This window comes from Daphnia carinata, chromosome 6 (assembly GCF_022539665.2).
Source record: "Daphnia carinata strain CSIRO-1 chromosome 6, CSIRO_AGI_Dcar_HiC_V3, whole genome shotgun sequence".
Taxonomy (NCBI): Eukaryota; Metazoa; Arthropoda; class Branchiopoda; order Diplostraca; family Daphniidae; genus Daphnia; species Daphnia carinata.
This window is the reverse complement of record NC_081336.1, coordinates 10,692,472-10,763,190: the sequence shown is the minus strand read 5'-3', so window position 1 is coordinate 10,763,190 and position 70,719 is coordinate 10,692,472. Positions and strand designations below refer to the sequence as shown.

General features: G+C 39.6%; 1 protein-coding gene, 8 long non-coding RNA genes and 4 pseudogenes across 25 annotated transcripts; 7 read left to right on the top strand and 6 right to left on the bottom strand.

Moving 5' to 3' along the window:
* Positions 1-4,245: 4,245 nt before the first annotated feature.
* LOC130697786 (uncharacterized) lies at positions 4,246-5,764 on the bottom strand. Of its 2 annotated transcripts, none has more exons than XR_009003027.2 (5): positions 5,603-5,764; positions 5,352-5,542; positions 5,123-5,230; positions 4,971-5,055; positions 4,246-4,890 (listed from the first exon to the last, which is right to left on the bottom strand). It is a non-coding gene; the product is annotated as an uncharacterized LOC130697786 (long non-coding RNA). The 2 variants fall into 2 exon arrangements; XR_009003026.2 differs by having other exon boundaries at positions 5,127-5,230.
* An 8,262-nt stretch (positions 5,765-14,026) lies between these two features.
* LOC130697788 (uncharacterized) lies at positions 14,027-14,561 on the bottom strand. Its single transcript, XR_009003029.1, has 2 exons — positions 14,429-14,561; positions 14,027-14,365 (listed from the first exon to the last, which is right to left on the bottom strand). It is a non-coding gene; the product is annotated as an uncharacterized LOC130697788 (long non-coding RNA).
* A 71-nt stretch (positions 14,562-14,632) lies between these two features.
* LOC130697779 (uncharacterized) lies at positions 14,633-16,977 on the bottom strand. 5 transcript variants are annotated; one of them, XR_009421234.1, is made up of 7 exons: positions 16,858-16,977; positions 16,190-16,432; positions 15,969-16,117; positions 15,443-15,904; positions 15,236-15,361; positions 14,917-15,180; positions 14,633-14,853 (listed from the first exon to the last, which is right to left on the bottom strand). It is a non-coding gene; the product is annotated as an uncharacterized LOC130697779 (long non-coding RNA). The 5 variants fall into 5 exon arrangements; XR_009421237.1 differs by having other exon boundaries at positions 15,236-15,557; positions 15,614-15,904; XR_009421235.1 differs by having other exon boundaries at positions 15,236-15,541; positions 15,614-15,904.
* Positions 16,978-19,800: 2,823 nt separating this feature from the next.
* Positions 19,801-25,850, bottom strand: LOC132088073 (uncharacterized). The gene is made up of 8 exons (XR_009421230.1): positions 25,790-25,850; positions 20,993-21,089; positions 20,858-20,931; positions 20,648-20,795; positions 20,425-20,584; positions 20,213-20,363; positions 19,959-20,149; positions 19,801-19,892 (listed from the first exon to the last, which is right to left on the bottom strand). It is a non-coding gene; the product is annotated as an uncharacterized LOC132088073 (long non-coding RNA).
* Positions 25,851-26,361: 511 nt separating this feature from the next.
* On the top strand, positions 26,362-28,001 carry LOC130697771 (glycoprotein-N-acetylgalactosamine 3-beta-galactosyltransferase 1-like; annotated as a pseudogene).
* Positions 28,002-31,953: 3,952 nt separating this feature from the next.
* Positions 31,954-34,055, top strand: LOC132087748 (uncharacterized). The gene is made up of 8 exons (XR_009421232.1): positions 31,954-32,687; positions 32,751-32,847; positions 32,909-32,982; positions 33,045-33,208; positions 33,272-33,431; positions 33,493-33,643; positions 33,707-33,897; positions 33,964-34,055. It is a non-coding gene; the product is annotated as an uncharacterized LOC132087748 (long non-coding RNA).
* A 1,260-nt stretch (positions 34,056-35,315) lies between these two features.
* On the top strand, positions 35,316-35,923 carry LOC132087729 (DNA polymerase delta catalytic subunit-like; annotated as a pseudogene).
* A 952-nt stretch (positions 35,924-36,875) lies between these two features.
* Positions 36,876-39,821, top strand: LOC130697772 (uncharacterized). 8 transcript variants are annotated; one of them, XR_009421240.1, is made up of 8 exons: positions 36,876-36,995; positions 37,418-37,660; positions 37,733-37,880; positions 37,945-38,235; positions 38,308-38,613; positions 38,669-38,932; positions 38,996-39,420; positions 39,484-39,821. It is a non-coding gene; the product is annotated as an uncharacterized LOC130697772 (long non-coding RNA). The 8 variants fall into 8 exon arrangements; XR_009421243.1 differs by having other exon boundaries at positions 38,292-38,613; XR_009421239.1 differs by having other exon boundaries at positions 37,945-38,406; positions 38,488-38,613.
* A 5,779-nt stretch (positions 39,822-45,600) lies between these two features.
* LOC130697783 (uncharacterized) lies at positions 45,601-46,970 on the top strand. The gene is made up of 7 exons (XM_059495779.1): positions 45,601-45,676; positions 45,737-45,829; positions 45,973-46,023; positions 46,175-46,225; positions 46,287-46,322; positions 46,414-46,608; positions 46,666-46,970. Exons 2-7 carry the CDS (start codon positions 45,766-45,768, stop codon positions 46,968-46,970), a joined length of 702 nt encoding a protein of 233 aa, XP_059351762.1. The 5' UTR covers positions 45,601-45,676; positions 45,737-45,765.
* Positions 46,971-49,094: 2,124 nt separating this feature from the next.
* On the bottom strand, positions 49,095-50,446 carry LOC132087753 (uncharacterized). Its single transcript, XR_009421285.1, has 3 exons — positions 49,538-50,446; positions 49,288-49,455; positions 49,095-49,227 (listed from the first exon to the last, which is right to left on the bottom strand). It is a non-coding gene; the product is annotated as an uncharacterized LOC132087753 (long non-coding RNA).
* Positions 50,447-51,919: 1,473 nt separating this feature from the next.
* LOC130697774 (MFS-type transporter SLC18B1-like) lies at positions 51,920-53,130 on the bottom strand (annotated as a pseudogene).
* Positions 53,131-62,613: 9,483 nt separating this feature from the next.
* On the top strand, positions 62,614-63,703 carry LOC132088069 (DNA polymerase delta catalytic subunit-like; annotated as a pseudogene).
* A 1,032-nt stretch (positions 63,704-64,735) lies between these two features.
* Positions 64,736-66,587, top strand: LOC130697775 (uncharacterized). 5 transcript variants are annotated; one of them, XR_009421100.1, is made up of 7 exons: positions 64,736-64,965; positions 65,038-65,185; positions 65,250-65,540; positions 65,597-65,711; positions 65,793-65,918; positions 65,974-66,237; positions 66,301-66,587. It is a non-coding gene; the product is annotated as an uncharacterized LOC130697775 (long non-coding RNA). The 5 variants fall into 5 exon arrangements; XR_009421098.1 differs by having other exon boundaries at positions 65,593-65,711; XR_009421099.1 differs by having other exon boundaries at positions 64,736-64,933; positions 64,997-65,185; positions 65,250-65,711.
* The last annotated feature ends 4,132 nt before the right edge of the window (positions 66,588-70,719 follow it).

Sequence of the window (70,719 nt, the reverse complement as noted above, 5' to 3'; positions counted from 1 at the left end):
TGCCTTTTTATTTAAATTGAACATTCAACCATAGAACTGCCAACTCTTAGCTGTCTGCTGCCTATTTGCTGGCCCTACAGTCTTTTCAGTCTTCGGACAGCAGAAGTAAGTCGAATTGCTTTCAACGTTTGGTTACAACAACAATCTTATATTTCCCACTAACTGGTTCTTTTTCTTTACTTTTACGATTAAGAACAAAGCCTTCTTCGTGTTCGCCACGCCCGTCATTACCTTGCCCGTCATCCCGTCTTCGCTTCGGCCGTCGTCCCGTCTTGGCTTCGGCCGTCGCCCCGTCGTCGCCTCGCCCGTCGCCCCGTCTTCGCCTCGCCCGTCGCCCCGTCTTCGCCTTTCCCGTCGCCACGTCACCTTCTCGCCCGGTCGCCACGTCTTCTCTTCGCCCGTCGCGCCATCATCGCCTCGCCCGTCGCCTCGTGGTCGCCACGTCATCGCCTGGTCTTTGTGGTATCGTTGTATTTTTTTATTGTGTAATTGTGTAGTACTAATTTACACGTTGGCTGCCACGCCCGTTTGCTCCCCTTTTTTTTTTTTTTTAGCTATATAGGGACGGGCCGCGCTGTTCTGCCTCATGGCCTATCTGTCATGAGGTGGAGTAGTTGCCACTGCCCAAGATTCGCCGAAAGGCAATTAGGCAACGCACCAGAGGGACTCCCTTTGTCCGATGTGTGGTGGAGACCTGGGGTGTGCGTTCCCACAACGGTCTCCATCATCATATCAGCCCGGACTTGTCAGCGGGCAAATCCCCCTTGGTCGCTATCCTTCCGATAGCGACGTAATTAATGTAAATTTAGTGGCGTGGCAGCCAACCTGTTAGTTAGTTATTTATGTATGTCTTGTATTGTGTTGTGTTGTAAGATGTGAATGTAAGTGGAGGATTTGTGGGAGGATGGAGGGACAATAAAAAATGTGTTAGATTTTTAAATAAAGTTTGTTTTTATTTATGAGAGTATTTTCATGAACTGGATTGGGGATCGAACCCTAGACCTCCAGCGTATCAGTTTAATACTTTACCATTGAGCCATCTACAACGTATACAAATATGTAATTTCTTCCTTAATACCTTTGTTTGTAGTGGATAAGTCGATACGCTTTCAAATGGGAATTATTGTCTGTATGGTTAACAGTGGCTCAATGGTAGAGCGTTCGACTGAGATATGAAATGTCTGAGGTTCGAATCCCAGAATGATGCATATCAGCAAAAGATAAATGAAGAAATACCTCATGCGGATTACATGTAGACGTATAAAATAAGGTGCAAGAAAGACAAAATAAGTAAAAAGATTTTTGAATTAAAAAAAAACAATTTTTATTGATGTAAAATTTTTTTGTGTCAACTAAGGTAGGAGAAAACTCTACCACATGAGTAGAGTCTCCCCCTACCTTAGTTGACTCACCGGGGAGATTACCCGGTGCGTGGCTAAGAGAAGCCGGAAAAGGATGAAGAGTGATGATAAGGACAAGTTTTCACGTGAGCGATTAACCGTTATTCGGATATGTGGGTAGCCCCAAGACCCTCAAAAAGATATCATCGAGCCAGGGGGACCCCCACGTCCCCTTTCCGGACAGCGCACTCACAACCTTTAACTGCTGATCACAGTAGGGGCATGACCCCCCTACGGGCTTATTAGAAATTTAGGGGAAACGGGGCCACAGAAAGAAGGGAGCCCAGATATGCACTTGAATTTAAGAGAATAAAACTCTTTACTGTTCGGGATGAATCAGCAATTAGCCGTGTCGTCTGAGTAGCGTTCTTTGAAAATTTAGCATCTCTTTTCGTCTTCTATTCTTAAACAGGGAAATATAATGGCTGGACATCTTTTACGGTTAGCTGCAAAATGTCATCAAGGAGACTGGAATGAAAGAGAAATTAAGATCAAGGTAAAATGTGACCACAGAATAGATGTGAACCAATTTTTGTGCTTCGCTTTAAATGAAACAAATACCGTTACATGGGAGGCTTGGATCACATTTTCCATGAGAATTCACCTACGCACTTAACTTGGAACACACCATGTGTGAGGGTTGGAACAAAATATCCATATCGTTTTCACGATACTGATGGGCTTATCATTTGGAACCTTCCTTTCTGTAATTAAAGATGTTTTATTTAATAAACCCATGATCTCTAAACCATCAATCAAATACCGAATCGCTTACGAAGACATCTTTGGCAGAATGGCAGTCTGGTAGAAAATTAATATTCTTCTTGGGCCTCTTCGATTGCCAAAAATGGCAATAAGAACTGAACAGGGAACAGTTCACTAAAGAAAATGAGAACATTCCCTTTGTTATGCAGGGAATATTGCTGTAGTTATGCAAACAATCAGAGCTGTCTTACAGATTGGATGGGAAAATGGAAAGGTTTATCCCTAGATAACACCACCAACCAGTACTGTCACGTCACTGCACATACAGAGAAGAAAATTCAAAAGTTATTAAAAATTGAATACACCTTTTACCATCAGCATGATACTGCAACACATAGCTCTCGGAGATACTTATTCTACGAAAAATTTATCCCATTGTAGAGTAGATCTTGACTTAAACGTAACGCGAATGCCATCACCTAAAATTACAAAATTTAGATTACATGCCAGCATAACAAAAATGCTGCAAGCTTACATGTGGTAAACAATGAATTTATACTGTCAGACGATCCATCAAACAGTATAGCCATCTACTGGTAAGGTATCCAGTTTTATTTCACTCAACGGCTCCCGATGTTAAAGAAGTTAGGGCTTGAAAATAAGCCCGACAAAATAAATAAGCCCGACACCATGGGTAATGTATTGCTTCTTCTTATGTAAAACACTGCAACAAGTGTGACTAGTGAATCAAAATCAAATCAGCTATGTTGGCATTGAATCTATATCACTTTTGGCCCCAAGGTATATCTTGTATTAAATTTTGTCTTGGCAGTAGCGTAAGAAGAGGAAATTGTTGTGAAACTACCTTGAGTGGAGCCAAATATTCCAATGCTGATACATGGGAGCTCAGCAATTTTAAATTTAGCAACTTTGTATCAGGAATTTCTACTGCAGACGGTCCCCCGAACACTATTGCCACCTATTGGTACGATATTCAGTTTTCTACTTTGGGCTTCAGCGATCATCCGGGGCTAGAGTAAGGGCTGTAGCAAATTTCACTTCTAATCATTCAAAAGCCATAAGGTTCACGTGTAAAAGATATTAATTTTCGTAATCCTTGCTTAATTTAGTTTTAAATATATTATTCGGATTCGAAATTGAACGCTGATCACGAATATCGGCTTTGTTTTGACATTTAAATTAACAAAAGGGAGAAAAACGAAGAAAATGACCGTGGGAAAATTGCCTCCAAAACCGCCAAAAATTGACCATCGTTGGAATTGCTTGAAAATGACAGAATTTACTCACAATCGAATGCTGATTCCGAGAAAATTGCTATTTTTTTCATAACATCAACCGTTTTGGAAATACACCGACTTTAAAAACTACTGGCGCGCCAGTACGTTACAGCGCTAGCGTGACACATCAAAGTTATTTAATCCTATGTATTTCCAAAACGGTTGATTTTATGAAAAAACTAGCAATTTTCTAGCATTAAATTTTGAGTATATTCTGATTTTCAAGCAATTCCAAAATTTTTGACGGTTTTGGAGGCAATTTTCCCACGGTCATTTTCTTCGTTTTTCTCCATTTTGTTAAGCCCAATGTCAAAGCAGAGCCGATAATCGTGATCAACGTTCAATTTCGCATCGGAATAATGTATTTTTTATTAAATTAAGCAAGGATTACGAAAATTGATATCTTTTACAAGTGAACCTTATGGCATTAGAAGTATTAAAAGGGTAAGTTGCTACAGACCTTACCCTAGCCCCGGACGATCGCTGAAACCCAATGTAGAAAACTGAATATCGTACCAATAGGTGGCAATAAGGTTCGGGGGACCGTCTGCAGTAGAAATTCCTGATACAAAGTTGAAACTTATTTTTATTCGATGCTTGAAACTGTTAAATGCTAGTATTTGGTGCTAACATATAATTTGACGCAAAGATGTTGGGGAAATGTTTTAGGGCATTTTCCGCTATTAAAGTCACCACTTGAAACACTTAAATAATTTGATAAAATTTTATATGTTAAACAGGAATAAACCCGTTAATAACTTAGTATTAAAAAAAAAAAAATCAGGAAAATAGTTGTTAAATTATTAGTTAAGATTGACTATACGTTTACTATTGACGATGACGACAGATGGGTGAATTCAACACAGATGCTGAAAAACAAAGAAAACCAACACATTTCTACAGATTCATTATAACTTCTTGCAGTTGATGGCGAAATTTTCAAGAAACGAAACTAAGCTTCACTACTATCTAACACTACTTTTCTCCTACATTCAAGCTTACTTTCAAAATGTAAAAAAAGTTACTAATGAATTATCCACTAATCAAGCTTACCATCAAACTGAAGTATTGTTTTTTTAATTAACGCCAACTTACGATGTCTGTGCTTCTTCTAGTTTGAATAAATCTGTTCAATCAAAAACGTCAAGAATCCAAGTCCAGTACCAATGCCTCGAATTAAACCAAAATTTCTTAAGTGCAAAAAAAATTTGATTATCACCTTGATTCGTCATGATGTTCATCACATAGAACATATGAAATCCAAATCAAGTAAAAAGACTTCTTTGCTGCGAAATATTGCTTACTTCTTTGGGTTGGCTGTTTAATTCTGAATCAATGGTAGACGGACTCAAAGTGTTCTTCTTATTCCTTGATACATGGCACAACAAGGCTAAATCCATCCCCCCATGTCAGGAGAGGAAGGTATAGTCCATCCTTGCTACACGAACCAGCGTTAAGTAGAAAGAGTTCGCCACGCCGTCGATACCCTTACAGAATTTAAAAATAAAAAAACATGATGCCCATAAGTTATCTACTGAAAATCAATGCATAAACCATTTTCCGCTACCTCATCATTTATGAGTTGATAGAACAAACCCTCATGCGTCCCGTACATATGCGCAATAGTTTGATTAATTAGCACGAACGAATACCTGTGGAATAAAGAGGGTAGTTTTTTAGAATAACAAACAACAAATAAGCAGACAAATTAAGTTCAACCTACGTAAAGTTGAATATTGCCGCTAGCCATTCGACCAAATAACCGTCCGATCCAGTCCAAGTGTAGGTGCCATTCGGTCCTCGCTTTTAAGTATCGAAAAGTGGTTGCTAAATCGGAATAAATAAAAAATAATTGATAAGCTTCGTACAATACCATTTTCACTAAAGAAGAGCACATTTAGGACATTACGATTACTTCTAACGAGAATACATCTACACTGGTACTTACATCAAACATTAAAAAATTGAAGTGTCAACCAGTAAAAAAAAAAATTGACCAAATCATTGTCAGATTAAACGTTTCAGCGTAGAAACAACTGTGTACATTGGCATTTGTGAGTGTTGAAGACTGGATTATAAATACATTGATTGCAATGCTATGGCTAAAAGTTTGCAACCAGGCTGTTAAAATCAATGAATCTGAATAAGAAAATACAATCAAATTTAAACATTAACAATTTAGTTGTAAATGTCAACTACTTGAATCGTTGATGAAGCCCAATTTCTCCATTTGGCGCCCTTTGGTATAACAAGGCCTTTTAAAGTTCACGTAGTAAAGATGACAGACAAAATTCTTCCGGTTTTGGGACTACCATTTGCAGTTATCTCGAATAACTTTACAGAACTGCAAGTTCACTCAGCAAAACCCTGGCAAAAAAATTACAAAATGCAAAGTGAATTTTCCCTACTTACTGGTGCTAAACAAATGATGAAACAAAAAGGTTTATACCGTGATTTAAAAATCCTTATTTTGTTTACTGTCAAAATGTCATGTGACTCAATTCATTACATTCTGTGGTATTGACCACTAGATGGCGTTCCTCTTACCTCACTTCCCTCCGCTAGATGTCACTGTTTAACGATTAAAATGGTTACGATTTGTACAGAACTTGATTTCGGCATGGCAAGTTCTATAGCCGCTGTTCAATACGAAACCACCATTACGCCCCGGTATTTGATAACGCCAATATATTTAGTAGATGCCTATTTACTAGAGCAATCTGGCGGTCTAAAACTGTCAGATACCGGAACATATTGGCGATTTAGTAAGGAATGCCATGTCGGGAACTTAGAGCGCGTAGCTTAGGTTGTTTAGCATACGTTACTGTTCCTGATGCACTTCATGCCAGTACCGCACGTCGGAGTATTCCAACCTTACAATCATATCTTTGTCATAGCTCAAGATAAGCCGAGCCGTTTCGTGTCACTGCGTACGTGAGCAACCATCTTTCATTTGATCTATGCAATATATCGTTTAGCCCTTCCTAGCAGCGCTTTTGGTATTACTTGAGTTTCCTGATCGTCTTCTTCTGGTGTTGTTCAAAACCAGGATTGCTTAATCCCCAAATGATTTAGATCAGTTTCGTCCAAAATTTAAAACCTGACCCCCGGCAAGACAAATACTCCACGGTCGAGGAAATCGTTGAATCGCACCGCTGTCGCGACAACAATATTACACCCAGCTTGAAGATTTGACCGCTGATAGCTCGTGACAATTCCTCCATATACAATCACAGATTTTAAAACCGAATTGTAGGAGAATTAACACGCCCCCCGGTGAATTTGAATGGCCAATTCACGAGTGGGTGCGACAATTACAACTTCTGGCTTTTGCTCCATGGAATGAGACGCACCAGCAACACCTTGTTCAAGCAATATGTTCAAAACCGGTACCAAGTACGCCACCTGCATGAAAAAGTGTTAAATTTTAGATGACTTAATCAACGAATATCACAAAGGGTTTGTGGAATACCTTAGATGCAATTGGACCTTTTAGTAGTCGTAATTACCAGCGTGCCCACTCAAAATTACTTTTACTTCAACTTACCCAGTTCACACCGAACCCTTCGAATGAAGTCAGTACCAGGACATCCAGGTTTCAAAATTACTAAGCGTTAATTAATTGGACTACTGTTTTGCCGGAGCCCGTGACAGCACAACCAATTAAATTTCTTTTGGCAAGAATACCTGCAACGGAAGCTTTCTGAACAGGTGTTGGTTTTATGTAGCCAGAATTCTTAAGTTTTGAAGTAGTAGTAGGTGCAGGCCTGCTTCTTAGAATGATGTTATGTGTTGAGGTACATCTTTTCCTGTAATCTAAAGCAAACCGAATAGATATTTTCAAGTCACAAAATACAGTTTGAAAAATGGCTTACCTGGAGGACTACTTTCACATGTCACAGCTTCCGGAATATATTGTTCACTCGGCTTTCCATCTTCCGTCAATTCACTGAATAGATTCGGGCAGCTTTCCGAGGTGTGGCCAGCTTCATTACGCTGTGGTAAAACAATGAACACTGCAACATAAAATATTTTTGTGAAGATACAGTTGGTGCTTATGTTGTAACACTTGCTGCCACCAATGCCTCCTCCTTGTGGGAAATCCCTTGCTACATGGCCCTCTTCTTCGTTAAAAATGGACACCTAAAACGTTTTTGTTTTCTTTTTTACCTCATGGCAGGTATCACTTCCCCAACCGCCACGGTTTTGTCCTTCGAGAAACGTCCCCTTCCCCATACTATCAAAAGAACCAAGAAGTTAAATTCGCACATCTTTTTCGATATTTTCATCTTACTTTGTGACGTCAACGGGCCACTGCCACCGCCCCCACCAGCTTGTGGACACTCTCTGGCAAAATATCCTTCTCGGCACTGTTAAACAAAACCATATCAAAGTAATCACACTATGAATACAAGAAAACACTTACCTTGTGACAAAGGGCAGAAAACTAGATCAGAATGAAACAAATCTTTGCGCGTGTAGACATCAGATGTCATCTAGCGGTTAGAAATAACAAAGTTTTTCGACTGGCATCTAACGTCTGGCTTAAGAAACGTTTTTAACAGTGCCATCTAGTGTCCGGAAGAAAAAACTTTTTTGGACTATCTAGTGTCCGGAAGAACGAACTTTTACAGTGCCATCTAGTGTCCGGTAGAAGAAACACTTGGGACAGTTCCATCTAGCGATTCGAAATACTACGATGCGACTGCCATCTAACCTCTGGCACAAGAACCACTTTAAAGTAGTATTCGAAAACTTCCTCCCGTTCTTGTGCCTCGCGTTCATCCACTTTTTCGCAACCCTCTTCGTCTTCCGACCCTACATCAGCACCTTCCTCAGCTACAGGACCACGCGGTGAACCAATTAGACCTGGACTTCTCCAATTACTTCTTGAGCTACTCCGTGGTCTTCCTCTTCTTCCAGTTCCTCTTCCTCCTCAACTTCATCGTAATCTCCTTCCAATTTCTCTTCCTCCTCTCTCCCAACAGATTTATTGTCAACTCCTTCAGCCTCATCGCTACTAGAATCCAGGTCATAGATCCACGTCAAATCCATAAAGACGTATTGAACTAGACGATGTTTCGTAACGTCGTCCACGTCCGGCCTTAAATACGCCGATAGCAAAGCATACAGTGATGGAGGTGGATAAGTTTGAATGTCCCGTTGGTTTGTTGTGCCTTTTTCTTCTGCCAACAACTCCAAGACGGACGCAGGGACCAGTTGGTCAATCAAAAGAACTTCAGCTGCTTTGACAGAGGAACTGAGACTCTCAATCTCAGATTCCCTATTCCGGTAGAATTGTTCCAGCTGGCGGCGAGGATAGGGCGATAAACTGCAGCTTTCGTTGACGTTCGTTGAGTTTCGAGTGTTCGTTGAGCGTTGACAGTGCAGCTGTCGCTCCATTTCTTGGCACGAGTGATCGAAAAGGATGTTGCAAAGATTTTCACGCAGGGGAGTTGACCACTTTCTGCCATGCCCATTTCTCAACAAAGTACGCTCGCAGTCCACCGAAAAAAATCATAGGTCAGACTTGTTCATTTAACCCCAAAGTTCTTTCACATTTTCACCACGATGAGGTGAAAATGTTTGCTCTAGCGATCGATCATTGAATTTTTCTTGGTTTCTGTTAAACTTTAAATTATTTAACTTAGAGCAAGTGACGTCTCGTACGATCACCAGGTCAATGCAATGAGAAGTTGTAAAAGTAATTCAATTGTTTTTCTTTGTTTAGGCTATTCCCAAAAACTAATTGAAATCGTGTTTCATAAGCCACATTTTTTAAACTGGTAGCCCTACGTGGTAGGACCATCGAAGCTCTTCACTAAGTATTAAAACAATAGAATTCGTTGGAGCATTTTTTTTAACAGCTTTATTTTTTAAATCCAAATTATTTCCGAAAGTACAGGCAATCTGTAGTAACCAACATTGAATTTCTGAAAGAAATCGAAAGAAAAGAGAAGATGGAGAGGTATAACTAGGAAAATGTAAGTATGCTAAGAAAACCTGTGGACTTTCTTCAAATCACGTCCCATCTAAACGAAGGTGCAAACTTCACATCACATTCAAAATGGCAGCTATTGAAATTTAAAAGACTAGTTTACAGTGTCTGCAACGATGGTCCCCTATTTTCAATAACTACAAATAGACGGCATCTAAGAATCAAGAATGAAACGTAAGTGAAGGAATGAAAAATGGATCATTTCTGAATAAGAAAACCTGTCCACTTACACAGTACTAAAGTACTTACACAGCAGACAGGTATTCAAAGTATCAAAAATGATCATTGTCATCAATTCTTCCTTCAGTCTGATAGAACCTTCTGAAACCAAATACATTGGCTGAAACTTGGTGGCATCATGATAACCGAATGAAATTGGGGGTGGGAGAGAGGTGACAATGGCCATAACGATTAAAAAAATTTTCCGCTTTAACAGCATAGTAATTTCATAACCAATTATGCCATTGTCGTCTCTTTTCACCTATTAACGTTCAGTGTATCAAAATGCCGGTGTCCCGTAGCCAATGCACATCAGTCGCCAAAGTTACCATCAAAAAGAAATGAAAAATCGATACCAATGACAATGACCATAATGAGATTAGGGAACTGCTTCCTTTGACAGCAAACAGGTTTCCTAAGCGTCAAAGATGTTCATTGTCGTATGTCGCCATTCACTTCCGTCCAGTAGAGCATAATGCCATCAATTTGCAGCCACCACATCGAATCAGATCAATTTTGCCCCTTCCTTTAAACGTTACGAATTTAAACAAAACCAAAGCACACAGAATTATCTAAGCTTCAAAACATATTCATTGTTAGACCTTCTTCTCCTCTGCTTTCATTTCGTTGTTAGAAGAACGATGTCCAAACATCGTTTTGAGTCTTTTGAAGAATTTCTTCCCCTTTTTTTCTGTCTTTGGCTCCGGAAACATTTCTTTGGCGAAAGCCACTTCTGCCATCTTCTTCTCAAAATCGATATTTTCGTTTTCGACAATCACTTGCAGGGCTTTTTCTCTTCGCTGGACAAGTTCGGTTAGTTCCGCGCGCTCTACTTCCGATGACGCAGAAGCAAGTTTGTTTTTTTTATTTTTAAGATCGTCTTCTGCATCACGTATAACTTCGCAGGACCTCCTTCTGTCATTTTCATAAATATTTTTAAGCTTAGAAAAAGTCTTCCTGAGGTTGTCGATACAGTTGGATTCTTCGAGCTCAATGACTAGCGGTTCAAATTCGTTCTCGGACTCGGCCCTTTTTATCTCGAACGCTACCGCTAACGCTGTCCATTATGGTCTCTGACATGTGCTGCTCATACTCTTCGCGATTTTCATTATTCTTGTGCTTTGCCATCTCGATGCGTAACCCCAAGTAATTGATCATAGAACCGGTCAAGTCTAGCACTGTTTTAGGTCCGGCATCTGATTTTGTTGACGGCGCTTGGGGAGGCGTTTCATTTCCCGTTGTGCGTGTTATTTTAATCAAATGCGCATTTTCTTCATGTAAACGGAGCTTGTGGAAGTGTCTACGACCCAGGAAGTTGGGCATAGCCTTATATCCTGAAGGAGGCCCAAGAAGAATATTGATTTTCTACCAGACTGCCATTCTGCCAAAGATGTCTTCGTAAGCGATTCGGTATTTGATTGATGGTTTAGAGATCATGGGTTTATTAAATAAAACATCTTTAATTACAGAAAGGAAGGTTCCAAATGATAAGCCCATCAGTATCGTGAAAACGATATGGATATTTTAGTCCAACCCTCACACATGGTGTGTTCCAAGTTAAGTGCGTAGGTGAATTCTCATGGAAAATGTGATCTAAGCCTCCCATGTAACGGTATTTGTTTCATTTAAAGCGAAGCACAAAAATTGGTTCACATCTATTCTGTGGTCACATTTTACCTTGATCTTAATTTCTCTTTCATTCCAGTCTCCTTGATGACATTTTGCAGCTAACCGTAAAAGATGTCCAGCCATTATATTTCCCTGTTTAAGAATAGAAGACGAAAAGAGATGCTAAATTTTCAAAGAACGCTACTCAGACGACACGGCTAATTGCTGATTCATCCCGAACAGTAAAGAGTTTTATTCTCTTAAATTCAAGTGCATATCTGGGCTCCCTTCTTTCTGTGGCCCCGTTTCCCCTAAATTTCTAATAAGCCCGTAGGGGGGTCATGCCCCTACTGTGATCAGCAGTTAAAGGTTGTGAGTGCGCTGTCCGGAAAGGGGACGTGGGGGTCCCCCTGGCTCGATGATATCTTTTTGAGGGTCTTGGGGCTACCCACATATCCGAATAACGGTTAATCGCTCACGTGAAAACTTGTCCTTATCATCACTCTTCATCCTTTTCCGGCTTCTCTTAGCCACGCACCGGGTAATCTCCCCGGTGAGTCAACTAAGGTAGGGGGAGACTCTACTCATGTGGTAGAGTTTTCTCCTACCTTAGTTGACACAAAAAAATTTTACATCAATAAAAATTGTTTTTTTTTAATTCAAAAATCTTTTTACTTATTTTGTCTTTCTTGCACCTTATTTTATACGTCTACATGTAATCCGCATGAGGTATTTCTTCATTTATCTTTTGCTGATATGCATCATTCTGGGATTCGAACCTCAGACATTTCATATCTCAGTCGAACGCTCTACCATTGAGCCACTGTTAACCATACAGACAATAATTCCCATTTGAAAGCGTATCGACTTATCCACTACAAACAAAGGTATTAAGGAAGAAATTACATATTTGTATACGTTGTAGATGGCTCAATGGTAAAGTATTAAACTGATACGCTGGAGGTCTAGGGTTCGATCCCCAATCCAGTTCATGAAAATACTCTCATAAATAAAAACAAACTTCATTTAAAAATCTAACACATTTTTTATTGTCCCTCCATCCTCCCACAAATCCTCCACTTACATTCACATCTTACAACACAACACAATACAAGACATACATAAATAACTAACTAACAGGTTGGCTGCCACGCCACTAAATTTACATTAATTACGTCGCTATCGGAAGGATAGCGACCAAGGGGGACTTGCCCGCTGACAAGTCCGGGCTGACATGATGATGGAGACCGTTGTGGGAACGCACACCCCAGGTCTCCACCACACATCGGACAAAGGGAGTCCCTCTGGTGCGTTGCCTAATTGCCTTTCGGCGAATCTTGGGCAGTGGCAACTACTCCACCTCATGACAGATAGGCCATGAGGCAGAACAGCGCGGCCCGTCCCTATATAGCTAAAAAAAAAAGGGGAGAAACGGGCGTGGCAGCCAACGTGTAAATTAGTACTACACAATTACACAATAAAAAAATACAACGATACCACAAAGACCAGGCGATGACGTGGCGACCACGAGGCGACGGGCGAGGCGATGATGGCGCGACGGGCGAAGAGAAGACGTGGCGACCGGGCGAGAAGGTGACGTGGCGACGGGAAAGGCGAAGACGGGGCGACGGGCGAGGCGAAGACGGGGCGACGGGCGAGGCGACGACGGGCGAGACGAAGACGGGGCGACGGGCGTGGCGACGACGGGGCGACGGGCGTGGCGACGACGGGGCGACGGCCGAAGCCAAGACGGGACGACGGCCGAAGCGAAGACGGGATGACGGGCAAGGTAATGACGGGCGTGGCGAACACGAAGAAGGCTTTGTTCTTAATCGTAAAAGTAAAGAAAAAAAAAGAACCAGTTAGTGGGAAATATAAGATTGCTGTCGTACCGTTGTAACCAAACGTTGAAAGCAATTCGACTTACTTCTGCTGTCCGAAGACTGAAAAGACTGTAGGGCCAGCAAATAGGCAGCAGACAGCTAAGAGTTGGCAGTTCTATGGTTGAATGTTCAATTTAAATAAAAAGGCAAACTATATGAGGCAGAAGAAAAATTTAAAATACCAGTAGAAATTGTGTTGAGGTACATGTCTATGTCTGTTGGTAGGCTAGGTCGAGATTACAACTGCCGAAATGACTGTTGTTACAGCTGATACTGCAACGAAGATGAATATGGTGCACTACTCAGATCACGATTAACAGTAGACCATGAGTGGTTAAAGAGTAGAAGAATGATATTATGGTATTCCTACCCATAGGATTTGCATCTTTGGTGACATTCCTCAACAGGACGTATTCTTTACAAACGAAGTTTCATGAGCTAAACCTTAGAAGTGCAGATGAAGCAAAATCCATCAATGAGATTCTGATAACAAAACATTAGTCTTATACCTCTCAATGAGCACTCGTATAGTTTTATGAATGCAACGTAGTAGGTTGCTAACAGTTTTTTGGTTTGTCAGCTGACATAGGTGATTAAAAGACGTGTACCATAAACACCAAGCATTCTGTGGGCTTCACTTCTAAAACACACTCAGGGATGAAAACGTACAGAAGCACCATTAGTTTTTCTTAAGTTTTCCATTGGAATATGACATATTTAACAGAAACTTTCGAACACAGCTTTCACCGTTCACACTTAGTCAGCAAGTAAATAGTGACACAGCAGCGTCATCTTGTTTTCCAATTAACAACCGAAAAATTCATCAAAATTGAAAATATTGCTTTTTTGAGACGGGAACTGTATTGATGTGAACTCTTTAAACATACTTTTAGATCGTGAATCACTCACACACAATCACATTTTTTCACTGACTTTTATTTATTTATCCAAAAACCTAGATATTTCTAGGAAAATACATGATTTGGGTTCACAGTTCAACAAGGATGCTGATTGCGCTTCACACACATCTAGAAATTTCGCAAGTTGACGTATCTCTGGATTGTTAGCTAGTCAACATCTGCATGATAATACACTTTTCTTTTTTTTTTGAACAGCTGCAATGGTATTTCGGTCATAAGTTCCACGGAAAAATTTCTCCATTGAGGCAAGAACGCCAATTGTGCGTTATCTTGTGCCTATTTTCAATTAAATGGATACGCCGTCACTTTTCTGATCGGAAGAGCTCACTTTGGCCTGGAATATTGTTTTGAATGGTGTAATTAGTATACATTGCATACATTAAATTGGATCAATTACTTTTTGGCATACGTTCAATTGTGTGAGGCTGTCAAACCGTCGACAGGTGGTATCTAAAGGAGGAAATCAGCTACGAGCTTGCGGACTCTAAACAAACGCAAAACTAATAAAAAATTATAAAGATAGCCTGAAACCAAATTGTAAAGTAAATTAATTTTAGTTTCCAGCACTTCATCAATCAAACATCGTCAACGTTGGCACAGGTGATTTTTCCATGTTCATTGTTTCAGGTCACCAATTTCTACTATATGATTCAAGAGGAAATGAGGTTACACGAACAGAAAATTAACCATACAATTCAACTGATAGATAAAAACACCATGATGCGTGGAAGTGAAATACACCACATCACAACTGTTAAAACTGTCAGAACATTCACCACCCATGCAAAACATTTTCTGATTCATTGATCTTCATCACCTAGCCTATACCACGAAAACCAAACACAATTAGTGCATAACGTTTTGCTGATGAAAGCTAACATATACCTGACAAATTTACTGCAGACCAGCAATTCCTGATGGACTCCCACACAACATTCCAGATAAACAAAACAGTAGTTATTCCTAAACAAACATCTTGCAATAGTGGTCAATATAATGCAGTAACTGGTAAACATAAAATCTCACATGAACAACAAATGTGAACGGAACCATTCGAAAATGAGGTAAACAATTTCAAAAATGAATTTGCACAAAAAGGATTTTAACTAAAACACTACCAGAGAACGAAGTTTTTCCTTCCACCTTTTCCTAATTTTAAAATCAATTAAAGAAACATAATTGTTAAGCAAATCTCACTGTGTACCTTTTTGTTGGTTGAATTTGGGAATGGCTTACTAGTTGGAATAAGTTTTTTTCTTTTACCCCAGATTTGCTTTCCGGGCAGCGCACTTCCAACTTTTTCTGCTGATCACAGTATCTGCATGACCCGCTGCAGAATTATCGCAAGTGAAGAGGAAATCGGGTCACAGATACAAAGGGGCACAGGTACACGTTTATTTTCTTTAAATACCATAACGAGTGAAATAAACGAATCCGAAGAGCTTCGGTAATCATTCCAACTACCATAATTTTTTTGGCACTGAGCCTCCGTCAATTTTCTTTCCCAATCCTTTATAATTAAGAATCTGCCTTTAGAAAAATAAAACAAAAATCAGTGTAAATTTCTTGTCAATTGAATTACCTAAAACTGTGGAATCCTAGAGACATAATATTCTGCAAACTCTTTGAATCCCTTGAAAGCAGAAAAATTTCTGCTAAAAGGTCCATGTTAGCCAGATACAGGTCAACTGGTACTTCCTTTTCGACTGGCATTGGCAGTGATAAATAACAAGTAGGATCAAATGCAACTGAGACCTCATCAGACCCCATACAAACCAAAGCCAATTTCAATACCCAACTAAAGAGATCTACTACTACAGAATCTATCTGTATTCTACTTATGATAAAATACCCAACATTCATGTGCAGCTTCCTGAAAAATAAAATGAGTTGGAACACAAGTGAACCTTGCTAATAAAAATTTGTAGCTATTTCACCTATATTTTGTCAGTGTCCATCGATGCAAGACTTCTTCAAAATCGGATTCAGATGTTCGTCTAAGCCCCCCCAGAACAACGTAGAGTAGTTCTCGCGAAGCAGGGTGCTGGTATCCGGGAAACTGCAGAGCAAATCTACCGACTTGCAACTTACCCAATTCAAAATCGTTACGATGCACAAGTTAAAAACCTAGCTTTTACAAAGCAAGTAAATGGTATACCTTAAATACACTCGAAGGTAATGCATGGTCACCTTGGTAAGGTGTCCGCCAGACCACATCGTTCGTACAAGATGGCGCCGAGCATTTGCAGTTCCTCCCTTGGATTTCACCTACAAAAATAAAGGTCTGCCACGTTCGGCTGCCGTGATATAACTAGCCGCTACGACGCCATGATAAATGTGGCCATCAGCAGCTCAGCTCAGCACAGCACCTGGGCCACCTAGCGACTAGCCCCCTACGAGCCTAAAGCAAATATTTTGTTTGACAAATAAGACTTTAATTGAATAAAAAAAAAATTTTTTTAATGGGATGGGAAGAAAAAAAATCTAGGTATTGAAATAAACCACAAAAAAAAAACAACAGAAAGACTAAGAACTTAATCTAATTAAATCAATGTGCGTTGGTTCGTACGATGTTTCGTCGACTGGATCATTCGCAACAACGTGACTTTTCTAATAACTTATACATCTACTTACTAATGCCATCAACTTTCGTTTTTCAAAATACGGAATTACATGACATCACGTATTTTACCGCCTGCTCCCTCCGAGACTCTTACGGCGCTATACACCATTTTTATTAAAATCTTTTGGTTATGGGGAACTTACTGAACAATGAGTCGTGTAATTTATTGTTTCCAATCTATTTTACAGAAGCCAAGCCACTACCTGTATGCACCATCATTGACGAGAGCGGTAGGTTGTCAGGGTAGGCTGAATCTTTCCATAAGTTTACCCTGTTCCGTGAGATTTTTTCTAACTTTTGTCCTCATATAATAGATGGGGCAATCTCGGCTAAATGTGGCAAACGATTAGTATTAAGTATGTAACATGATTAGGATATCACTCAAACTATTTACTTGCAACAAAGAATCTCTTCGTTGAGACTTCCCTGGCACCGTTGACATTCTGTCCATAAACGATTAAACTTCTCTTCGAGAGCATAAAGTTGGCCAATTTCCCTCTGGTAGAACTCCGATTCTTTCGGCTTGCAAAATCTGTTTAAATTGGAACAGCAAATTTAACAAACATCGCCGAGATAGGCAGAAATTAGACTTACTTGCATACAGCACTATCGTCTGGAAGGACGGTTTTGCATCCAACACAGGTGGATTTGCGTGTGGTAAAGCTAGCCAATCCACCAATTTTTGAAGTAACAAATGAAGGCGTCCGGGTATGGTAACCATCTACAATACGGAATACAAACCGTTCAATTATGTCAAGCAAATAAAGGCGATAAGTCCATGTTTACGTAGCAACAATGATTCCGCTTTAGATCCAAGTATGGGTTCCAAAATCCGAACAAGGGGTTTTGAAAGCTGATTTTCCAAATGGTATGGGGCATCAATAGGTACGCTGTATTCCATTACAAAAATAGGGTTTACCGTCTAAAGAAGACGTATGAAAACTTAATAGTTCATGAGAAATTTGAAATCCAAAGACGAATCTTGAGGTAGGCTGGTGTACTTTTAGCGGCTGCGATAATGACATACGGAACTCGATCCCCTAATTTTGGGGTTGTACCAGCATCTCGCTTACGCATCTTGTGAGCTAGTTCCACATGTGCCTGTTTGCTGGCGTAGTCTTTATCTGTTTTAGTCAGCTCCTTTTTAATAAAAGAAAGCAAACGGATAAAATCACAGTATTCCAAAACATAGTTACGCCCTACCTTGGTAATCATCAGAAGTGAGATATCGACTTTGTTGCGCAGCAAGTCGAAAATAGATTGTTTGGCGTATTCTAGTGCTCCACCCGGATCTCTAAGAGAAAATATCAAAACCTCAAACTTTGAATACTAAAACTGATGACTTTTTGTTTACCGATCAATCAAACTTTTCTGCAGACCAGCTATTGATAAGATTGGCAACGAGTTGACAATTATCACGACGAACAGTTTCTAAACCCTTACAATCCATTTTGTCAAACTTTTCAGGTTTGGTCCAATACAATCCTGGATACCTGTGAAGACAGAAACAGACAGTGCAACTGGTATCTCATCTAACAAGTCTTTATAAATCAGAACCGTAATTACCTCTTTTCGTTGATCAATAAATAGGGGTAATAGACTTTTTCGAATTCCAAATTAATGGGTTTGACAAATTTTGCCGACACAAATGCGGCAGCTTCTCGGCCTAATTCCATGGCTTCGGCCACCGTGGGTACACCGAATTTCACCATTACGGAATCTGTGTTACCATAGATTACCTGACGTGACACTAATTGAGAAAATCCTCGAGTCGCCCCGCGGTCGCGACAAGAGTATTGCACCCAGCTTGAAGATTTGACCGATGATGGCTCGTGACAGTTCCTTGATATATGACAGATTTTAAAACCGAATTGTAGGAGAATTTACACGCCCCGCGGTGAATTTGAATCGAAAATTCACGAGTGCGTGCGACAATTACAACTTCTGGCTTTTGAACCATGGCGGGGATGCACCAGAAACACCTTGTTCTAACAATATGTTCATAAACGGTACCAAGTACGCCGCCTATATGAAAAAATGTGAAATTTTAGATGACTTAATCAACGAATGTCACGAAGGGTTTCTTGAGTATCTTAAATGCAATTGGACCTTTTCGTAGTCGCAATCACAGACGTGCCCACTCAAAATTACTTTTACCTCAACTTACCCAGTTCATATCGACCCATTCGAATCAAGTTAGTACGAAGGCATCAAGGTTTCAAAATTACACAGCGTTCATTAATTGGATTACCGTTTTGCCGGAGCCCGTGACAGCACAAGTAATCAAATCTCTTTTGGCAAGAATATCTGCAACTGAAGCTTTCTGTATAGGTGTTGATTTTATGTAGCCAGCAATCTTAATGTTTTGAAGTAGTAGTGGGCGCAGGCCGGCTTCTTCGAATGATGTTATTTATCGAGGTACATTTTTTTCTGTAACCTAAAGCAAATCCAAATAGATATTTTCAAAACATAAACTACTGTTTCGAAAAATGGTTTACCTGGAGGACGACTTTATCAAAATTGTTAAAGTGTTCCCCACAGACGATCCCCTTAAACAGTTCCTTTTCATCGCATGTCACAGCTTCTGGAATGTATTGTTCACGCAGCTTTCCGTCGATTCATCAATAGATTCGGGCAGCATTTCGAGGTGTGGCCGGACTCGGCTGGAGATTCGGGCTGAGAAATAGTTAATCATGGAAACTCACCGACATCCACGACGGAATAAGTAAACGATGTTGTCCTCGTAGATATGGCATCCACTGTCATGTCATCCCCGTCGGATTTGCCGTCCCCTTTCTTGCACTTTGGTAACAGGAAGCAAATGGTTGCTAGTCCCTATAGAAGGAAATAAACAATACATCTAATTATTTGTTAATAGTCATTTTTGCATAAAACTTAACACTGTAATTTGGACAGAGAAGACGACGACAGCCGTCATTTGGAAACCAATGTGGTCCACTAAAATGCCAGTCCCAGCGCGTGAAACAAAACGCCCAGCACCACTAAGAGACGACCATATACCGGCAACAAGCCCGTGAGTACTGGGATTATCCGGATAACCAGCATGTCTATTATCAAAACGAAAAAAAAAAAAAGAAATGAATACTGGTACAGTAAATTGATTTTTTTAAATGTGGCTTACATAGCTTCTCTCATGGCATCAACGACCCCCGAAACTTGTTGCCCTGCAAACGCAACTCCACTTTGTGCCAATGCGATACCGACAACAGCTAGATTTCTAAAATAAAATCAAACAATGATACTAGTTAAACGGTTTGAACTTTAGAATTGAAATCAAAAGTACCGATCAATAGGAACGAAGCGAAAAGGCCCCAGCAAAAATATGGACAAGGCTCCGATCATGGTACTGGAAAAAAGGCAGAGCTTCACAGGTCCACGGCGATCGCACAAGTATCCCCAAATAGGGCTGGCTATACTGTTGGCACCGTCTTTCAGTTCGAAAAAGATACCCACGTAAAATGGTGTCAAGTCAAACTGCAAACAAAACATAAAATGATTCTAAAGAAATTAATAATAACGCCAAGTCGGAAAACATACCGTACGCAACACTTGCGGTTCAAGGTTGATCGAGAGGAACCCGTTCGACATGTCGATACGATGAACGTGAAGAACGGGATCCAAATGGATGGAATACACAAAATAGCCAATGGCGATTGAGTTTTAGTCGATCCCTCGTCATACTGTGACACTAAAATGTTGAGAAACGAGATGAGAAGACTGGTGACGTACAACATTTTGAACTAATTTACCGTCATAATCGGGAAGAAAGGGTAATGCCATAAAGGCCATAAAAGTTTGAATTCCGCCCATGAGGATAAAGGGAGTCTTAACACCACCGACTTCGTACAATGCACCGCCGACTATAGGACCAGCAAGCTGGGCAATGTTCATCATGGTTCTTGTAAGATTCTAAAATTAGAACAATGGTAGAAATTGAACAGCGAACGCTAAACCTGCATTAGTGAATCTTACAAAGATTTTGGCAACGGAATTGGGAAACTCCACACCAGTGTACGTAAACGTCGCCGTAATTGTTCCAGCGTTTCCGGCAGCGTGAATGACGCGGAACAATATAGATATTACGACGAATGAACCCCCGGGAGGGAAATACTCTAAAAAGCTTTTAAAGTTTACTGATTAAAACCCAGCTTTTGCGTTTTTTTTGTGTAATTTACTACTCACCCCGATAATAAGCAGCAAATACCTCCAATGAAAACTCCAGAAACAAAGGTGAACCGAACGCCACTAACTTTTAGCTGAAAGAAAGATGAAGATGCAAATTACACGTTTATGGAACAAATTTGGGGTAATATTTACGTTTTTCCAATAAAAGGAGTGTGACAAGAAACGATGTCAGGCAGTTGGTACCAATAATAAATCCATAAATGGATACTGTGGCACCCTTATCTTCAGCCTAGAGATTAAAGCAAACATTTAGATTTCACATTACATATGATCTTATTTCACAGATACTTACAATTTAGGGAAAGAACGGGGGAAAAGGCAAATGATGATGTAAGAGTTGCTAATGAGAGAACAACCAATAGAAGCCATTGTCTGGGTGCCGCGCACACCTATATTTTTTCTTCTTAAGCCCTCCACAACCTCCATTATGGAACCACTGTCAGATGATGCTGTTGACAGGCATCTATCTTTTTTGACAGCATCGTCCTTCGTGCTCAACTCCTTTTTGTTTGGAGTAATAAGTGTTGATTCAACCTTTTCAGTCGTTTTTTGCACCTGGTCATGCCAAAGCACTGGTGATGTTTCAGCCATCGAAACTGACCTATTCTTTTGCTGTCTTTCTGGATAGGGTGGGTATGGCAAACATGGCTGAGCCAAGGTTGTGAACGATCCAACATACCCATTCTTCAAACTGCTTGTGCTATTTAACTTCTCTTTAGCTATAAATAAAAAGAGCAATAGTAGTCAAATTTCTTTGGCATGCTAAAGAGCAAGACTGAAGCAAATAACAACGTAGGTCTGCTTCGAGGTGCAAACGAAAAACACGAATTGGCTAAAGCGTGGAATTGGAGCACGGGACGGTATATCGTGGAAATGATAGCGGAAACAGTAATAACCACCAGGGTATATGTCCTATAGACGGCATGCATGTGAATTCAGAAGATTCCAAAACTGAGATAGTTTTTCACGAAATAAAAATACTTTTTAGAGTTTTTTTACGGTTATTTGTGTTGAACATTACGGGAAAAATTCTAATTCATTTAATTTCCTTCACACAATTCAAATTACCTTATTTTATTAACATTTTTTTTTGAAAAAACATCAGAGTTTGAGCAGTGATGGGTTCTGTCTTCCGTCGAAAAATGCCATAAAGCGAGACAGCGAGCGGTGTTTTTCAAGCACCCGAAGTAAATCGAAATATTCAAAATGGTTCCCTCATTTATGAATATCTTCTCGTTCGTCACAGCATTAACAGGATCTTCCAGCAGAGAAGAACAACCTGAACAGTTGACACCAGAAAACAGGAGCGACTTGTTACAAAAATGTAACATGACGCATCCTTTACCCCAGAATACTTCATCTAGTACTGTTTGCCAAGCAGAGAAACCAGATGGAACTACGCCTAGGCCTAAAGCTGGATTTCGAGACACTGACTTGAAATTTTACAAAGATGAACCGAAGCGGACAAATAGAAATCTGACTGCGGCGAAATTGTCATTAAACGAGGCAGCAGAGACGCGTCGTCAAGTCCCGAGATCAAAACCATCCCCGTTTCTTGGTCGCCGGAAAGAGCTGTTAAGAATGCTCGGCCCCCCTCCCACAGACGCCGATACAGTAAGCGAACCAACGATCAACACGACACCTGCAAAGGGCGTCCAAAAGTCGAAGCTATCACAATTATTCGAGCGAATGAAAAAGAAATTAGTCAAACCGGGATTCTTGACAGAAGACAAACCCATCAAGACCAAGTCCGTGCAGGTAACAATGAACGGGCATCAAGTGGATATGGTGATTGACAAAGGCTGTGAACATTCAATCATCAGTTTAGACCAATGGCAAAAATTAGACGAGCCAGAATTAACGCCTTTTACGAAGATCACTTTGGTCATGGCGAAGCGTACAGGGAAGTTCAAAGAGCACGTAAAATTGGATGAGCTCGTTGGATTTTTCTACCCCTTTGTTGAATTAGAAGGCGAATCATTTACAACCCCAATTTACGTGTCTGCAGGATATAAGGCTATGCCCAACTTCCTGGGTCGTAGACACTTCCACAACCTCCGTTTACATAAAGAAAATGCGCATTTGATCAAAATTACACGCACAACGGGAAATGAAACGCCTCCCCAAACGCCGACAAACAAATCAGATGCCGGACCTAAAACAGTGCTAGACTTGACCGGTTCTATGATCAATTACTTGGGGTTACGCATTGAGATGGCAAAACACAAGAATAATGAAAATCGCGAAGACTATGAGCAGTACATGTCACAGACCATAATGGACATAATGGTAGCGTTCGAGACAAAAAGGGCCGACTCCCAGAACGAATTTGAACCGCTAGTCATTGAGCTCGAAGAACCCGACAGTATCGACAACCTCAGGAAGACTTTTTCTGAGCTTAAAAATATTTATGAAAATGACAGAAGGAGGTCCTGCGAAGTTATACGTGATGCAGAAGACGAGCTTAAAAATAAAAAAAACAAACTTGCTTCTGCGTCATCGGAAGTAGAGCGCGCGGAACTAACCGAACTTGTCCAGCGAAGAGAAAAAGCCCTGCAAGTGATTGTCGAAAACGAAAATATGGATTTTGAGAAGAAGATGGCAGAAGTGGCTTTCGCTAAAGAAATGTTTCCGAAGCCAAAGGCAGAAAACAAGGGGAAGAAATTCTTCAAAGGACTCAAAACGATGTTTGGACATCGTTCTTCTAACAACGAAATGAAAGCAGAGGAGAAGGTCTAACAATGAATATGTTTTGAAGCTTAGATAATTCTGTGTGCTTTGGTTTTGTTTAAATTCGTAACGTTTAAAGGAAGGGGCAAAATTGATCTGATTCGATGTGGTGGCTGCAAATTGATGGCATTATGATCTACTGGACGGAAGTGAATGGCGACATACGACAATGAACATCTTTGACGCTTAGGAAACCTGTTTGCTGACAAAGGAAGCAGTTTCCTAATCTCTTTGTGGTCATTGTCATTGGTATCGATTTTTCATTTCTGTTTGATTGTAACTTTGGCGACTGATGTGCATTGGCTACGGGACACCGGCATTTTGATACACTGAACGTTAATAGGTGAAGAGAGACGACAATGGCATAATTGGTTAAGAAATAACTATGCTGTTAAAGCGGAAAAGTTTTTTTATCGTTATGGCCATTGTCACCTCTCTCCCACCCCCAATTTCATTCGGTTATCATGATGCCACCAAGTTTCAGCCAATGTATTTGGTTTCAGAAGGTTCTATCGGACTGAAGGAAGAATTGATGACAAAGATCATTTTTGATACTTTGAATACCTGTCTGCTGTTTGAGTACTTTGGTACTGTGTAAGCAGGCAGGTTTTCATATTCAGAAATGATCCATTTATCATTCCTTCACTTACGTTTCATTCTTATCATGATGCCTGTCTATTTGTAGTTATTCGAAAATAGGGGACCATCGTTGCAGACACTGTAAACTGGTCTTTTAAATTTCAATAGCTGCCATTTTGAATGATGTGAAATTTGTACCTTCATTGGGACGGGACGTGACTTGAACAAAGTCCACTGGTTTTCTAAGCATCCTTACATTTTCTTACATTTGCACACAGATGCACACAGACATCGGCATTTTGATACACTGAACGTTAGTAGGTGAGGAGAGACGACAATGGCACTATTGGTTAAGAAATAACTATGCTGTTAAAGCGGAAAAGTTTTTTAATCGTTACGGCCATTGTCACCTCTCTCACCCACCGCGCTTTCATTCGGTTATCACGATACATCCAAACTTGCAGCATTTGTAATTGGATTTCACAAGGTTAGATTGGGACGGAAGGAAGAATGGGTGACAATGTTCGTTTTTAATACTTTGAAAACCTGTTCGCTGTGTGAGTACTTTATGTACTGTATAAGTGGACAGGTTTTCTTATTCAGAAATGATCCGTTTTTCATTCCTTCACGTACGTTCCTTTATAACCATGACGCCGTCTATTTGCAGTCTTTGTAAACTACTTGGCAAAACATACGCCATTTGAACAATAAAAAGAAAATCAACAAAAGGCGCAACGCGCGTACTTAAGAAGTACCGAGATTTTTTTAGCATCGAAGCACAATCATTGTTATGCCTCTCCATCTTTTCCTTTCATTCGATTTCTTCCCTAAAATCAACGTTTCCTTACCACAATTGTCATTTCGGAAAATAATTTGGTTCTTGAAAATAAAAATGTAAAAAATACTTTGAATAAATTCTTGTGTTTTAATATTTAGTAGATAAATAAGGTTGCTTAAAACAAAATACTTGAGCATTTGACGAATTTGAAAAATTGAATCCTTGAACTCACAAGTTAAAGTATACAAAATAGCAGGTGATAGTCGTCAGAAATTCTAAAATAGGTATAGTACGGTACAAATCTAAAAGAAAAAGGAAGGAAGGCGAAAGGAACTAAACGCATAAACACTTGCTGACATGTTCGGTAAAAACGTTAAATAGTTATTGCACGACATCTCAGGTGACTGTTGGATGTTGTAACAAACAAATGCTGAAATCAAAAAGACCATTTCGAAACTGGAAAAGATACAGGCCTATACACAAGACTACGACGCTTAGATCGTACGAGATACTACTGAAAGCAGAAACGAATGTAGATGTTATTAGAGAGAAATCGCCTTACGCCAATTTCCTCGGCTGTCGACTCATCTACATCCTCTACCTCAAAACTTTGACGAATCAGGGAATTGGTGTCACTAGTTCGCAAATCAACGTATACCAACTAGCAGGTGATAAAATCATCAAAGATGTTTGCGTAACTAATAGGGAAAAAAAAGAAAAAATGGGGAGGGAGAGAATTCCATGCACAAAGACCAAATCCATAAATATTCACGCAGTTGATCCACAAAACCTACGAAGATGTCTATAGAACCCTCGTCTTCAAGTATTCAGAAAGAGCTTACCTTTTGGCGAATAACGCAGGAAGAAAGGTAAATGACCTTCACGCTGGTCAAGTTAATCCAATAAGCTCCTCCTGGATATCTGAAAAGAAAAACAATGCGATTTTTAGCAAAAGAATTCGAAATTCAGCACGCTCGCAAATGCTGAACATTTAAGAGATTCTAAAGCGCGGTTGACCAAGGTCAGACTCTCGTACCTACCAGAGCAAGAAAGAGGGACAGTGAACCCTCATAGGTGATCCAAGTGGAGCGCTGGTTGAGGAAATGAGTCGTGATCCACGTATGCCGGCACAGACGAACAAAATAAAGCGAAAGCCGATGACCTTCTACGTTCTGCTCAAGGCTTGAGAAGAGCTCCGCGACATTACCCGCGCATAAGAATCTGTTAAGATAAGGTAACAAAGAGCAAAAAATATTAGCCGAACGTTAATTAATATGAAAAGGGGACGCTTAATCAACTCAAAAAAAGTAGAACATTGCAACGTTTTCCCCAAGTATTTTTGACTGCCATGGCTCTCTTTTTGTGATTGTCGGGTGACGTCATAATCTTTTGATTTCTTATTTGTGCGGGGTCAATGCGCAGTTTTCGGCTGGGCAATAGCCTTGCGTCGGATGGAAATGATGTGACTATTCCAGTTGAGAAAGTGGAGGAGACAACAAAAATCAGCGTGGTTTCTTCAAACAGCCTAATCAAAGGTATCTTACTCGTTCACAAATAACTGGTTTCGTTTTTTTCAAAAATAGTTTCAAATTAAGCGTCCATCAAGCCAAAACAGTCTTTCGTTTTCTTTTTGTTTACAGGTAATGGAGTGCGTAGCAAGAGCGCCGATTTGTTCCAGAAAGAGCGCATTCTGTGCTGGATTATGACGTCACCCGACAATCACAAAAAGAGAGCCATGGCAGTCAAAAATACTTGGGGAAAACGTTGCAATGTTCTACTTTTTTTGAGTTCAGAAGAAGGTATCATTTCATTTCCACAATTTTTTCCCAAAATATTTTTAACATGATTTGCACAAACAAAAGATCCTAGTCTGCCAACCATCAAATTGCCTATAATCGAAGGGCGGGACCAACTTTGGGGTAAAACGAGAGAAGCATTTCGCCATATATGGAATCACTACCGAGATCAAGCCGATTGGTTTTTCAAGGCCGACGACGACACGTACGAAAATCCCTTCCCCTTTCCAAGAATTCGCTTAATCAACTCGTCTGCAGGTACGCCATTCTGGAAAACATGCGCTATTTTCTTTCGGCTTACAACACATCGAAACCCTTGTGGTTTGGGCATAAATTCAAGATCATAGTGAAACAAGGCTACTTGGGGTGGGGCTAAACGGGTATGTGCACCTTTGGCAATATTTTCTCTTTGAAGAATCGCACATTTAACGTCTCTCTCCCCGTTTTGTGTCACAGGAAAATGTATGAGTCGACTGAATGTGTCGGCCATGGACACGAGAGACGCCAAAGGCAGAGGAAGATTTTTCCGTTTTTTCCCGAACAACACATTTTCCCTGGGAAAGTAACAAAGGACTACTGGTATTGGCAATCCATTTACTACCCCGCCCAAGAGGTAACGCTATTTTTTTTTAAAGATAACTATAAAGATATCACCTCATTCTTCATGTCTACAGGGATTGGAATGTCGTTCGGACAGTGCAATCTCTTTCCACTACGTCAAACAAAATAGCCTGCGTCACAAGACACTCAACTTTGTTGGTAATGCAAATTTTCTTCTCACCGTTATCTTTCTGTCTGCGGTCTTGAGAATTGCGAAGAATAACTGGATATCTTTTACCGTAGGCGAAAGGATTGTTTGTTGTTTCTCCCCTTTTCATATTAATTAACGTTCGGCTAATATTTTTTGCTCTTTGTTACCTTATCTTAACAGATTCTTATGCGCGGGTAATGTCGCGGAGCTCTTCTCAAGCCTTGAGCAGAACGTAGAAGGTCATCGGCTTTCGCTTTATTTTGTTCGGCCGGCATACGTGGATCACGACTCATTTCCTCAACCAGCGCTCCACTTGGATCACCTATGAGGGTTCACTGTCCCTCTTTCTTGCTCTGGTAGGTACGAGAGTCTGACCTTGGTCAACCGCGCTTTAGAATCTCTTAAATGTTCAGCATTTGCGAGCGTGCTGAATTTCGAATTCTTTTGCTAAAAATCGCATTGTTTTTCTTTTCAGATATCCAGGAGGAGCTTATTGGATTAACTTGACCAGCGTGAAGGTCATTTACCTTTCTTCCTGCGTTATTCGCCAAAAGGTAAGCTCTTTCTGAATACTTGAAGACGAGGGTTCTATAGACATCTTCGTAGGTTTTGTGGATCAACTGCGTGAATATTTATGGATTTGGTCTTTGTGCATGGAATTCTCTCCCTCCCCATTTTTTCTTTTTTTTCCCTATTAGTTACGCAAACATCTTTGATGATTTTATCACCTGCTAGTTGGTATACGTTGATTTGCGAACTAGTGACACCAATTCCCTGATTCGTCAAAGTTTTGAGGTAGAGGATGTAGATGAGTCGACAGCCGAGGAAATTGGCGTAAGGCGATTTCTCTCTAATAACATCTACATTCGTTTCTGCTTTCAGTAGTATCTCGTACGATCTAAGCGTCGTAGTCTTGTGTATAGGCCTGTATCTTTTCCAGTTTCGAAATGGTCTTTTTGATTTCAGCATTTGTTTGTTACAACATCCAACAGTCACCTGAGATGTCGTGCAATAACTATTTAACGTTTTTACCGAACATGTCAGCAAGTGTTTATGCGTTTAGTTCCTTTCGCGTTCCTTCCTTTTTCTTTTAGATTTGTACCGTACTATACCTATTTTAGAATTTCTGACGACTATCACCTGCTATTTTGTATACTTTAACTTGTGAGTTCAAGGATTCAATTTTTCAAATTCGTCAAATGCTCAAGTATTTTGTTTTAAGCAACCTTATTTATCTACTAAATATTAAAACACAAGAATTTATTCAAAGTATTTTTTACATTTTTATTTTCAAGAACCAAATTATTTTCCGAAATGACAATTGTGGTAAGGAAACGTTGATTTTAGGGAAGAAATCGAATGAAAGGAAAAGATGGAGAGGCATAACAATGATTGTGCTTCGATGCTAAAAAAATCTCGGTACTTCTTAAGTACGCGCGTTGCGCCTTTTGTTGATTTTCTTTTTATTGTTCAAATGGCGTATGTTTTGCCAAGTAGTTTACAAAGACTGCAAATAGACGGCGTCATGGTTATAAAGGAACGTACGTGAAGGAATGAAAAACGGATCATTTGTGAATAAGAAAACCTGTCCACTTATACAGTACATAAAGTACTCACACAGCGAACAGGTTTTCAAAGTATTAAAAACGAACATTGTCACCCATTCTTCCTTCCGTCCCAATCTAACCTTGTGAAATCCAATTACAAATGCTGCAAGTTTGGATGTATCGTGATAACCGAATGAAAGCGCGGTGGGTGAGAGAGGTGACAATGGCCGTAACGATTAAAAAACTTTTCCGCTTTAACAGCATAGTTATTTCTTAACCAATAGTGCCATTGTCGTCTCTCCTCACCTACTAACGTTCAGTGTATCAAAATGCCGATGTCTGTGTGCATCTGTGTGCAAATGTAAGAAAATGTAAGGATGCTTAGAAAACCAGTGGACTTTGTTCAAGTCACGTCCCGTCCCAATGAAGGTACAAATTTCACATCATTCAAAATGGCAGCTATTGAAATTTAAAAGACCAGTTTACAGTGTCTGCAACGATGGTCCCCTATTTTCGAATAACTACAAATAGACAGGCATCATGATAAGAATGAAACGTAAGTGAAGGAATGATAAATGGATCATTTCTGAATATGAAAACCTGCCTGCTTACACAGTACCAAAGTACTCAAACAGCAGACAGGTATTCAAAGTATCAAAAATGATCTTTGTCATCAATTCTTCCTTCAGTCCGATAGAACCTTCTGAAACCAAATACATTGGCTGAAACTTGGTGGCATCATGATAACCGAATGAAATTGGGGGTGGGAGAGAGGTGACAATGGCCATAACGATAAAAAAACTTTTCCGCTTTAACAGCATAGTTATTTCTTAACCAATTATGCCATTGTCGTCTCTCTTCACCTATTAACGTTCAGTGTATCAAAATGCCGGTGTCCCGTAGCCAATGCACATCAGTCGCCAAAGTTACAATCAAACAGAAATGAAAAATCGATACCAATGACAATGACCACAAAGAGATTAGGAAACTGCTTCCTTTGTCAGCAAACAGGTTTCCTAAGCGTCAAAGATGTTCATTGTCGTATGTCGCCATTCACTTCCGTCCAGTAGATCATAATGCCATCAATTTGCAGCCACCACATCGAATCAGATCAATTTTGCCCCTTCCTTTAAACGTTACGAATTTAAACAAAACTAAAGCACACAGAATTATCTAAGCTTCAAAACATATTCATTGTTAGACCTTCTCCTCTGCTTTCATTTCGTTGTTAGAAGAACGATGTCCAAACATCGTTTTGAGTCCTTTGAAGAATTTCTTCCCCTTGTTTTCTGCCTTTGGCTTCGGAAACATTTCTTTAGCGAAAGCCACTTCTGCCATCTTCTTCTCAAAATCCATATTTTCGTTTTCGACAATCACTTGCAGGGCTTTTTCTCTTCGCTGGACAAGTTCGGTTAGTTCCGCGCGCTCTACTTCCGATGACGCAGAAGCAAGTTTGTTTTTTTTATTTTTAAGCTCGTCTTCTGCATCACGTATAACTTCGCAGGACCTCCTTCTGTCATTTTCATAAATATTTTTAAGCTCAGAAAAAGTCTTCCTGAGGTTGTCGATACTGTCGGGTTCTTCGAGCTCAATGACTAGCGGTTCAAATTCGTTCTGGGAGTCGGCCCTTTTTGTCTCGAACGCTACCATTATGTCCATTATGGTCTGTGACATGTACTGCTCATAGTCTTCGCGATTTTCATTATTCTTGTGTTTTGCCATCTCAATGCGTAACCCCAAGTAATTGATCATAGAACCGGTCAAGTCTAGCACTGTTTTAGGTCCGGCATCTGATTTGTTTGTCGGCGTTTGGGGAGGCGTTTCATTTCCCGTTGTGCGTGTAATTTTGATCAAATGCGCATTTTCTTTATGTAAACGGAGGTTGTGGAAGTGTTTACGACCCAGGAAGTTGGGCATAGCCTTATATCCTGCAGACACGTAAATTGGGGTTGTAAATGATTCGCCTTCTAATTCAACAAAGGGGTAGAAAAATCCAACGAGCTCATCCAATTTTACGTGCTCTTTGAACTTCCCTGTACGCTTCGCCATGACCAAAGTGATCTTCGTAAAAGGCGTTAATTCTGGCTCGTCTAATTTTTGCCATTGGTCTAAACTGATGATTGAATGTTCACAGCCTTTGTCAATCACCATATCCACTTGATGCCCGTTCATTGTTACCTGCACGGACTTGGTCTTGATGGGTTTGTCTTCTGTCAAGAATCCCGGTTTGACTAATTTCTTTTTCATTCGCTCGAATAATTGTGATAGCTTCGACTTTTGGACGCCCTTTGCAGGTGTCGTGTTGATCGTTGGTTCGCTTACTGTATCGGCGTCTGTGGGAGGGGTGCCGAGCATTCTTAACAGCTCTTTCCGGCGACCAAGAAACGGGGATGGTTTTGATCTCGGGACTTGACGACGCGTCTCTGCTGCCTCGTTTAATGACAATTTCGCCGCAGTCAGATTTCTATTTGTCCGCTTCGGTTCATCTTTGTAAAATTTCAAGTCAGTGTCTCGAAATCCAGCTTTAGGCCTAGGCGTAGTTCCATCTGGTTTCTCTGCTTGGCAAACAGTACTAGATGAAGTATTCTGGGGTAAAGGATGCGTCATGTTACATTTTTGTAACAAGTCGCTCCTGTTTTCTGGTGTCAACTGTTCAGGTTGTTCTTCTCTGCTGGAAGATCCTGTTAATGCTGTGACGAACGAGAAGATATTCATAAATGAGGGAACCATTTTGAATATTTCGATTTACTTCGGGTGCTTGAAAAACACCGCTCGCTGTCTCGCTTTATGGCATTTTTCGACGGAAGACAGAACCCATCACTGCTCAAACTCTGATGTTTTTTCAAAAAAAAAATGTTAATAAAATAAGGTAATTTGAATTGTGTGAAGGAAATTAAATGAATTAGAATTTTTCCCGTAATGTTCAACACAAATAACCGTAAAAAAACTCTAAAAAGTATTTTTATTTCGTGAAAAACTATCTCAGTTTTGGAATCTTCTGAATTCACATGCATGCCGTCTATAGGACATATACCCTGGTGGTTATTACTGTTTCCGCTATCATTTCCACGATATACCGTCCCGTGCTCCAATTCCACGCTTTAGCCAATTCGTGTTTTTCGTTTGCACCTCGAAGCAGACCTACGTTGTTATTTGCTTCAGTCTTGCTCTTTAGCATGCCAAAGAAATTTGACTACTATTGCTCTTTTTATTTATAGCTAAAGAGAAGTTAAATAGCACAAGCAGTTTGAAGAATGGGTATGTTGGATCGTTCACAACCTTGGCTCAGCCATGTTTGCCATACCCACCCTATCCAGAAAGACAGCAAAAGAATAGGTCAGTTTCGATGGCTGAAACATCACCAGTGCTTTGGCATGACCAGGTGCAAAAAACGACTGAAAAGGTTGAATCAACACTTATTACTCCAAACAAAAAGGAGTTGAGCACGAAGGACGATGCTGTCAAAAAAGATAGATGCCTGTCAACAGCATCATCTGACAGTGGTTCCATAATGGAGGTTGTGGAGGGCTTAAGAAGAAAAAATATAGGTGTGCGCGGCACCCAGACAATGGCTTCTATTGGTTGTTCTCTCATTAGCAACTCTTACATCATCATTTGCCTTTTCCCCCCGTTCTTTCCCTAAATTGTAAGTATCTGTGAAATAAGATCATATGTAATGTGAAATCTAAATGTTTGCTTTAATCTCTAGGCTGAAGATAAGGGTGCCACAGTATCCATTTATGGATTTATTATTGGTACCAACTGCCTGACATCGTTTCTTGTCACACTCCTTTTATTGGAAAAACGTAAATATTACCCCAAATTTGTTCCATAAACGTGTAATTTGCATCTTCATCTTTCTTTCAGCTAAAAGTTAGTGGCGTTCGGTTCACCTTTGTTTCTGGAGTTTTCATTGGAGGTATTTGCTGCTTATTATCGGGGTGAGTAGTAAATTACACAAAAAAAACGCAAAAGCTGGGTTTTAATCAGTAAACTTTAAAAGCTTTTTAGAGTATTTCCCTCCTTTCCCCTCCATTTCCCCGGGGTTCATTCGTCGTAATATCTATATTGTTCCGCGTCATTCACGCTGCCGGAAACGCTGGAACAATTACGGCGACGTTTACGTACACTGGTGTGGAGTTTCCCAATTCCGTTGCCAAAATCTTTGTAAGATTCACTAATGCAGGTTTAGCGTTCGCTGTTCAATTTCTACCATTGTTCTAATTTTAGAATCTTACAAGAACCATGATGAACATTGCCCAGCTTGCTGGTCCTATAGTCGGCGGTGCATTGTACGAAGTCGGTGGTGTTAAGACTCCCTTTATCCTCATGGGCGGAATTCAAACTTTTATGGCCTTTATGGCATTACCCTTTCTTCCCGATTATGACGGTAAATTAGTTCAAAATGTTGTACGTCACCAGTCTTCTCATCTCGTTTCTCAACATTTTAGTGTCACAGTATGACGAGGGATCGACTAAAACTCAATCGCCATTGGCTATTTTGTGTATTCCATCCATTTGGATCCCGTTCTTCACGTTCATCGTATCGACATGTCGAACGGGTTCCTCTCGATCAACCTTGAACCGCAAGTGTTGCGTACGGTATGTTTTCCGACTTGGCGTTATTATTAATTTCTTTAGAATCATTTTATGTTTTGTTTGCAGTTTGACTTGACACCATTTTACGTGGGTATCTTTTTCGAACTGAAAGACGGTGCCAACAGTATAGCCAGCCCTATTTGGGGATACTTGTGCGATCGCCGTGGACCTGTGAAGCTCTGCCTTTTTTCCAGTACCATGATCGGAGCCTTGTCCATATTTTTGCTGGGGCCTTTTCGCTTCGTTCCTATTGATCGGTACTTTTGATTTCAATTCTAAAGTTCAAACCGTTTAACTAGTATCATTGTTTGATTTTATTTTAGAAATCTAGCTGTTGTCGGTATCGCATTGGCACAAAGTGGAGTTGCGTTTGCAGGGCAACAAGTTTCGGGGGTCGTTGATGCCATGAGAGAAGCTATGTAAGCCACATTTAAAAAAATCAATTTACTGTACCAGTATTCATTTCTTTTTTTTTTCGTTTTGATAATAGACATGCTGGTTATCCGGATAATCCCAGTACTCACGGGCTTGTTGCCGGTATATGGTCGTCTCTTAGTGGTGCTGGGCGTTTTGTTTCACGCGCTGGGACTGGCATTTTAGTGGACCACATTGGTTTCCAAATGACGGCTGTCGTCGTCTTCTCTGTCCAAATTACAGTGTTAAGTTTTATGCAAAAATGACTATTAACAAATAATTAGATGTATTGTTTATTTCCTTCTATAGGGACTAGCAACCATTTGCTTCCTGTTACCAAAGTGCAAGAAAGGGGACGGCAAATCCGACGGGGATGACATGACAGTGGATGCCATATCTACGAGGACAACATCGTTTACTTATTCCGTCGTGGATGTCGGTGAGTTTCCATGATTAACTATTTCTCAGCCCGAATCTCCAGCCGAGTCCGGCCACACCTCGAAATGCTGCCCGAATCTATTCATGAATCGACGGAAAGCTGCGTGAACAATACATTCCAGAAGCTGTGACATGCGATGAAAAGGAACTGTTTAAGGGGATCGTCTGTGGGGAACACTTTAACAATTTTGATAAAGTCGTCCTCCAGGTAAACCATTTTTCGAAACAGTAGTTTATGTTTTGAAAATATCTATTTGGATTTGCTTTAGGTTACAGAAAAAGATGTACCTCGATAAATAACATCATTCGAAGAAGCCGGCCTGCGCCCACTACTACTTCAAAACATTAAGATTGCTGGCTACATAAAATCAACACCTATACAGAAAGCTTCAGTTGCAGATATTCTTGCCAAAAGAGATTTGATTACTTGTGCTGTCACGGGCTCCGGCAAAACGGTAATCCAATTAATGAACGCTGTGTAATTTTGAAACCTTGATGCCTTCGTACTAACTTGATTCGAATGGGTCGATATGAACTGGGTAAGTTGAGGTAAAAGTAATTTTGAGTGGGCACGTCTGTGATTGCGACTACGAAAAGGTCCAATTGCATTTAAGATACTCAAGAAACCCTTCGTGACATTCGTTGATTAAGTCATCTAAAATTTCACATTTTTTCATATAGGCGGCGTACTTGGTACCGTTTATGAACATATTGTTAGAACAAGGTGTTTCTGGTGCATCCCCGCCATGGTTCAAAAGCCAGAAGTTGTAATTGTCGCACGCACTCGTGAATTTTCGATTCAAATTCACCGCGGGGCGTGTAAATTCTCCTACAATTCGGTTTTAAAATCTGTCATATATCAAGGAACTGTCACGAGCCATCATCGGTCAAATCTTCAAGCTGGGTGCAATACTCTTGTCGCGACCGCGGGGCGACTCGAGGATTTTCTCAATTAGTGTCACGTCAGGTAATCTATGGTAACACAGATTCCGTAATGGTGAAATTCGGTGTACCCACGGTGGCCGAAGCCATGGAATTAGGCCGAGAAGCTGCCGCATTTGTGTCGGCAAAATTTGTCAAACCCATTAATTTGGAATTCGAAAAAGTCTATTACCCCTATTTATTGATCAACGAAAAGAGGTAATTACGGTTCTGATTTATAAAGACTTGTTAGATGAGATACCAGTTGCACTGTCTGTTTCTGTCTTCACAGGTATCCAGGATTGTATTGGACCAAACCTGAAAAGTTTGACAAAATGGATTGTAAGGGTTTAGAAACTGTTCGTCGTGATAATTGTCAACTCGTTGCCAATCTTATCAATAGCTGGTCTGCAGAAAAGTTTGATTGATCGGTAAACAAAAAGTCATCAGTTTTAGTATTCAAAGTTTGAGGTTTTGATATTTTCTCTTAGAGATCCGGGTGGAGCACTAGAATACGCCAAACAATCTATTTTCGACTTGCTGCGCAACAAAGTCGATATCTCACTTCTGATGATTACCAAGGTAGGGCGTAACTATGTTTTGGAATACTGTGATTTTATCCGTTTGCTTTCTTTTATTAAAAAGGAGCTGACTAAAACAGATAAAGACTACGCCAGCAAACAGGCACATGTGGAACTAGCTCACAAGATGCGTAAGCGAGATGCTGGTACAACCCCAAAATTAGGGGATCGAGTTCCGTATGTCATTATCGCAGCCGCTAAAAGTACACCAGCCTACCTCAAGATTCGTCTTTGGATTTCAAATTTCTCATGAACTATTAAGTTTTCATACGTCTTCTTTAGACGGTAAACCCTATTTTTGTAATGGAATACAGCGTACCTATTGATGCCCCATACCATTTGGAAAATCAGCTTTCAAAACCCCTTGTTCGGATTTTGGAACCCATACTTGGATCTAAAGCGGAATCATTGTTGCTACGTAAACATGGACTTATCGCCTTTATTTGCTTGACATAATTGAACGGTTTGTATTCCGTATTGTAGATGGTTACCATACCCGGACGCCTTCATTTGTTACTTCAAAAATTGGTGGATTGGCTAGCTTTACCACACGCAAATCCACCTGTGTTGGATGCAAAACCGTCCTTCCAGACGATAGTGCTGTATGCAAGTAAGTCTAATTTCTGCCTATCTCGGCGATGTTTGTTAAATTTGCTGTTCCAATTTAAACAGATTTTGCAAGCCGAAAGAATCGGAGTTCTACCAGAGGGAAATTGGCCAACTTTATGCTCTCGAAGAGAAGTTTAATCGTTTATGGACAGAATGTCAACGGTGCCAGGGAAGTCTCAACGAAGAGATTCTTTGTTGCAAGTAAATAGTTTGAGTGATATCCTAATCATGTTACATACTTAATACTAATCGTTTGCCACATTTAGCCGAGATTGCCCCATCTATTATATGAGGACAAAAGTTAGAAAAAATCTCACGGAACAGGGTAAACTTATGGAAAGATTCAGCCTACCCTGACAACCTACCGCTCTCGTCAATGATGGTGCATACAGGTAGTGGCTTGGCTTCTGTAAAATAGATTGGAAACAATAAATTACACGACTCATTGTTCAGTAAGTTCCCCATAACCAAAAGATTTTAATAAAAATGGTGTATAGCGCCGTAAGAGTCTCGGAGGGAGCAGGCGGTAAAATACGTGATGTCATGTAATTCCGTATTTTGAAAAACGAAAGTTGATGGCATTAGTAAGTAGATGTATAAGTTATTAGAAAAGTCACGTTGTTGCGAATGATCCAGTCGACGAAACATCGTACGAACCAACGCACATTGATTTAATTAGATTAAGTTCTTAGTCTTTCTGTTTTTTTTTTTGTGGTTTATTTCAATACCTAGATTTTTTTTCTTCCCATCCCATTAAAAAATTTTTTTTTTATTCAATTAAAGTCTTATTTGTCAAACAAAATATTTGCTTTAGGCTCGTAGGGGGCTAGTCGCTAGGTGGCCCAGGTGCTGTGCTGAGCTGAGCTGCTGATGGCCACATTTATCATGGCGTCGTAGCGGCTAGTTATATCACGGCAGCCGAACGTGGCAGACCTTTATTTTTGTAGGTGAAATCCAAGGGAGGAACTGCAAATGCTCGGCGCCATCTTGTACGAACGATGTGGTCTGGCGGACACCTTACCAAGGTGACCATGCATTACCTTCGAGTGTATTTAAGGTATACCATTTACTTGCTTTGTAAAAGCTAGGTTTTTAACTTGTGCATCGTAACGATTTTGAATTGGGTAAGTTGCAAGTCGGTAGATTTGCTCTGCAGTTTCCCGGATACCAGCACCCTGCTTCGCGAGAACTACTCTACGTTGTTCTGGGGGGCTTAGACGAACATCTGAATCCGATTTTGAAGAAGTCTTGCATCGATGGACACTGACAAAATATAGGTGAAATAGCTACAAATTTTTATTAGCAAGGTTCACTTGTGTTCCAACTCATTTTATTTTTCAGGAAGCTGCACATGAATGTTGGGTATTTTATCATAAGTAGAATACAGATAGATTCTGTAGTAGTAGATCTCTTTAGTTGGGTATTGAAATTGGCTTTGGTTTGTATGGGGTCTGATGAGGTCTCAGTTGCATTTGATCCTACTTGTTATTTATCACTGCCAATGCCAGTCGAAAAGGAAGTACCAGTTGACCTGTATCTGGCTAACATGGACCTTTTAGCAGAAATTTTTCTGCTTTCAAGGGATTCAAAGAGTTTGCAGAATATTATGTCTCTAGGATTCCACAGTTTTAGGTAATTCAATTGACAAGAAATTTACACTGATTTTTGTTTTATTTTTCTAAAGGCAGATTCTTAATTATAAAGGATTGGGAAAGAAAATTGACGGAGGCTCAGTGCCAAAAAAATTATGGTAGTTGGAATGATTACCGAAGCTCTTCGGATTCGTTTATTTCACTCGTTATGGTATTTAAAGAAAATAAACGTGTACCTGTGCCCCTTTGTATCTGTGACCCGATTTCCTCTTCACTTGCGATAATTCTGCAGCGGGTCATGCAGATACTGTGATCAGCAGAAAAAGTTGGAAGTGCGCTGCCCGGAAAGCAAATCTGGGGTAAAAGAAAAAAACTTATTCCAACTAGTAAGCCATTCCCAAATTCAACCAACAAAAAGGTACACAGTGAGATTTGCTTAACAATTATGTTTCTTTAATTGATTTTAAAATTAGGAAAAGGTGGAAGGAAAAACTTCGTTCTCTGGTAGTGTTTTAGTTAAAATCCTTTTTGTGCAAATTCATTTTTGAAATTGTTTACCTCATTTTCGAATGGTTCCGTTCACATTTGTTGTTCATGTGAGATTTTATGTTTACCAGTTACTGCATTATATTGACCACTATTGCAAGATGTTTGTTTAGGAATAACTACTGTTTTGTTTATCTGGAATGTTGTGTGGGAGTCCATCAGGAATTGCTGGTCTGCAGTAAATTTGTCAGGTATATGTTAGCTTTCATCAGCAAAACGTTATGCACTAATTGTGTTTGGTTTTCGTGGTATAGGCTAGGTGATGAAGATCAATGAATCAGAAAATGTTTTGCATGGGTGGTGAATGTTCTGACAGTTTTAACAGTTGTGATGTGGTGTATTTCACTTCCACGCATCATGGTGTTTTTATCTATCAGTTGAATTGTATGGTTAATTTTCTGTTCGTGTAACCTCATTTCCTCTTGAATCATATAGTAGAAATTGGTGACCTGAAACAATGAACATGGAAAAATCACCTGTGCCAACGTTGACGATGTTTGATTGATGAAGTGCTGGAAACTAAAATTAATTTTCTTTACAATTTGGTTTCAGGCTATCTTTATAATTTTTTATTAGTTTTGCGTTTGTTTAGAGTCCGCAAGCTCGTAGCTGATTTCCTCCTTTAGATACCACCTGTCGACGGTTTGACAGCCTCACACAATTGAACGTATGCCAAAAAGTAATTGATCCAATTTAATGTATGCAATGTATACTAATTACACCATTCAAAACAATATTCCAGGCCAAAGTGAGCTCTTCCGATCAGAAAAGTGACGGCGTATCCATTTAATTGAAAATAGGCACAAGATAACGCACAATTGGCGTTCTTGCCTCAATGGAGAAATTTTTCCGTGGAACTTATGACCGAAATACCATTGCAGCTGTTCAAAAAAAAAGAAAAGTGTATTATCATGCAGATGTTGACTAGCTAACAATCCAGAGATACGTCAACTTGCGAAATTTCTAGATGTGTGTGAAGCGCAATCAGCATCCTTGTTGAACTGTGAACCCAAATCATGTATTTTCCTAGAAATATCTAGGTTTTTGGATAAATAAATAAAAGTCAGTGAAAAAATGTGATTGTGTGTGAGTGATTCACGATCTAAAAGTATGTTTAAAGAGTTCACATCAATACAGTTCCCGTCTCAAAAAAGCAATATTTTCAATTTTGATGAATTTTTCGGTTGTTAATTGGAAAACAAGATGACGCTGCTGTGTCACTATTTACTTGCTGACTAAGTGTGAACGGTGAAAGCTGTGTTCGAAAGTTTCTGTTAAATATGTCATATTCCAATGGAAAACTTAAGAAAAACTAATGGTGCTTCTGTACGTTTTCATCCCTGAGTGTGTTTTAGAAGTGAAGCCCACAGAATGCTTGGTGTTTATGGTACACGTCTTTTAATCACCTATGTCAGCTGACAAACCAAAAAACTGTTAGCAACCTACTACGTTGCATTCATAAAACTATACGAGTGCTCATTGAGAGGTATAAGACTAATGTTTTGTTATCAGAATCTCATTGATGGATTTTGCTTCTAAGGTTTAGCTCATGAAACTTCGTTTGTAAAGAATACGTCCTGTTGAGGAATGTCACCAAAGATGCAAATCCTATGGGTAGGAATACCATAATATCATTCTTCTACTCTTTAACCACTCATGGTCTACTGTTAATCGTGATCTGAGTAGTGCACCATATTCATCTTCGTTGCAGTATCAGCTGTAACAACAGTCATTTCGGCAGTTGTAATCTCGACCTAGCCTACCAACAGACATAGACATGTACCTCAACACAATTTCTACTGGTATTTTAAATTTTTCTTCTGCCTCATATAGTTTGCCTTTTTATTTAAATTGAACATTCAACCATAGAACTGCCAACTCTTAGCTGTCTGCTGCCTATTTGCTGGCCCTACAGTCTTTTCAGTCTTCGGACAGCAGAAGTAAGTCGAATTGCTTTCAACGTTTGGTTACAACAACAATCTTATATTTCCCACTAACTGGTTCTTTTTCTTTACTTTTACGATTAAGAACAAAGCCTTCTTCGTGTTCGCCACGCCCGTCATTACCTTGCCCGTCATCCCGTCTTCGCTTCGGCCGTCGTCCCGTCTTGGCTTCGGCCGTCGCCCCGTCGTCGCCTCGCCCGTCGCCCCGTCGTCGCCTCGCCCGTCGGCCCGTCGTCGCCTCGCCCGTCGCCCCCCGTCGTCGCGTCTTCGCCCGTCGCCCCGTCTCGCCCGTCGTCGTCGCCCCGTCTTCGCCTCGCCCGTCGCCCCGTCTTCGCCTTTCCCGTCGCCACGTCACCTTCTCGCCCGGTCGCCACGTCTTCTCTTCGCCCGTCGCGCCATCATCGCCTCGCCCGTCGCCTCGTGGTCGCCACGTCATCGCCTGGTCTTTGTGGTATCGTTGTATTTTTTTATTGTGTAATTGTGTAGTACTAATTTACACGTTGGCTGCCACGCCCGTTTCTCCCCTTTTTTTTTTTAGCTATATAGGGACGGGCCGCGCTGTTCTGCCTCATGGCCTATCTGTCATGAGGTGGAGTAGTTGCCACTGCCCAAGATTCGCCGAAAGGCAATTAGGCAACGCACCAGAGGGACTCCCTTTGTCCGATGTGTGGTGGAGACCTGGGGTGTGCGTTCCCACAACGGTCTCCATCATCATGTCAGCCCGGACTTGTCAGCGGGCAAGTCCCCCTTGGTCGCTATCCTTCCGATAGCGACGTAATTAATGTAAATTTAGTGGCGTGGCAGCCAACCTGTTAGTTAGTTATTTATGTATGTCTTGTATTGTGTTGTGTTGTAAGATGTGAATGTAAGTGGAGGATTTGTGGGAGGATGGAGGGACAATAAAAAATGTGTTAGATTTTTAAATGAAGTTTGTTTTTATTTATGAGAGTATTTTCATGAACTGGATTGGGGATCGAACCCTAGACCTCCAGCGTATCAGTTTAATACTTTACCATTGAGCCATCTACAACGTATACAAATATGTAATTTCTTCCTTAATACCTTTGTTTGTAGTGGATAAGTCGATACGCTTTCAAATGGGAATTATTGTCTGTATGGTTAACAGTGGCTCAATGGTAGAGCGTTCGACTGAGATATGAAATGTCTGAGGTTCGAATCCCAGAATGATGCATATCAGCAAAAGATAAATGAAGAAATACCTCATGCGGATTACATGTAGACGTATAAAATAAGGTACAAGAAAGACAAAATAAGTAAAAAGATTTTTGAATTAAAAAAAAAACAATTTTTATTGATGTAAAATTTTTTTGTGTCAACTAAGGTAGGAGAAAACTCTACCACATGAGTAGAGTCTCCCCCTACCTTAGTTGACTCACCGGGGAGATTACCCGGTGCGTGGCTAAGAGAAGCCGGAAAAGGATGAAGAGTGATGATAAGGACAAGTTTTCACGTGAGCGATTAACCGTTATTCGGATATGTGGGTAGCCCCAAGACCCTCAAAAAGATATCATCGAGCCAGGGGGACCCCCACGTCCCCTTTCCGGACAGCGCACTCACAACCTTTAACTGCTGATCACAGTAGGGGCATGACCCCCCTACGGGCTTATTAGAAATTTAGGGGAAACGGGGCCACAGAAAGAAGGGAGCCCAGATATGCACTTGAATTTAAGAGAATAAAACTCTTTACTGTTCGGGATGAATCAGCAATTAGCCGTGTCGTCTGAGTAGCGTTCTTTGAAAATTTAGCATCTCTTTTCGTCTTCTATTCTTAAACAGGGAAATATAATGGCTGGACATCTTTTACGGTTAGCTGCAAAATGTCATCAAGGAGACTGGAATGAAAGAGAAATTAAGATCAAGGTAAAATGTGACCACAGAATAGATGTGAACCAATTTTTGTGCTTCGCTTTAAATGAAACAAATACCGTTACATGGGAGGCTTGGATCACATTTTCCATGAGAATTCACATACGCACTTAACTTGGAACACACCATGTGTGAGGGTTGGACAAAAATATCCATATCGTTTTCACGATACTGATGGGCTTATCATTTGGAACCTTCCTTTCTGTAATTAAAGATGTTTTATTTAATAAACCCATGATCTCTAAACCATCAATCAAATACCGAATCGCTTACGAAGACATCTTTGGCAGAATGGCAGTCTGGTAGAAAATCAATATTCTTCTTGGGCCTCTTCGATTGCCAAAAATGGCAATAAGAACTGAACAGGGAACAGTTCACTAAAGAAAATGAGAACATTCCCTTTGTTATGCAGGGAATATTGCTGTAGTTATGCAAACAATCAGAGCTGTCTTACAGATTGGATGGGAAAATGGAAAGGTTTATCCCTAGATAACACCACCAACCAGTACTGTCACGTCACTGCACATACAGAGAAGAAAATTCAAAAGTTATTAAAAATTGAATACACCTTTTACCATCAGCATGATACTGCAACACATAGCTCTCGGAGATACTTATTCTACGAAAAATTTATCCCATTGTAGAGTAGATCTTGACTTAAACGTAACGCGAATGCCATCACCTAAAATTACAAAATTTAGATTACATGCCAGCATAACAAAAATGCTGCAAGCTTACATGTGGTAAACAATGAATTTATACTGTCAGACGATCCATCAAACAGTATAGCCATCTACTGGTAAGGTATCCAGTTCTATTTCACTCAACGGCTTCCGATGTTAAAGAAGTTAGGGCTTGAAAATAAGCCCGACAAAATAAATAAGCCCGACACCATAGGAAAATGTATTGCTTCTTCTTATGTAAAACACTGCAACAAGTGTGACTAGTGAATCAAAATCAAATCAGCTATGTTGGCATTGAATCTATATCACTTTTGGCCCCAAGGTATATCTTGTATTAAATTTTGTCTTGGCAATAGCGTAAGAAGAGGAAATTGTTGTGAAACTACCTTGAGTGGAGCCAAATATTCCAATGCTGATACATGGGAGCTCAGCAATTTTAAATTTAGCAACTTTGTATCAGGAATTTCTACTGCAGACGGATCCCCCGAACACTATTGCCACCTATTGGTACGATATTCAGTTTTCTACTTTGGGCTTCAGCGATCATCCGGGGCTAGAGTAAGGGCTGTAGCAAATTTCACTTCTAATCATTCAAAAGCCATAAGGTTCACGTGTAAAAGATATTAATTTTCGTAATCCTTGCTTAATTTAGTTTTAAATATATTATTCGGATTCGAAATTGAACGCTGATCACGAATATCGGCTTTGTTTTGACATTTAAATTTAAAAAAGGGAGAAAAACGAAGAAAATGACCGTGGAAAAATTGCCTCCAAAACCGCCAAAAATTGACCATCGTTGGAATTGCTTGAAAATGACAGAAATGACAGAATTTACTCACAATCGAATGCTGATTCCGAGAAAATTGCTATTTTTTTCATAACATCAACCGTTTTGGAAATACACCGACTTTAAAAACTACTGGCGCGCCAGTACGTTACAGCGCTAGCGTGACACATCAAAGCCTATGTATTTCCAAAACGGTTGATTTTATGAAAAAACTAGCAATTTTCTCGGAATCAGCATTAAATTTTGAGTATATTCTGCCATTTTCAAGCAATTCCGACGATGGTCAATTTTTGACGGTTTTGGAGGCAATTTTCCCACGGTCATTTTCTTCGTTTTTCTCCATTTTGTTAAGCCCAATGTCAAAGCAGAGCCGATAATCGTGATCAACGTTCAATTTCGCATCGGAATAATGTATTTTTTATTAAATTAAGCAAGGATTACGAAAATTGATATCTTTTACAAGTGAACCTTATGGCATTAGAAGTATTAAAAGGGTAAGTTGCTACAGACCTTACCCTAGCAAACTGAATATCGTACCAATAGGTGGCAATAAGGTTCGGGGGATATCGTCTGCTAGTAGAAATTCCTGATACAAAGTTGAAACTTATTTTTATTCGATGCTTGAAACTGTTAAATGCTAGTATTTGGTGCTAACATATAATTTGACGCAAAGATGTTGGGGAAATGTTTTAGGGCATTTTCCGCTATCCCTAGTAGAACAAGATATCTTACTCCTATCTTTAAGATATATATATGTCTACCCGATGTATTTAGTTCTCTAAGATATCTATTGTATATCAAAAAGTCATATCAATTTTATATGTCTTTATAGATATCTACCAGCTAACTGCTAGATATATTATGAGATATTCAATACCTTTGTATTGTTGTTGTATTGTTGAAGTTCCCAAAATATTACCTATAATAGATAACTGGCTTTACGTAGTGGCAGAAAATTGGATAGAGGAAGACATTCTCTATTTACCGAATGATAGTTATTCAGCTGCACATCAAATCCAAATTTTGTAGTGTGGCGTTCCACCTGATGAGGAAACATGGCAGAGATACGAGGATTTCCAAATAATTGGAACTTTTGGTAATTTGCGTTACTACTTCATTTTGTATGTTTAATGTAACAATATTGCTTCCTTTTTAAAGACACGTATGAAGAAGCAAGAACAAGTCTTCCCCGTGTTGAAACTGGCCTGCCCATTCTTAATCAAGAAAACTCAGGCAGAGGAAAACGAGTCCCTAAAAGGAAGAAACTAAATATACCTGGACAATCAACAACAGAAATAGACAGCGAGGAAGAGTCTCTCAGCCCACCTAAAAAATCAGCACCCAGCAAAGGAAAGACGATTAAGAAAGCCTCCCATACAAACTCTGTCAAAGGAATGGCCACTTCTACTTTGCTTCCAATACCTCCTAGAGCCTTGTTGGTTTCTAAACAATCCAGCAATGCTTCAACGTCAACTAAAAAGGATAATTGATTTTTAACTTTTAACAAACCTATAAACCAAGTCTTATTGTCATTTCGTTTAGTCATTGCTGCTGCTTCTACTAGTAAGAGAGGTTCCTCCAGTTCTGATAAACGTTTGTCTTCTAATGCTGTGGTCCTTTCGTCAAATTCGTCTCGTAATTATAATATTTAATACACTGTTGCATAACATTCATGCAACGCAATTTTTTATTAAGTTGAAAAATTTTCGTTACCTCATAGCGATATGTCAAGTCTGGAAGCGTTAATAGTGCGTTCCAATGCCGAAGTTCTGTCATTGAATGCGCCTGGTAATTATGCTGCTTATTTCGTTATTTTGGTACAGTTACTGTGGTCTCGTCTAGTATATCGTTTATTTTTGTTTCACGTTTCTTTTCGGACAAATGTGCCGGTCACTCTTGCGGTAATTACCTAACTTATTCTATAATTATAGAAGATACATCGTCTCCTGTGCATATGCCAAGTCAACAATCGTTTCAACCTGGTAATAATGATATTATTTACTTCTTAGTTTTTGGTTCAGTTACTGTTGTCTTGTCTATTATATCGTGTTTTTGTTCGCCGTTACTATTCGGATTAAATGTGCAGTGCACTCCTTCTATAATTACCTTACTCTCCTTATTCTATAATTACAGAAGATTCGTCGTCTCCTGTGGATATGCAAATTCAACAGTCGATTCAGTCTGGTAATGTTAATTCTAGTTTAATGAAACCTTTTTTTTCAAAATATTCTTGTGCATTAAATAGGTAATTCCGACGACTCATATGGAACCCACCAGTTCGGTAATCATAAAAAATACCTTTCTTTCATCAACCTCTTTTTCAATACTGTTTTACATATTTTTCTTTATTTTGTTTATTGTTAACATATCAGAAAATATGCATCCGCAATTTAAGTACAATGGTGGTCATTACAACTGGGGAATGCAGCAGCCGTACTGGAACTATAATTCACATTTAATGAATTCTTCTTATCAAACACCATCAACTGTCCCTGAATTTCCGAGCCAGCAAAATATTGGAGCAATAACAAGCTATAGGCCAAATGAATCACATCATCTGCAACTTCGTAACTAATCAGAATATTTTCATTTTAAACGTATAATCCTTAACCATATTTTTTTAGATGCTGAAAGTAGTTCCGGCCCTTCTACATCCCGAGATTCTTCGTCTTATTATACTACGGATTCTCCATCGTCTCTTCCCATTCCAAAGAAAGTCAATCACGACAAAGAGAAATACTTCTCTGACCTTGCCAAGATTAATGAAAAGTTGTCTATGATCGATAAAAAAATTAATCCAGTTAACGAATGCATTGAGGAAATAGATGAAGGCATTGCTTCTCTTCCATTAAAAAACTTAGTATTGGAAGCATTCGAAAAAATTCTTAAAAAAGATGAAAATCTGAAGAAGCTAGTAAGTTTTCAATAATTTATATATTTCATTTAGTATGTTAAACTCCTCTTTCATTCATAAATAGATAGTCCGAAAAATCCGTCTTTCAGTAAAAAAGAATTCCAAAAATTCTGAAGGCGACTATGTGTACAAAGAGCGTGGAGAACAGTATTTGAAGATTCACTCTCTAAGGATGTAAATTGGCTTGGGAGACGTGATAAGAGAGTAAACGGCGGAATGGGAAAAAAAGGAATCCACTCTTGTCGTATAACGGAATTAGTAAGAGGTAACCATTTTATATAGAGAAGAGATATAAGTAAAGAGTAAAATAAGTAGTTAAATAAAAATATTTTATATTTAGTTAGAATCATCTCCAATTCAAAGTTTAAAGATCTGGAAAAAGAAGTGTTCGTCGCTGAAACCAAATCGTATCTTCATAATGCAAAAGGGCGTTTTGTGGCAGAACAAGCGAAACTTGCGGCGGAAGACAACAGCAGCGATTCTAATTAATAATAAGACTTGAATGTCTTCCTGTCACAGTTTGTAACTTGTGTTTCTTTGCCAATTGTAATTCGGATTTTAAAAATAAACTGTCTTTAAAAAATGTATTCTTTTTTTTGTATTTACTATTTATTTTAGAGCGATAAGTTCCCTATACAGTTATGTAGAAAGTGGCTTTTAGGATATTCGTAAGATATATAAACAAGATATCTCCACCCCATGACATTTAGCTAGTACAAAGCTAGTACAAAGATAGTAGTAAGATATCTAAGATGTATTTGCCATAGATGTATCGCTATCTTTAAGATTGTGTGAAGATATCTTGTTCTACTAGGGATTAAAGTCACCACTTGAAACACTTAAATAATTTGATAAAATTTTATATGTTAAACAGGAATAAACCCGTTAATAACTTAGTATTAAAAAAAAAAAAATCAGGAAAATAGTTGTTAAATTATTAGTTAAGATTGACTATACGTTTACTATTGACGATGACGACAGATGGGTGAATTCAACACAGATGCTGAAAAACAAAGAAAACCAACACATTTCTACAGATTCATTATAACTTCTTGCAGTTGATGGCGAAATTTTCAAGAAACGAAACTAAGCTTCACTACTATCTAACACTACTTTTCTCCTACATTCAAGCTTACTTTCAAAATGTAAAAAAAGTTACTAATGAATTATCCACTAATCAAGCTTACCATCAAACTGAAGTATTGTTTTTTTAATTAACCCCAACTTACGATGTCTGTGCTTCTTCTAGTTTGAATAAATCTGTTCAATCAAAAACGTCAAGAATCCAAGTCCAGTACCAATGCCTCGAATTAAACCAAAATTTCTTAAGTGCAAAAAAAATTTGATTATCACCTTGATTCGTCATGATGTTCATCACATAGAACATATGAAATCCAAATCAAGTAAAAAGACTTCTTTGCTGCGAAATATTGCTTACTTCTTTGGGTTGGCTGTTTAATTCTGAATCAATGGTAGACGGACTCAAAGTGTTCTTCACATTCCTTGATACATGGCACAACAAGGCTAAATCCATCCCCCCATGTCAGGAGAGGAAGGTATAGTCCATCCTTGCTACACGATCCATCGTTAAGTAGAAAGAGTTCGCCACGCCGTCGATACCCTTACAGAATTTAAAAATAAAAAAACATGATGCCCATAAGTTATCTACTGAAAATCAATGCATAAACCATTTTCCGCTACCTCATCATTTATGAGTTGATAGAACAAACCCTCATGCGTCCCGTACATATGCGCAATAGTTTGATTAATTAGCACGAACGAATACCTGTGGAATAAAGAGGGTAGTTTTTTAGAATAACAAACAACAAATAAGCAGACAAATTAAGTTCAACCTACGTAAAGTTTAATATTGCCGCTAGCCATTCGACCAAATAACCGTCCGATCCAGTCCAAGTGTAGGTGCCATTCGGTCCTCGCTTTTAAGTATCGAAAAGTGGTTGCTAAATCGGAATAAATAAAAAATAATTGATAAGCTTCGTACAATACCATTTTCACTAAAGAAGAGCACATTTAGGACATTACGATTACTTCTAACGAGAATACATCTACACTGGTACTTACATCAAACATTAAAAAATTGAAGTGTCAACCAGTAAAAAAAAAATTGACCAAATCATTGTCAGATTAAACGTTTCAGCGTAGAAACAACTGTGTACATTGGCATTTGTTAGTGTTGAAGACTGGATTATAAATACATTGATTGCAATGCTATGGCTAAAAGTTTGCAACCAGGCTGTTAAAATCAATGAATCTGAATAAGAAAATACAATCAAATTTAAACATTAACAATTTAGTTGTAAATGTCAACTACTTGAATCGTTGATGAAGCCCAATTTCTCCATTTGGCGCCCTTTGGTATAACAAGGCCTTTTAAAGTTCACGTAGTAAAGATGACAGACAAAATTCTTCCGGTTTTGGGACTACCATTTGCAGTTATCTCGAATAACTTTACAGAACTGCAAGTTCACTCAGCAAAACCCTGGCAAAAAAATTACAAAATGCAAAGTGAATTTTCCCTACTTACTGGTGCTAAACAAATGATGAAACAAAAAGGTTTATACCGTGATTTAAAAATCCTTATTTTGTTTACTGTCAAAATGTCATGTGACTCAATTCATTACATTCTGCGGTATTGACCACTAGATGGCGTTCCTCTTACCTCACTTCCCTCCGCTAGATGTCACTGTTTAACGATTAAAATGGTTACGATTTGTACAGAACTTGATCTCGGCATGGCAAGTTCTATAGCCGCTGTTCAATACGAAACCACCATTACGCCCCGGTATTTGATAACGCCAATATATTTAGTAGATGCCTATTTACTAGAGCAATCTGGCGGTCTAAAACTGTCAGATACCGGAACATATTGGCGATTTAGTAAGGAATGCCATGTCGGGAACTTAGAGCGCGTAGCTTAGGTTGTTTAGCATACGTTACTGTTCCTGATGCACTTCATGCCAGTACCGCACGTCGGAGTATTCCAACCTTACAATCATATCTTTGTCATAGCTCAAGATAAGCCGAGCCGTTTCGTGTCACTGCGTACGTGAGCAACCATCTTTCATTTGATCTATGCAATATATCGTTTAGCCCTTCCTAGCAGCGCTTTTGGTATTACTTAAGTTTCCTGATCGTCTTCTTCTGGTGCTGTTCAAAACCAGGATTGCTTAATCCCCAAATGATTTAGATCAGTTTCGTCCAAAATTTAAAACCTGACCCCCGGCAAGACAAATACTCCACGGTCGAGGAAATCGTTGAATCGCACCGCTGTCGCGACAACAATATTACACCCAGCTTGAAGATTTGACCGCTGATAGCTCGTGACAATTCCTCCATATACAATCACAGATTTTAAAACCGAATTGTAGGAGAATTAACACGCCCCCCGGTGAATTTGAATGGCCAATTCACGAGTGGGTGCGACAATTACAACTTCTGGCTTTTGCTCCATGGAATGAGACGCACCAGCAACACCTTGTTCAAGCAATATGTTCAAAACCGGTACCAAGTACGCCACCTGCATGAAAAAGTGTTAAATTTTAGATGACTTAATCAACGAATATCACAAAGGGTTTGTGGAATACCTTAGATGCAATTGGACCTTTTAGTAGTCGTAATTACCAGCGTGCCCACTCAAAATTACTTTTACTTCAACTTACCCAGTTCACACCGAACCCTTCGAATGAAGTCAGTACCAGGACATCCAGGTTTCAAAATTACTAAGCGTTAATTAATTGGACTACTGTTTTGCCGGAGCCCGTGACAGCACAACCAATTAAATTTCTTTTGGCAAGAATATCTGCAACTGAAGCTTTCTGTATAGGTGTTGATTTTATGTAGCCAGCAATCTTAATGTTTTGAAGTAGTAGTGGGCGCAGGCCGGCTTCTTCGAATGATGTTATTTATCGAGGTACATCTTTTTCTGTAACCTAAAGCAAATCCAAATAGATATTTTCAAAACATAAACTACTGTTTCGAAAAATGGTTTACCTGGAGGACGACTTTATCAAAATTGTTAAAGTGTTCCCCACAGACGATCCCCTTAAACAGTTCCTTTTCATCGCATGTCACAGCTTCTGGAATGTATTGTTCACGCAGCTTTCCGTCGATTCATCAATAGATTCGGGCAGCATTTCGAGGTGTGGCCGGACTCGGCTGGAGATTCGGGCTGAGAAATAGTTAATCATGGAAACTCACCGACATCCACGACGGAATAAGTAAACGATGTTGTCCTCGTAGATATGGCATCCACTGTCATGTCATCCCCGTCGGATTTGCCGTCCCCTTTCTTGCACTTTGGTAACATGAAGCAAATGGTTGCTAGTCCCTATAGAAGGAAATAAACAATACATCTAATTATTTGTTAATAGTCATTTTTGCATAAAACTTAACACTGTAATTTGGACAGAGAAGACGACGACAGCCGTCATTTGGAAACCAATGTGGTCCACTAAAATGCCAGTCCCAGCGCGTGAAACAAAACGCCCAGCACCACTAAGAGACGACCATATACCGGCAACAAGCCCGTGAGTACTGGGATTATCCGGATAACCAGCATGTCTATTATCAAAACGAAAAAAAAAAAAGAAATGAATACTGGTACAGTAAATTGATTTTTTTAAATGTGGCTTACATAGCTTCTCTCATGGCATCAACGACCCCCGAAACTTGTTGCCCTGCAAACGCAACTCCACTTTGTGCCAATGCGATACCGACAACAGCTAGATTTCTAAAATAAAATCAAATAATGATACTAGTTAAACGGTTTGAATTTGAGAATTGAAATCAAAAGTACCGATCAATAGGAACGAAGGGAAAACGCCCCAGCAAAAATATGGACAAGGCTCCGATCATGGTACTGGAAAAAAGGCAGAGCTTCACAGGTCCTCGGCGATCGCACAAGTATCCCCAAATAGGGCTGGCTATACTGTTGGCACCGTCTTTCAGTCGAAAAAGATACCCACGTAAAATGGTGTCAAGTCAAACTGCAAACAAAACATAAAATGATTCTAAAGAAATTAATAATAACGCCAAGACGGAAAACATACCGTACGCAACACTTGCGGTTCAAAGTTGATCGAGAGGAACCCGTTCGACATGTCGATACGATGAACGTGAAGAACGGGATCCAAATGGATGGAATACACAAAATAGCCAATGGCGATTGAGTTTTAGTCGATCCCTCGTCATACTGTGACACTAAAATGTTGAGAAACGAGATGAGAAGACTGGTGACGTACAACATTTTGAACTAATTTACCGTCATAATCGGGAAGAAAGGGTAATGCCATAAAGGCCATAAAAGTTTGAATTCCGCCCATGAGGATAAAGGGAGTCTTAACACCACCGACTTCGTACAATGCACCGCCGACTATAGGACCAGCAAGCTGGGCAATGTTCATCATGGTTCTTGTAAGATTCTAAAATTAGAACAATGGTAGAAATTGAACAGCGAACGCTAAACCTGCATTAGTGAATCTTACAAAGATTTTGGCAACGGAATTGGGAAACTCCACAGCAGTGTACGTAAACGTCGCCGTAATTGTTCCAGCGTTTCCGGCAGCGTGAATGACGCGGATCAATATAGATATTACGACGAATGAACCCCCGGGAGGGAAATACTCTAAAAAGCTTTTAAAGTTTACTGATTAAAACCCAGCTTTTGCGTTTTTTTTGTGTAATTTACTACTCACCCCGATAATAAGCAGCAAATACCTCCAATGAAAACTCCAGAAACAAAGGTGAACCGAACGCCACTAACTTTTAGCTGAAAGAAAGATGAAGATGCAAATTACACGTTTATGGAACAAATTTGGGGTAATATTTACGTTTTTCCAATAAAAGGAGTGTGACAAGAAACGATGTCAGGCAGTTGGTACCAATAATAAATCCATAAATGGATACTGTGGCACCCTTATCTTCAGCCTAGAGATTAAAGCAAACATTTAGATTTCACATTACATATGATCTTATTTCACAGATACTTACAATTTAGGGAAAGAACGGGGGGGAAAGGCAAATGATGATGTGAGAGTTGCTAATGAGAGAACAACCAATAGAAGCCATTGTCTGGGTGTCAATTTTTTCTTCTCTGTTTTATCAACCTCTCCAAAACGCCTATATTTTTTCTTCTTAAGCCCTCCACAACCTCCATTACAACTGTCAGATGATGCTGTTGACAGGCATCTATCTTTTTTCACAGTATCCTCCTTTGTGCTCAACTCCTTTTCGTTCGAGTAATAAGTGTTGATTCAATCTTTTCAGTCGTTTTTGCACCTGATCATGCCAAAGCACTGGTGATGTTTCAGCCATCGAAACTGACCTATTCTTTTGCTGTCTTTCTGGATAGGGTGGGTATGGCAAACATGGCTTAGCCAAGGTTGTGAACGATCCAACATACCCATTCTTCAAACAGCTTGTGGTATCTTACTTCTCCTTAGCTATAAATAAAAATAGCAATAGTAGTCAAATTTCTTTGGCATGCTAAAGAGCAAGACTCAAGCACATAACAACGTAGGTCTGCGTCGAGGTGCAAACGAAAAACACGAGTTGGCTAAGGCACGGGACGGTATATCGTGGAAATGATAGCGGAAACAGTAATAACCACCAGGGTATATGTCCTATAGACGGCATGCATGTGAATTCAGAAGATTCCAAAACTGATAGTTTTTCACGAAATAAAAATACTTTTTAGAGTTTTTTTACGGTTATTTGTGTTGAACATTACGGGAAAAATTCTAATTCATTTAATTTCCTTCACACAATTCAAATTACCTTTTTTTATTAACATTTTTTTTTGAAAAAACATCAGAGTTTGAGCAGTGATGGGTTCTGTCTTCCGTCGAAAAATGCCATAAAGCGAGACAGCGAGCGGTGTTTTTCAAGCACCCGAAGTAAATCGAAATATTCAAAATGGTTCCCTCATTTATGAATATCTTCACGTTCGTCACAGCATTAACAGGATCTTCCAGCAGAGAAGAACAACCTGAACAGTTGACACCAGAAAACAGGAGCGACTTGTTACAGGAATGTAACACGACGCATCCTTTACCCCAGAATACTTCATCTAGTACTGATTGCCAAGCAGAGAAACCAGATGGAACTGCAAAGGGCGCCCAACAGTCGAAGCAATCACGATTCTTCGAGCGAATGAAACAGAAATTCGTCAAACCGGGATTTTTGAGAGAAGATAATACCATCAAGATCAAGTCTGTGCAGGTATGTCTGAACAAGCATAAAGTGGATATGGTGATTGACAAAGGCTGTGACGAGTCAATCATCAGTCTACAACAATGGCAACAAATAGGCGAGCCCAACTTAACGCCTTTTACGAAGTACAATTTGGTCAAGTCTAAGCGTACAGGGAAGTTCAAAGAGCACGTAAAATGGGAAGAGGTCGTTGGATTTTTCTACACCCACGTTGTATTACAAGACAAAACAACTGAAATCCCAATTTACGTGTGTGCAGGATATAAGGCTATGCCCAACTTCCTCGGTTGCAGACTCTTCCACGACCTCCATTTACATCAACAAAATGCGCATTTGATCAAAATAACACGCACAACAGGAAAGGAAACGCCTCCCGAAACCCCGACAACAAAATCGGATGCCGAACCTAATACTACACTAAACTTGACCGGTGCTATGATCAATTACTTGACGTTACTGATCGATATAGCAAAAGACAAGAATAAGAAAAATCGCGAAAAGTATGAAAAGTACATGTCACAGACCATAATGGCCATAATGGTAGCGTTCGAGATAAAAAGGGCCGCCTCCGGGAACAAATCTGAACCGCTTGTCATTGAATGCAACAGCATCGACAAGCTCAGGAAGACTTTTTCTAAGCTGGAAAAACTCTACGAAAATGACAAAAGGAGGTCCCGCGAAGTTATACGTGATGCAGAAGACGCGCTGGATGATCATAAAACAAAACTTGCGTCTGCATCATCGGAAGTAGAACGCGCGAAACTAACCGAACTTCTCCGGCGAAGAGAAAAAGCCCTGCAAGTGATTGTCGAAAACGAAAATATCGATTTTGAGAAGAAGATGGCAGAAGTGGCTTTCGCCAAAGAAATGTTTCCGGAGCCAAAGGCAGAAAAAAAGGGGAAGAAATTCTTCAAAAGACTCAAAACGATGTTTGGACATCGTTCTTCTAACGACCAAATGAAAGCAGAGGAAAGAAGGTCTAACAATGAATATGTTTTGATGCTTAGATAATTCTGTGTGCTTTGGCTTTGTTTAAATTCGTAACGTTTGAAGGAAGGGGCAAAATTGAGTGAAGAGAGACGACAATGGCATAATTGGTTAAGAAATAACTATGCTGTTAAAGCGGAAAATTTTTTAATCGTTATGGCCATTGTCACCTCTCTCCCTCCCCCAATTTCATTCATTCATTCTCCCAATACCTTAATTTAAATGGGACGTGATTTGAACAAAGTCCACAGATTTTCTAAGCATGCTTACATTTTCATAGTTATACCTCTCCAGCTTCTCTTTTCTTTCGATTTCTTTCACGAATTCTATGCTTGGTTACTACAGATTGCTTGTACTGTCGGCAATAATTTGGATCTTAAAAATAAAGATGTTAAAAAAAAAAATGCTCCAACGAATTCTAGTGTTTTAATACTTAGACAAGAGCTTCGATGGTCCTACCACGAAGGGCTACCAGTTAAAACAATGTGGCTTATGAAACACGATTTCAATTAGTTTTTTGGGAATAGCCTAAACAAAGAAAAATAATTGAATTATTTTTACAACTTCTCATTGCATTGACCTGGTGATCGTACCGTCATTCACGCTTCCTTCTTGCGCAAGAAAAAAAAATTTAAGCGGCTTCCGATTTTTATACATTCACGCGTGATTGCATTGGTTTAGAGTATTCTACCTGTGACTATACTAGATCAGTCAATAGGTACGTACAAGTTTTTAAAAATTGCAGAGGAAAACAACTCAATCGCACTAATAATTTTACAGTTAGTCATCGAATTCTCAGTTCCCCATATTTAATTTCACGAAATTCCGTTATCGTTACCAATCTCTATGTTTATACTTTGCTTGTTCTTCCTACTTCAAAGGCTTTTTCCTTTTTCCCACTTGAAAAGCCCTCGGAAAAGGAAATGGGAACAAGAAAAGTGATTTGGAACGATGGAACACGTCACGCCATAACGGTTGATGGCGTTATCATTGCAAAAAGGGGAAAAAAATGTCTACTTCAAACTGGAAATTTATCAATTTTTGTATCCTTATTCCGCTAGTAGATCAAAAGACTCGCGTGCGTCCTTCATTCAACGGTCAGAACGGTTCGCTTCTTTAAGTAACATTTTTTAGTCAATGACTAGCATAAAGCGTGTGGGTGGACGCTCTGACGAGCACGACCATCTTTCGGTCGAAACGATAATATTTGAATGTGATCACCACAGCTGTTAAAAGCCTATTCATCCATTCCCGTACCATTCGCCACAACACCACATAAAATGTAATGCATTTTTAAAATTCAATTTGGCTTAAGCTCAATTAAATTTAAACAAGATTTTGTCGCATGAATCGATTTTTCTCTTGTTCTGCTCGAATATCAAAAATTGGCTGAAAAAACGAAGCCAAAACGCTTTCCTGAAAATTATCGATTGGATTAAAAGCAGATCGTGCGACAGAGTATGGATTAGCCGGATATGATTTTCATAAAATAGTTAAAGCCAGCCGGAAGAGACACGGAAAATATCGGGTATTGTTACAGATGTGGCAAGTGGTAGGGTGCTAGATGAGATTCTCAAGTTTCTAAATTCAATTATCTAGTCTACACGATGGGCCTAATCTGTTCAGCCAGAGAACCCGGCATATGTTTCAGCGCGCATGCGGCGAATAATGGCACAGTCTCGCGGTAATGGGATCGACACTGATTTGCACGTGACGGACTCGGCTGGAGATTCGGGCTGAGAAATAGTTAATCGTGGAAACTCACCGACATCCACGATATCCACGAATAAGTAAACGATGTTGTCCTCGTAGATATGGCATCCACTGTCGTGTCATCCCCGTCGGATTTGCCGTCACCTTTCTTGCACTTTGGTAACATGAAGCACATGGTTGCTAAACCCTATAGAAGGAAAGAAATAATGCATCTTATTATTTACTTGTTAATAGTCATTTATTTATGGTCAAAACTTACCACTGTAATTTGAACAGAGAACACGACGGCAGCCGTCATTTGGAAACCAATGTGGTCCACTAAAATGCCAGTCCCAGCGCGTGAAACAAAACGCCCAGCAGAGACGACCAAATACCAGCAACAAGCCCGTGAGTATTGGGATTATCCGGATAACCAGCATGTCTATTATCAAAATGCAAAAAAGAAATGAATACTGGCACAGCAAATTGAATTTTTTAAATGTGGCTTACACAGCTTCTCTCATGGCATCAACGACCCCCGAAACTTGTTGCCCTGCAAACGCAACTCCACTTAGTGCCAATGCGATACCGACAACAGCTAGATTTCTAAAATAAAATCAAATAATGATACTAGTTAAACGGTTTGAATTTGAGAATTGAAATCAAAAGTACCGATCAAAAGAAATGAATGAATTTAGTCTATTGCAAATTTGCTACGACATCTTTCGCGGGTGGCATAATAAAAAGAAAAAAAAAAAGGAAAGAAAAATAAAATAAATGTAAGTAAAATTTGTTGCCAATGAAAAAAAATTTTTAAATGGGATGGGAAGAAAAAAATCTAGATATTGAAATAAACCACAAAAAAAAAAAAAAAAAAAAACAGAAAGACTAAGAACTTAATCTAATTAATTCAATGTGCGTTGGTTCGTACGATGTTTCGTCGACTGGATCATTCGCAACAACGTGACTTTTCTAATAACTTATACATCTACTTACTAATGCCATCAACTTTCGTTTTTCAAAATACGGAATTACATGACATCACGTATTTTACCGCCTGCTCCCTCCGAGACTCTTACGGCGCTATACACCATTTTTATTAAAATCTTTTGGTTATGGGGAACTTACTGAACAATGAGTCGTGTAATTTATTGTTTCCAATCTATTTTACAAAAGCCAAGCCACTACCTGTATGCACCATCATTGACGAGAGCGGTAGGTTGTCAGGGTAGGCTGAATCTTTCCATAAGTTTACCCTGTTCCGTGAGATTTTTTCTAACTTTTGTCCTCATATAATAGATGGGGCAATCTCGGCTAAATGTGGCAAACGATTAGTATTAAGTATGTAACATGATTAGGATATCACTCAAACTATTTACTTGCAACAAAGAATCTCTTCGTTGAGACTTCCCTGGCACCGTTGACATTCTGTCCATAAACGATTAAACTTCTCTTCGAGAGCATAAAGTTGGCCAATTTCCCTCTGGTAGAACTCCGATTCTTTCGGCTTGCAAAATCTGTTTAAATTGGAACAGCAATTTTAACAAACATCGCCGAGATAGGCAGAAATTAGACTTACTTGCATACAGCACTATCGTCTGGAAGGACGGTTTTGCATCCAACACAGGTGGATTTGCGTGTGGTAAAGCTAGCCAATCCACCAATTTTTGAAGTAACAAATGAAGGCGTCCGGGTATGGTAACCATCTACAATACGGAATACAAACCGTTCAATTATGTCAAGCAAATAAAGGCGATAAGTCCGTGTTTACGTAGCAACAATGATTCCGCTTTAGATCCAAGTATGGGTTCCAAAATCCGAACAAGGGGTTTTGAAAGCTGATTTTCCAAATGGTATGGGGCATCAATAGGTACGCTGTATTCCATTACAAAAATAGGGTTTTCCGTCTAAAGAAGACGTATGAAAACTTAATAGTTCATGAGAAATTTGAAATCCAAAGACGAACCTTGAGGTAAGCTGGTGTACTTTTAGCGGCTGCGATAATGACATACGGAACTCGATCCCCTAATTTTGGGGTTGTACCAGCATCTCGCTTACGCATCTTGTGAGCTAGTTCCACATGTGCCTGTTTACTGGCGTAGTCTTTATCTGTTTTAGTCAGCTCCTTTTTAATAAAAGAAAGCAAACGGATAAAATCACAGTATTCCAAAACATAGTTACGCTCTACCTTGGTAATCATCAGAAGTGAGATATCGACTTTGTTGCGCAGCAAGTCGAAAATAGATTGTTTGGCGTATTCTAGTGCTCCATCCGGATCTCTAAGAGAAAATATCAAAACCTCAAACTTTGAATACTAAAACTGATGACTTTTTGTTCACCGATCAATCAAACTTTTCTGCAGACCAGCTATTGATAAGATTGGCAACGAGTTGACAATTATCACGACGAACAGTTTCTAAACCCTTACAATCCATTTTGTCAAACTTTTCAGGTTTGGTCCAATACAATCCTGGATACCTGTGAAGACAGAAACAGACAGTGCAACTGGTATCTCATCTAACAAGTCTTTATAAATCAGAACCGTAATTACCTCTTTTCGTTGATCAATAAATAGGGGTAATAGACTTTTTCGAATTCCAAATTAATGGGTTGGATATATTTTGCCGACACAAATGCGGCAGCTTTTCGGCCTAATTCCATGGCTTCGGCCACCGTGGGTACACCGAATTTCACCATTACGGAATCTGTGTTACCATAGATTACCTGACGTGACACTAATTGAGAAAATCCTCGAGTCGCCCCGCGGTCGCGACAAGAGTATTGCACCCAGCTTGAAGATTTGACCGATGATGGCTCGTGACAGTTCCTTGATATATGACAGATTTTAAAACCGAATTGTAGGAGAATTTACACGCCCCGCGGTGAATTTGAATCGAAAATTCACGAGTGCGTGCGACAATTACAACTTCTGGCTTTTGAACCATGGCGGGGATGCACCAGAAACACCTTGTTCTAACAATATGTTCATAAACGGTACCAAGTACGCCGCCTATATGAAAAAATGTGAAATTTTAGATGACTTAATCAACGAATGTCACGAAGGGTTTCTTGAGTATCTTAAATGCAATTGGACCTTTTCGTAGTCGCAATCACAGACGTGCCCACTCAAAATTACTTTTACCTCAACTTACCCAGTTCATATCGACCCATTCGAATCAAGTTAGTACGAAGGCATCAAGGTTTCAAAATTACACAGCGTTCATTAATTGGATTACCGTTTTGCCGGAGCCCGTGACAGCACAAGTAATCAAATCTCTTTTGGCAAGAATATCTGCAACTGAAGCTTTCTGTATAGGTGTTGATTTTATGTAGCCAGCAATCTTAATGTTTTGAAGTAGTAGTGGGCGCAGGCCGGCTTCTTCGAATGATGTTATTTATCGAGGTACATCTTTTTCTGTAACCTAAAGCAAATCCAAATAGATATTTTCAAAACATAAACTACTGTTTCGAAAAATGGTTTACCTGGAGGACGACTTTATCAAAATTGTTAAAGTGTTCCCCACAGACGATCCCCTTAAACAGTTCCTTTTCATCGCATGTCACAGCTTCTGGAATGTATTGTTCACGCAGCTTTCCGTCGATTCATCAATAGATTCGGGCAGCATTTCGAGGTGTGGCCGGACTCGGCTGGAGATTCGGGCTGAGAAATAGTTAATCATGGAAACTCACCGACATCCACGACGGAATAAGTAAACGATGTTGTCCTCGTAGATATGGCATCCACTGTCATGTCATCCCCGTCGGATTTGCCGTCCCCTTTCTTGCACTTTGGTAACATGAAGCAAATGGTTGCTAGTCCCTATAGAAGGAAATAAACAATACATCTAATTATTTGTTAATAGTCATTTTTGCACAAAACTTACCACTGTAATTTGGACAGAGAAGACGACGATAGCCGTCATTTGGAAACCAATGTGGTCCACTACAATGCAGTCCCAGCGCGTAAAACAAAACGCCCAGCACCACTAAGAGACGACCATATACCGTCAACAAGCCCGTGAGTACTGGGATTATCCGGATAACCAGCATGTCTATTATCAAAACGAAAAAAAAAAAGAAATGAATACTGGTACAGTAAATTGATTTTTTAAAATGTACCTTACATAGCTTCTCTCATGGCATCAACGACTTTCCCCGAAACTTGTTGCCCTGCAAGCAACTCCACTTTGTGCCAATGCGATACCGACAACAGCTAGATTTCTAAAATAAAATCAAATAATGATACTAGTTAAACGGTTTGAATTTGAGAATTGAAATCAAAAGTACCGATCAATAGGAACGAAGGGAAAACGCCCCAGCAAAAATATGGACAAGGCTCCGATCATGGTACTGGAAAAAAGGCAGAGCTTAACAGGTCCTCGGCGATCGCACAAGTATCCCCAAATAGGGCTGGCTATACTGTTGGCACAAAGTGGAGTTGCGTTTCAGGGCAAAAAGTTTCGGGGGTCGTTGATGCCATGAGAGAAGCTATGTAAGCCACATTTAAAAAAATCAATTTACTGTACCAGTTTTCATTTCTTTTTTTTTTTTCGTTTTGATAATAGACATGCTGGTTATCCGGATAATCCCAGTACTCACGGGCTTGTTGCCGGTATATGGTCGTCTCTTAGTGGTGCTGGGCGTTTTGTTTTACGCGCTGGGACTGGCATTGTAGTGGACCACATTGGTTTCCAAATGACGGCTATCGTCGTCTTCTCTGTCCAAATTACAGTGGTAAGTTTTGTGCAAAAATGACTATGAACAAATAATTAGATGTATTGTTTATTTCCTTCTATAGGGACTAGCAACCATTTGCTTCATGTTACCAAAGTGCAAGAAAGGGGACGGCAAATCCGACGGGGATGACATGACAGTGGATGCCATATCTACGAGGACAACATCGTTTACTTATTCCGTCGTGGATGTCGGTGAGTTTCCATGATTAACTATTTCTCAGCCCGAATCTCCAGCCGAGTCCGGCCACACCTCGAAATGCTGCCCGAATCTATTGATGAATCGACGGAAAGCTGCGTGAACAATACATTCCAGAAGCTGTGACATGCGATGAAAAGGAACTGTTTAAGGGGATCGTCTGTGGGGAACACTTTAACAATTTTGATAAAGTCGTCCTCCAGGTAAACCATTTTTCGAAACAGTAGTTTATGTTTTGAAAATATCTATTTGGATTTGCTTTAGGTTACAGAAAAGATGTACCTCGATAAATAACATCATTCGAAGAAGCCGGCCTGCGCCCACTACTACTTCAAAACATTAAGATTGCTGGCTACATAAAATCAACACCTATACAGAAAGCTTCAGTTGCAGATATTCTTGCCAAAAGAGATTTGATTACTTGTGCTGTCACGGGCTCCGGCAAAACGGTAATCCAATTAATGAACGCTGTGTAATTTTGAAACCTTGATGCCTTCGTACTAACTTGATTCGAATGGGTCGATATGAACTGGGTAAGTTGAGGTAAAAGTAATTTTGAGTGGGCACGTCTGTGATTGCGACTACGAAAAGGTCCAATTGCATTTAAGATACTCAAGAAACCCTTCGTGACATTCGTTGATTAAGTCATCTAAAATTTCACATTTTTTCATATAGGCGGCGTACTTGGTACCGTTTATGAACATATTGTTAGAACAAGGTGTTTCTGGTGCATCCCCGCCATGGTTCAAAAGCCAGAAGTTGTAATTGTCGCACGCACTCGTGAATTTTCGATTCAAATTCACCGCGGGGCGTGTAAATTCTCCTACAATTCGGTTTTAAAATCTGTCATATATCAAGGAACTGTCACGAGCCATCATCGGTCAAATCTTCAAGCTGGGTGCAATACTCTTGTCGCGACCGCGGGGCGACTCGAGGATTTTCTCAATTAGTGTCACGTCAGGTAATCTATGGTAACACAGATTCCGTAATGGTGAAATTCGGTGTACCCACGGTGGCCGAAGCCATGGAATTAGGCCGAGAAGCTGCCGCATTTGTGTCGGCAAAATTTGTCAAACCCATTAATTTGGAATTCGAAAAAGTCTATTACCCCTATTTATTGATCAACGAAAAGAGGTAATTACGGTTCTGATTTATAAAGACTTGTTAGATGAGATACCAGTTGCACTGTCTGTTTCTGTCTTCACAGGTATCCAGGATTGTATTGGACCAAACCTGAAAAGTTTGACAAAATGGATTGGAAGGGTTTAGAAACTGTTCGTCGTGATAATTGTCAACTCGTTGCCAATCTTATCAATAGCTGGTCTGCAGAAAAGTTTGATTGATCGGTAAACAAAAAGTCATCAGTTTTAGTATTCAAAGTTTGAGGTTTTGATATTTTCTCTTAGAGATCCGGATGGAGCACTAGAATACGCCAAACAATCTATTTTCGACTTGCTGCGCAACAAAGTCGATATCTCACTTCTGATGATTACCAAGGTAGGCGTAACTATGTTTTGGAATACTGTGATTTTATCCGTTTGCTTTCTTTTATTAAAAAGGAGCTGACTAAAACAGATAAAGACTACGCCAGCAAACAGGCACATGTGGAACTAGCTCACAAGATGCGTAAGCGAGATGCTGGTACAACCCCAAAATTAGGGGATCGAGTTCCGTATGTCATTATCGCAGCCGCTAAAAGTACACCAGCCTACCTCAAGATTCGTCTTTGGATTTCAAATTTCTCATGAACTATTAAGTTTTCATACGTCTTCTTTAGACGGTAAACCCTATTTTTGTAATGGAATACAGCGTACCTATTGATGCCCCATACCATTTGGAAAATCAGCTTTCAAAACCCCTTGTTCGGATTTTGGAACCCATACTTGGATCTAAAGCGGAATCATTGTTGCTACGTAAACATGGACTTATCGCCTTTATTTGCTTGACATAATTGAACGGTTTGTATTCCGTATTGTAGATGGTTACCATACCCGGACGCCTTCATTTGTTACTTCAAAAATTGGTGGATTGGCTAGCTTTACCACACGCAAATCCACCTGTGTTGGATGCAAAACCGTCCTTCCAGACGATAGTGCTGTATGCAAGTAAGTCTAATTTCTGCCTATCTCGGCGATGTTTGTTAAAATTGCTGTTCCAATTTAAACAGATTTTGCAAGCCGAAAGAATCGGAGTTCTACCAGAGGGAAATTGGCCAACTTTATGCTCTCGAAGAGAAGTTTAATCGTTTATGGACAGAATGTCAACGGTGCCAGGGAAGTCTCAACGAAGAGATTCTTTGTTGCAAGTAAATAGTTTGAGTGATATCCTAATCATGTTACATACTTAATACTAATCGTTTGCCACATTTAGCCGAGATTGCCCCGTCTATTATATGAGGACAAAAGTTAGAAAAAATCTCACGGAACAGGGTAAACTTATGGAAAGATTCAGCCTACCCTGACAACCTACCGCTCTCGTCAATGATGGTGCATACAGGTAGTGGCTTGGCTTTTGTAAAATAGATTGGAAACAATAAATTACACGACTCATTGTTCAGTAAGTTCCCCATAACCAAAAGATTTTAATAAAAATGGTGTATAGCGCCGTAAGAGTCTCGGAGGGAGCAGGCGGTAAAATACGTGATGTCATGTAATTCCGTATTTTGAAAAACGAAAGTTGATGGCATTAGTAAGTAGATGTATAAGTTATTAGAAAAGTCACGTTGTTGCGAATGATCCAGTCGACGAAACATCGTACGAACCAACGCACATTGAATTAATTAGATTAAGTTCTTAGTCTTTCTTTTTTTTTTTTTTTTTTTGTGGTTTATTTCAATACCTAGATTTTTTTTCTTCCCATCCCATTAAAAAATTTTTTTTTTTTATTCAATTAAAGTCTTATTTCTCAAACAAAATATTTGCTTTAGGCTCGTAGGGGGCTAGTCGCTAGGTGGCCCAGGTGCTGTGCTGAGCTGAGCTGCTGATGGCCACATTTATCATGGCGTCGTAGCGGCTAGTTATATCACGGCAGCCGAACGTGGTAGACCTTTATTTTTGTAGATGAAATCCAAGGGAGGAAATGCAAATGCTCGGCGCCATCTTGTACGAACGATGTGGTCTGGCGGACACCTTACCAAGGTGACCATGCATTACCTTCGAGTGTATTTAAGGTATACCATTTACTTGCTTTGTAAAAGCTAGGTTTTTAACTTGTGCATCGTAACGATTTTGAATTGGGTAAGTTGCAAGTCGGTAGATTTGCTCTGCAGTTTCCCGGATACCAGCACCCTGCTTCGCGAGAACTACTCTACGTTGTTCTGGGGGGCTTAGACGAACATCTGAATCCGATTTTGAAGAAGTCTTGCATCGATGGACACTGACAAAATATAGGTGAAATAGCTACAAATTTTTATTAGCAAGGTTCACTTGTGTTCCAACTCATTTTATTTTTCAGGAAGCTGCACATGAATGTTGGGTATTTTATCATAAGTAGAATACAGATAGATTCTGTAGTAGTAGATCTCTTTAGTTGGGTATTGAAATTGGCTTTGGTTTGTATGGGGTCTGATGAGGTCTCAGTTGCATTTGATCCTACTTGTTATTTATCACTGCCAATGCCAGTCGAAAAGGAAGTACCAGTTGACCTGTATCTGGCTAACGTGGACCTTTTAGCAGAAATTTTTCTGCTTTCAAGGGATTCAAAGAGTTTGTAGAATATTATGTCTCTAGGATTCCACAGTTTTAGGTAATTCAATTGACAAGAAATTTACACTGATTCTTGTTTTATTTTTCTAAAGGCAGATTCTTAATTATAAAGGATTGGGAAAGAAAATTGACGGAGGCTCAGTGCCAAAAAAATTATGGTAGTTGGAATGATTACCGAAGCTCTTCGGATTCGTTTATTTCACTCGTTATGGTATTTAAAGAAAATAAACGTGTACCTGTGTCCCTTTGTATCTGTGACCCGATTTCCTCTTCACTTGCGATAATTCTGCAGCGGGTCATGCAGATACTGTGATCAGCAGAAAAAGTTGGAAGTGCGCTGCCCGGAAAGCAAATCTGGGGTAAAAGAAAAAAACTTATTCCAACTAGTAAGCCATTCCCAAATTCAACCAACAAAAAGGTACACAGTGAGATTTGCTTAACAATTATGTTTCTTTAATTGATTTTAAAATTAGGAAAAGGTGGAAGGAAAAACTTCGTTCTCTGGTAGTGTTTTAGTTAAAATCCTTTTTGTGCAAATTCATTTTTGAAATTGTTTACCTCATTTTCGAATGGTTCCGTTCACATTTGTTGTTCATGTGAGATTTTATGTTTACCAGTTACTGCATTATATTGACCACTATTGCAAGATGTTTGTTTAGGAATAACTACTGTTTTGTTTATCTGGAATGTTGTGTGGGAGTCCATCAGGAATTGCTGGTCTGCAGTAAATTTGTCAGGTATATGTTAGCTTTCATCAGCAAAACGTTATGCACTAATTGTGTTTGGTTTTCGTGGTATAGGCTAGGTGATGAAGATCAATGAATCAGAAAATGTTTTGCATGGGTGGTGAATGTTCTGACAGTTTTAACAGTTGTGATGTGGTGTATTTCACTTCCACGCATCATGGTGTTTTTATCTATCAGTTGAATTGTATGGTTAATTTTCTGTTCGTGTAACCTCATTTCCTCTTGAATCATATAGTAGAAATTGGTGACCTGAAACAATGAACATGGAAAAATCACCTGTGCCAACGTTGACGATGTTTGATTGATGAAGTGCTGGAAACTAAAATTAATTTTCTTTACAATTTGGTTTCAGGCTATCTTTATAATTTTTTATTAGTTTTGCGTTTGTTTAGAGTCCGCAAGCTCGTAGCTGATTTCCTCCTTTAGATACCGCCTGTCGACGGTTTGACAGCATCACACAATTGAACGTATGCCAAAAAGTAATTGATCCAATTTAATGTATGCAATGTATACTAATTACACCATTCAAAACAATATTCCAGGCCAAAGTGAGCTCTTCCGATCAGAAAAGTGACGGCGTATCCATTTAATTGAAAATAGGCACAAGATAACGCACAATTGGCGTTCTTGCCTCAATGGAGAAATTTTTCCGTGGAACTTATGACCGAAATACCATTGCAGCTGTTCAAAAAAAAAAGAAAAGTGTATTATCATGCAGATGTTGACTAGCTAACAATCCAGAGATACGTCAACTTGCGAAATTTCTAGATGTGTGTGAAGCGCAATCAGCATCCTTGTTGAACTGTGAACCCAAATCATGTATTTTCCTAGAAATATCTAGGTTTTTGGATAAATAAATAAAAGTCAGTGAAAAAATGTGATTGTGTGTGAGTGATTCACGATCTAAAAGTATGTTTAAAGAGTTCACATCAATGCAGTTCCCGTCTCAAAAAAGCAATATTTTCAATTTTGATGAATTTTTCGGTTGTTAATTGGAAAACAAGATGACGCTGCTGTGTCACTATTTACTTGCTGACTAAGTGTGAACGGTGAAAGCTGTGTTCGAAAGTTTCTGTTAAATATGTCATATTCCAATGGAAAACTTAAGAAAAACTAATGGTGCTTCTGTACGTTTTCATCCCTGAGTGTGTTTTAGAAGTGAAGCCCACAGAATGCTTGGTGTTTATGGTACACGTCTTTTAATCAACTATGTCAGCTGACAAACCAAAAAACTGTTAGCAACCTACTACGTTGCATTCATAAAACTATACGAGTGCTCATTGAGAGGTATAGGACTAATGTTTTGTTATCAGAATCTCATTGCCACCTCGAGCACTACAACATACTCCCCTCAAGCCAAGCAGGATTTCGTAAGGGCTGTTCCACACACGACCACCTATGGGATTTGAAGAATGCCGTCACCTCGGGCTTCAACAAGAAAAAAGAAACTCACTGCGTCTTTCTAGACATTAAAAAAGCTTACGACCTGGTGTGGCTACCCGGGCTGCTCTTCAAAATAAGTCAAGCGCGAGTTACAGGGAACATCCTCAAATGGCTCCTGAACTTCCTGCTACAGCGGAAGGTTCGGGTCAAACTAGACAGTACACTGTCACATGCCAAAATCATCTCCGTCGGAGTTCCCCAAGGCTCAGTACTGAGCCCCATTCTCTTCACTATCATGACCCGCGACTTCCCCTTGTGTAGGAACTCGAAAAACAATTTAGGCGTTATCGTCAAAATGTTCGCGGATGACATCTCAGCCCGCTGCACTCACTCCCTAAGAAGCAAAGCCCGAAAAAGGCTAGAAACTGCAATAAGAAAATTTGAAAGATGGTGTGCTACCTGGAGATTCCAAATCTCTGTGTCCAAGTATTTCTCCATATCGTCCAGCAGAAGAATTAAGAACTACGTCCCTCTCCATCTGACCTTTAACAGTAAGAGTATCCCTGCCGTCAGTCATGGCAAATTCCTGGGTATCACCTTTGACCGTAAGCTCAACTGGAACCAACATCTGCAAGATTTAGTTACAAAGGTTTCTCGAAGAGCAAACTTCTTCAAAATCCTGGTTAGGAAGAATCTGAACCTGAAACCCAAACTCCTGGTCAATCTGTACACAGCATTAGTAAGAAGCATTGTAGACTATTCTTACCTAAGTATCCTTCAGGGCAGATCTCCCCTTACCAGGAAGCTGGATACAATCCAAAACTCAATTCTTCGTGCAATCCTTCTGGCTCCAAACTCCACTCCTCGTGCACATCTGTGGCTGGACACAGGCATAACCCCCATTCATTGCAGATGTGAATGGTTAGCCTGCCTTTACCTCATAAAGCTGCAAAGTAAACCAAAGAACCCTTTTTATGTGTGAAAAAAAGTGACGAGTGCGAAAAGTACTTACTCTAGCCTCACCTTATGGAACACCAGAAGTACCCCAAGTGTTGTGTTGTGCAAGTTCCAACTGTTAGCTTTAAAAGTTTCCCTGTTTACCTCCGTTAGTTTTCCCGAAAATCTGCTAAATCCTCCATGGTTGATACCGAAAATACCTACATTTATACTCCCAATCTCGAAAAACAATGCTCTTGAAAATCCAACGTTCACCAGACTACTCTTTCGAGCACTGTGTTGGGAATATATTAGATTCCCAGCAGCAGACGACGCGGTCTGGACGCCGCACGAGGCTGCCCAGCCGTTTTAGCGCTTTTGAATTGGGTGGTCCTCGATAGAGGGCCACCATTGTACATTCCTTGTATGTAAGCCCCGCCCTAGGCCTATTGGCCGTCTCGGAAGAGAGGGCAAGGGGCAGTCAGTCAGAAAATACACTCGCTACCGTGCACAACAAGCTGAACCAGTGTTCCCGTGTTCATCTTCAAAACATCTTCAATTTATCAAAGGTAAAAATCAGACACGGGTTGATTATTTCCCTTCATGGTCCTTCGTAACCGTTTAAGCATTCTTAATTTAAGTTAAAATTTCTTACTTTAAGTATTTACTTGTTGTGTTCTGTGGGGGAGTTTTTCTGGGCTCACCCCTTTTAGTACCTAGACACCGCGTGGGAATTTTCATTTTTTTCTTTTGAACACGTGCTAGCTTAAGCGTGTGAAATTTTTTTTGCTGTTTCACCACGCATCTAGTTAAGCTTGTGAGTTCCTTTTTCGCCTTTCACCACTCAATGAGCCACGTGTGAAATTTTTTTTCTTTCACCACGTGTGGAGTGTGTAGGCACCCTTTTTTTCCCTTTTGCCTTTAAATTGTTAGGGTAAACACGTGGTTGGCGGCCATTAATTTGGTCGTCCTTTTTTTTCAGATTTTGAATTTTTTGGTAAAATTTTTTTTTCTCTTCTCGTTCTCCTTTTGAGAAACGTTTGCTTTTTTTTTCTTTTTTATCCATCTCCCTTTCCATCTACTTCAAGTAAGGTTAGGGTTAAGTTGGAGAAAATTTTTTTTTTTTCTCCCAATTTGCAATTTCGGTCGCGTGGTCGGCGGCCATTGGTAACTCCACCTTAAAAAAAAAAAAACAAAAAAAAAAAATTTTTCCTCTTTCTTCCAATTTTCTCTTTTCAAATACATTGCTTCGCCTCGCCGCGTGTAGCGGTCATCTTTGTTGCTTTACGGTTTTTGGGGGGCTTTTCCTCTTTTTTCTTTGTTTTCTCTCTCCCTTATTGGAGGATATTTATATCCTCCACTAACTCTCTATTCTTCTCCGCTTTAGCGGAGCACTATTAAGGTCACCAACAACAGCAGCAAAGAAGGATTTTTTCCCGCGGATGAGGTTGGCTACTCTCCACATTTGTCAACCATCGTGTAGAGCCCCAAGTCGAAGCAGTTAGCCAGCGTGAAGTGCCCCAGGTTGCAGTACGTAGAGCACGTGGACGTGGTTGACCAATCTCCACTAACACTCTATTCTTCTCCACCTTAGCGGAACGTCACAAAAAGAGAAAACCTTCTTACATTTTTTTTTGGAGTTGGGCTAAAAACCTAAACTCCCACTAATTATTCCCTTTTTTTTTTTTTTTTTTTTTCTCTTCCTTTAGAAAACTAGCGCCATCTAGCGCTCAAAATTACAAACCTTAACTCTCTAATTTTTCAAAAAAAAAAAAAAAAACTTATTTCTTTTCAGAACTGCAGCTTACGCCATCTGGCGGTCGTAAGCAAACTAAAAATCCAAAAAATTCAAAAAATTTTAAAGTTCTTTTCCTTTTTCTTAAAAACTGAACGCTCGAACCATCTAGCGGTCAAATTAAGAAACTTCTCCCCAGAAATTCAAAAATTTAAAATTATTTTTCCTTTTTCTCAAAAACTGAAGGCCTGCTCCATCTAGCGGTCAGAAAAGCAGACTTCTCTATTATTTTCATTTTTCTCGATTTTGTTCAGAAACTGAACACAAGCACCATCTGGCGGTTAAAAACCAAAGGATGGTAAAATTTTTCTATTTCTTCTCATTTCTTCGAAAAACCAAAAGCTTATGCAGCCTAACGG

Bases quoted from the DNA above. Each gene is read 5' to 3' on its own strand.
- LOC130697783 (XM_059495779.1), top strand. From the start codon at position 45,766: ATGTCAAGTCTGGAAGCGTTAATAGTGCGTTCCAATGCCGAAGTTCTG. The intron at 45,830-45,972 runs GTAATTATGCTG...CTATAATTATAG, and splicing joins TCTGTCATTGAATGCGCCTG to AAGATACATCGTCTCCTGTG. The intron at 46,024-46,174 runs GTAATAATGATA...CTATAATTACAG, and splicing joins TCAACAATCGTTTCAACCTG to AAGATTCGTCGTCTCCTGTG.